The sequence below is a fragment of the Lytechinus variegatus genome, chromosome 4, assembly GCF_018143015.1.
Source record: "Lytechinus variegatus isolate NC3 chromosome 4, Lvar_3.0, whole genome shotgun sequence".
Classification (NCBI taxonomy): domain Eukaryota; kingdom Metazoa; phylum Echinodermata; class Echinoidea; order Temnopleuroida; family Toxopneustidae; genus Lytechinus; species Lytechinus variegatus.
In genome coordinates this window covers 16928484-17000572 of record NC_054743.1, presented here as the reverse complement: position 1 = coordinate 17000572, position 72089 = coordinate 16928484, and the positions used below count along the sequence as shown (strand labels likewise).

Here is a 72089-nt window from a genome sequence, read left to right as displayed (position 1 = left end):
ACAAGATGAACAGAGATTACATCTTCTGTGTAGGTGGAGGGGAAGGGAGGAAACAATGTCAGCAAAGTTTAGGGGGGCAGTAGTAGCATCAGCAACAACGAGAGCATTTCTCATTGTTTTGTTGTGTCTGTCATTGCATTGACTTCAGTCTGGAAGGTAGTGATATGGTGGAAGTCAGTCTCTAAGGGTTAAGAGCTGTTTGCCTCCTCTTGACTTTACTCATTTCCCATCAACGTGAGTGAGGACTAGTGACGTTCAGTCTCTCTTGCTTGTTTCATCAAGACCTCGGTGACAGTTCAGCTTGGGAAGAGTGTCAGGAAGATGATCCCATCCTGGCTCTCTATTGTTCAAAGTTTCTGAAGTTTCTTGTAAGACAGTGAAAGTGGACAAGGAATTATAAGAAAGGGACCAACCATTGTACCAAGTTTAGACGTGACCTGGTAGTATTTCTTCAGTCCCATTTCGTCTGGAGTCAAAAGGTTGTCACCCGATAAAAGGAAAAGTGGAATATGCATTGCTCTGACAAGTCATTTTCAGGTTTGAATGTTTATCATTAGTTTGCTTTATCTTTCATGGTTTATTTAAGATCATTGGAATATAATGTTGCTTTTAATAGTAGCTTTGCTACTTTATTTTCAGTTACAGTAATTGAAAAAAATATTTCTGAAAGCAAGCAGAAGGCCAATTATTTTTTGTCAGATGGTTGGGAGGGTATTACCCAGAGAATGGGGTAAAATTCTTTGACTTGAACCAATACAGTTAAAGATCTTTTCATGATTGATATTCATCAGTCAATGTGGAATACTATACATACGTGTATAGTACATTATACTGAAAATAACTAAGCTGACAGAATTCTATTGCTTTGTTAGTCTTATGGGAGAGAAGTTTCCACATGTGATCAACATCTGAGATTCAGGTTGTGCAAATTTTTTTCTCATCTTTGGGCATGACATTTTGATGAGGATGATCCAAGATTTTGCTTATTTCCCCCATTATCAGGAAATACACTTGTCCTTTTTACTTTAGGGAATTCATTGTGTTTTCACATGAATGATGTGATAATTTGTAACAGATCCATTCCTACATTTATACTACATGTTGCTCCTAATAGTTTGGGATTTCCTCCACCTGTGCCCATATTTGAACACTACTGTAAAACTAAAACAAACCTAACCCAACCTGTACATGTATGTAACAGAATGCTTTCCTTCTAAATCTTTTGTGATTTATGGAAATATATCTACATGATTCCATAAATTGCTGCAATAATGTTATCACTTCCATCATGGACGTAGTCATAGATTCATGCATCAATACATGTATCAAGCCTTTGTGCTTCAAAGTATTGACATGACTGGTCTGATTGTATTTTATGTACCTGGAAATTTTTTTTCTATGCTAAAAGAATTCAACTGAATCATTTGTAGAATATGAAAAGGCACCGACAGTGTAAATATACAGTACCGAAATAAAATGAACCCGGAAGCATATTTTCTGTTCTGTGTGGAGATTTTGATGATAAACTAATGCTGCTCATTTTAGGTATTGATTTAGTAATCGATATTGAAAAATAAGATTGTACTTTTGTAGATTTACAGAATTAGGACCTATCCAAAACAAGTGTTGTAGGAAAGATGGAATAGTTTTTATTTATTTTTTTTTCGGGGGGGGGGGGGTGGCAAATTCATCTGAATTGAAGGAATTGGTGGAACTTGTTTCAAATTACTTTTCAAGCATGGAATTGAAAAAAATATAAAATCAGCACTAAGTGACAAAAAAATGAATGAATTATTGACTCTGTTTCAGTGTATGCATTTTGAAGACATAATTAATGCATGAAAAATTCATAAACCATTATTTCCGTTTTCAGGCCACAGATTCAAACATAATTTTTGTAAATATTAGCAAATAACTTTACCCTAAGAGAAGCTAATTATTAGTCAAATTAAAATGTGTATTATGTGAAGATCAATTGATAAAAAAACGAAAACGTACTGCACTTTTTAAAACTTAGAATGTTGGACTAAGAGTTGATATAATCTGCATTATTGATCTTTAATCTGCTTTCTTTCATGTTTGAATGAGTCCTTTTGGAACTCTTTGAACTGCATTTCCTTTTGTTTACTTTTATTCTTTGTGAATAGCAGGGCATCAAGTTCATGTACTTTCTTTTATTTGTGCAAATGTTTCCTTTGCATACATATATGCTTTTGGAATGAGTCATTCTTTACTTCTCCCAGACAATACCTTTCAATTCTATCTGAAAATACCAGACCTATATTTCCCTACAAGGTAGACCACAGATATTGCTTTGATAGCATCAGCAATATATTTTTGGTATGAATTTGTTATAAAAAGAAACATGACACATAAAAAAGAATAAAACTTATTGGATAGCATCTAAAATTTATGTTTTGTCTAAATCTGTAAAAAAATCACAACACAAGATATATAATAACAAAAACAAACAAAACCAAGATTTTTCTTCATTAAATCATTACATTTTTATTTTTTTCAATTTGCTATATTTGCTTTCTTTTAATATCATTTTATAATAATATTGTACAATTATGATGGAAAATCAATTTTTATAATTGCATTAGATTGAATTTATCATGTCTATTCATTTGGTTTGTTAATTCATTTCAAGGTGATGAAATTAGCTGTTTGAAAGTTGTAAAAAAAACCAGAAAAAGAAAAGTATGTCTATATATTTGATTTCAAAAACAAATAATGATCTCGCTGCACTTGAGCACAGGTCTGACACTGTAATATGATTTGAACCTTTTGATAAGAAGTAGACTGAAGGAGATCGATGTTGTAACGCTTGTTTAAGAATGCCTGAAATCTTTGCAAAACTTCAACACTTGTCTAAAAAAGTTTCTAAATTTATCTTGTGAATTTCTTGTATTCAAGAAACAGTGACATTTTCAACACTGGTTAATATACCCCTGAGTCCATAGCTTTCAACCTGCCATGCTGGGAACATGATAAGCTTTGAGAAAAGGACCTGACTCACTCCGTCATTTAGACTCCTCATCAGACCCTAAGATTATTGCTTTAATATGTTTATTTGAATCGGAGGATATCATACCAGCATTTTCCCAACCTGCATGCTTCTCCAAAACTTCAAAATGAAGTTCAAATGCAATAGGACTTTTGTGTGAACTCTCAATAAGAATCAATGTCAGTTCCAGATCTGCTTTTTTCTTGCATGTATGTATGAGTGGATTAGATAGTATTCCGTTCATAATTTTCAGAACCTGTCTTCTTTCAGCTTTTGTGTTTTCAATGTTAACTCAACCTCTTAACGCTGTTTTATGGTTACCATATATTTTGTTTCATTCCGTTCTATGTTTCATTGGACTTTAAAAAAAGTTTCATACAACGAAGTGGTTCTGGGAAGTTTTCTTAATCTTACGAGAGAACTTACGGTATCTGGCCTCTCTGGATTGTCTCGGAGTCAGACTAAAGTCTCTGTAAATGTTCTTTCATCGGTTGATCTAGCAGTGTGTGCTTTGTACATCAAGCGCGACAGGGCGTCTCTATCTTTAAGTCACATTCAGCTAAGCAGGGGGAAGTTACCCTACACTACTCATCCAAAATGTTCTCTACAAGGCAAAGTTTCCCCCAAACTGAACTGAGGCTGTGTTCATAAAACTGTTTCTGTAGCTTGATGATATAAAAAAGTAATAATTACAGGTTCAGAAGAAATGGTTCTTTTTTTCACTGTGAATGTGTAGCACCCTCTGATCTTCTACCTGAAAACGATTAAGGCAGAGAATATTAATCAAGATTTTGGTTCTTGGTTTCATCTGATAGCATGTATGTGATGCACAAGAACCCATCTAAGTTGCTAAACAAAGAAACAAATGTTCTGTTTCATGGCATATCTATTTTGAAGATACTCTTCTCAAATATAAATTTCCCCTCTGATATTTAGGTTTTCTGAACACAGTGCAAGATTACCATTCTCTATCCCCTGCAATACACCATGATGAGAGAGATTCCTCAACAATGCTTGCCCAGAATCAGAATCCTGTCACCGTGGTGATTCCCTCACGAGGGGAGGAAGAGAAGACTAAGAATATCCCTTGACATCTTCTTTATTCACCAGGATCGCAGCATCCCATGCGTCAGAACGTTGCCGGGAGGGGGATCGTCAGAATCCCCCTGTTTCACACGTAATACCAGTGTCTGATGACAGCAACAATGAATGTGACACAGCTTCTTGTTCTTGGTGCTAATTTTAGGAAGCATTAACCTGTCCCCTGCTGGATTCTATAAAGTCCCATAGAGATTGTGCAAGGTTTACCCCTACAGAAATTTAAGCGTGCCGCTTGCTAGTAACTAGCATGCGACTAGCAGGGCGCTCGCTTAATAAGCGAGTGCATGCTAGCGAACAGTCCCTGCTCGCTAAAAGATTCCTTAACTATTACTCTGCACGCATATTACACGCTTATTAAGCTAGCCGCATGCTAGTTACTAGCATGCCGCAAGCTTGCGCAAGCTAGTCGCACGCTTCCCGCAAGCTTGGAAATTTCTGTAGGGGTAGTGTTCTTAGAGCCAAAGATGTTAATGTGCTTGATGTCATCTTGATGATGGATGGGTGGTTAATATCTTGGTATGAATCAGATCCAGTGCATTAAACTTTTCCTTAGGCATGTTCCCATATGTGCATGAAAACTGCTTGTGGAAAAAATTAAAAACTTTTGCCATGCTTGCATTTACCAAAGTATCTGTAATCGATGTAGTTGAAGTTCTATTTGTTGATATCACATTGGTTCAAGAATATGGAAATTGCTCTTCATTTATAGTCTTATTTTCTCCTTACATGTAGCTTTATTTGCTAGTAGTAATAGGGGAGTGTGATTATTTAAAAAAAAATGTTTAATTTGGAATTGAAAAATATTGATTTCCTTTGTCGCCTTCTACTATATATTTTTTGTTTAATTGCATGGGAAAGGTAAATTATATGGATGGTGCAATTTTTATTTATAAATAAATACTGAGTGTAGTTCAAAGGGCCTGTAACATTTCACAGAGGTAACTAAAATCTTTCAAGTAATAGACAAGTTAATGTTTTCTCTATAAAGTACCAAATGAATAAATCAAATAGATAAAATTAAATGAAATACTGAATTCTCTGGTTCGAATGAATAGATGAATAAAAAAAACAAATATAGGGATAATTAGATAAAATTCAGGTAATTGACTCTTATTTATATTTTGTTTAAAGTTTGGCTTTAAAATATTGAATACTGTACATGTACATGTTCCATCCAAATATATTTTTTTCTGGTTGATTACCAGTGATAAGCAAATGTCTGATTATTAGGCAAAAAAATTAATTCATTCATTCAAAAAAGGTTGGAACCAATTTGGAACTTAATTTCCCAAAACTAAGCATTGATTATGTGAGATGAATAAAAGTTGGTTATTGTTTTTCAAGACTCTAAATTGTGGGTGTGAAGTCACTGATTAGATACATGTAGAACATGAGTGGGAGTAAACAAATTGACATCATCTTTTCAAAATAAAATGGGAAAACTGGGAAAGTTGCCAGCGATATCTCTATCTTGTATCTCTCTGCTAAGATGGGGGCTCGGTTTTAAGAGTCAGACTGTCAGATTTGTACTTTCATGTAAGATTCCATTTGATCATGAGTGGAGACAGACTAGACAATCTCATGGCCATTCATATCCTATGATTTGAAAGAATCTCATGGCCATTCATATCCTATGATTTGAAAGAAGAGATTGATATTAGATTCTCTTGGCTATTCTAGTATTGAAATTGAAGAGGAGGCGAATGAAACTGGTTCTTGTGCCAGATATGATGCTTTGAAAGAATGGTTGGAGGCCTGCAATGCAGTTTTCATCAGCCACCAAACAATTTGATGACACAGATATCCAATTTGAAAATTTGTAGTCAAAATTAGGTCCTCAAAACATATACCTGTAGTATTATACATTATCTACAAAGAGAAAGGGGTTTCATTACAAGCCAGAGGAATAGGGCAATGTTAATTTTCTATAGGGCGCAAGGCACATACAGTAGCACAAAATGGGACAAATTAAAATGGTGAAAACATATCAAAGGCCTATGAAAGGCACAGTGAATTTAAGATGTGAATTTGAGTTATTTTCATTTTATTACTTGGATTACTGGTCGATGTATTAGCAATATGCTTTATATGCTCCTAGAATGTGCAAACTCATACATACATGTACTGTAGGTCTATTCATGTGTGCTTTTTCTTAACTCATATTTTTGATAACTTCGTGTTGAATTTTCTTAATTTTCAATCTGATGTACATGTAAAGACAAATGAGCTGTACCCTACCATGCATCTATTAAATTAAAGTAAGCCATTTGTATATAACAATGATTTTTTTTTTCTCTGAGAGGGAAGAGAGAGAGTGAGAATGACCCCAATACCCCCCCACCATTTTTTTATGTAGAAAACTTAATTGTGATGAGTCAAGGGAATGCACTTTTGCAACATTGTAGGGCATATTTTTCTGTGAGCTCTTCAATTAATTATTTTCATTTGATAAGTATCATTTCAATTCTTGATAATGAATGTAGTACATTCACATCCCTCTGAAAAAAGGCCCAAATTAGGTTTATTCTTCGACATCACTGAAAATCATTCGGTAGCTACTGTGATCAAAATTGATTAAACCTTGGCATTGCGAGAATCCATGAATGTAGAGAGTTTATTGCAAGAATATGGAATGCACTGACATTTCATTTTAGATCTCAAGGATTGCTTCTATAATCCATGAAATTCATTTCATTTTATATTTTTGTGCTGTATTACCATCTATATCTACTGGATATGCCATTCATGTAATGTTTATTGTTGGGATCAACAATAAAAAATGGTTAAAGTTTATTTTGTGGAGGTATGTTGTAAAGGAAGCATATTTTGATCAAAGACGTCATAGGTTATTGACAGCAGAAAATCATATCAAATTAGATGAGGAAAATTATATGATAAGTTTAAAGTGATCTTGATATAAACTTCCTTTCTGTCTGCCAGTATGCCTTAATTGCAGGAAGTAATGAATTAATTGATTTCTATATTGGTGGTTGTTGTGTCTATTCCACAATGCCATCTGAATGTACACACTGCCAAGATATTTAAATAAAGAGCTTGAGGAATCAATGATACCATTTTGTGAACAAAGAAGTGATCATTCAACTAGAAAGATGAAGTGCCTTGATTTACAATTTGACAACTTGTTTCATTTTATATTGATCAAATACCTTGGTAATATGTGAGCAACTTCAAGACAAAATGTTGAGGTATTTTTTCATGTTTTTTTAAGGTGACCAATGTTTATCCCACTCAGGGAATTCACTCATTTCAAACAACACAATGAAAAGCGTGAGATTATTGTGGTCCATGTACCTATACTCCATTTCCCTTTTAAATCATGATATACTGTCTGTTCTGCTTGATGATGAAAGTAGATTAAACAGATGACATTTTTGAAAATGTGAGCATGTTTTCCTTGAATATTGATTGAAGGAGATTAAAATTGGTATTCATCATTGCTTATAGCTATCCATTGATCTACCCCGCAAGTATACCCCTCAGACAATCCAGGAGGTACATCAAGGGGTGTAACTCTTAATCCAAATCTTGAATCAGATTTGATTAGTTAGAAGTCACCAGCCCACCCTGTTCACATCTGAAAACTGTAGACCCTGTTCTCATCTATATGTCCTTAAACTATTGTGGAAACCAGTTGAGGATGCTCAAAGTGATCTCGGAAGCAATATTATGTTGTCTTCCAAACCAATTTTAGAAGACCACCTTTCATGTGGTTTTCAAGATTGTTTTGCATTACTGATTTAAGCAAGTAGGTGAGGACATAACAATTCTTCTTGAAGCGATCTTTGCACTGAAGTACGAGAATAAGCGCTTGTTGGGCATACTACTCAGTACACACTGTCTGTAGAATGCCTACACTGTGGTTTCAAATTTCGTGCAGAATGTGTGACTCCACCAAGAGTGTTCCCATCGCAAGAAGACCAAAATGTGAAGTGGTTTTGGAAAATAGTTCAAGAGATTGGGATGTGGACACTAGATAAGCGATCTTAACTTTTTTCTTAAACTGGATTATGGGAAACCATCTGTGGATATGGATGGGGTCTTATCCCAGCCATGGTGTAATTTCCTTCAGCAAGAAATTTATCCACATTGTGCAGCACTCAACCCAGGTGAGGTGAATGGGTACCCGGCAGGATTAATTCTGTGAATGCATGAGCACTGAAAGGCAGCTCAAGCTAAAGCTGGGTAATAATAATAGTAACAAATTGTTGTTACAACGCGCCTCGGAATATAATATTTCTAGATAGGTGGCGCTATAAAAGTGCATATTTTTATTATTATTATTTTGTATGAGATCAGTGATCTTCACTGTAGATATTGTAGGTCCATGGATGCACCAAGCACATACATGGACATGTTGGTTGCTATCATCAGAGGCAAAGTGTTTAGCCAATCAAGATCATACAGTATGGGGCTTGCATATTATAAGAACTCTACTGATTTTCATTTTGCCTCCGAAGAAGATTCTGCTAGGATCGAAAGCTTAGGCCCCTTTTGACTATCTGATTACAAAAAAAGAAGAATAAGTTTATTTTTTCTTGAGGATTTTACTTTCTGTTTGGTTCGGGCCTTTAAAATGTCCTTTAGCATAAAGCATCAGGGTTTATGCCATCCTGCTATTTCTTGCCCTTTATCGGATATATTATTAGTGTTGATTTATAATTACATCAGCCTTGATCCTGTATCATGTGTCAATTATGGATTGTATAAGTAGATTATTCATTACATGTACTTCTGATTCAATTGTCGACTTTGATTAAAAGGCTAGTCCATAGTTTTGTTTGGTCATTACTTAATAACGTGTCTGTGTTGGCCATCAAATCATTATGACTTTATTGAGGAGGATCATGGTTGTTCTTCAATACTGCCTTTTTTTTTTATTGTTGTTGAATTTTTATATTTTGGATCATTTTGGCCCAGGAGGAGATGCACTGCATTGCTCATGATGCGGTATATAAGAACATGTATTTTGAAACTCCAGGATTCGTTTTTGTTAAGTTTGGTTTTATACTTTTGTATTTTAATGAAAGAAAACATAAAAAAGAGATGGGTATTGGATACAGGTGCACGAAAAAGTTAGTGAATCCCACCACAAAATGCACTCCTTCATACTGAGTGTTGAATGTAGACAACAACACTTCAACGTTCGCCGAACCCAGAGATCTACAACCTTCATTGAAATTTAAATGTAATATTTTATCACCTGATTTCACAATATATCTTAAACTTGGCAGAACTTTATATGCTCTTTTCTGGTTGGGTTCACAATAAAAAGCACGACTGAATTTTTAGGTTAGACTAGAGCCTAAGATATTGTACTACCATAAATGTATTTACTTCTGTCCAGAATAGTTCATGTGGAGTTGAATTACGAAAAGGGAGTTTCCCCTACATTTTGAAAAGTCAGATTACCAGGGTTCATTATTTGGTTTAGCTTTGTGTACACACACAGAGTTGGTGGGGATTCACGAGCTGCTATTCATTCTCAGGAGATTGATTCAGTATCACAGAATTGATTTTAAATGATAATGAATCCCCCACAAAACTATAATGTAGGCCTATTGCTACAGTGATTAATGATTCTTATTTAAAAAAATAATGTCATTATTTATTCAATCCTTCCCTATAAGCCAGTTCACGGTTATCTCATGATCAACTATTCTCAAATGACCTTTGTGATTTTTCATTAGGATAAGCACTATCATTTTCAAATGTAGATGTTGCGTAAGCTTTACCAGTAGGGTATTCAAATTCTAAGAACAAAAGGCATTGTATAGACCAGGTGATTAGAATAGTACATCAGGGATAAAGTTTGGAAATATGTTTTATTGTCTGCCTTTGGTACGTTTGACTATTGTTTAGGCTACTGTTAAATACCAGTGATTATGAAGGCTCTATTTATTCCTCTTCAGCTTGGATGTGATAAAATGAATATTTTGAAAGGAATACATGAATAATCATCAAATCCAAATGCCTATGTCAGTGCATTTGAAAGCCACCTTCATGGTTTTCTTCAATGACTTTTTCTGCTTGTGCGCAGTTTACAACCGTGAACAGGCTTATTGTAGTTCATTACCTTTGTTGCCTTTTTTGTCTGTCTGTTTGTCTATGTATATCTCTTCCATTAGAGTTCAATCAAGCCTCACCTATCATTGTCCCCTTCTCTTTTCTTGATTTATCAATAGATTTCTCCTATCGTCTTTTTCTCTTCATGCATCCCTTGTTTTATTCCATTCTCTCCTCCCAACTCTTTTTTGATACTTTCTCTCATTTCTCTTTATGCTCTATCTTCTTTCTTTATATTGATTTTGATAATTTAAGTAATAAAACAGCAGATAAACACACATCCAAGATTGTGGATTTTATGAAGGTTTTTAATCTGTAGAAAGTTGAATTAATGTCTGCATGGATGGAGACTGGTAGATAGTCTGCTTTGCAAACCCTTCACTCAAATTAAGGGGTCTGAATATGCAACCTACAATGCCTTATGTACTGAAGCAGGTTTTATATGAAAATCCATATTTTATTGTTCGAAATAGACATGAAATGAAATACTCCTAAAATTTACTTTGCCCAATTGATTGTTGGCCTGGCAGCCTCTGCGGCGCCAGATCGACGAGACTCTATCCCTTTAACCGTTGAACGCCAAACAGGGTAGCAGCAACTCCTATTTTTTTAACGTCTGTTGGTCTGACGCGGCCGGGGTTTGAACCCCCGACCTCCCGGTTGTGAGTCGGACGCTCTACCAACTGAGCCAACTCACCATTATGTTCTATTCTTTGTATGAAGACCCACTTTTTGATCAAAGTTCCAAATCAGGGTCTGTGCATGCAGACTAATGTATACTGGTAGAGTGGGTGTGTATTCTATCCATCAAAGATGTGGCTTTGATGAAAGTGGGTCATCCAAGGTAGCTCATACCCTGGATGAAGAGGACAATGAACATGCCCGGATGTTCATTAACTCTGCCAGTGCCAAGACGTTTTGCTTGTTTGAATATTCTTTTATATAACCCAATCTTGAAACTTGCTTATGACTGCCATGCTCGAACAGCCATTTCCAAAATGACATTCAGCAATTTTTTTTTTAGTCATTTTGAATATTAACCAAATGTGAAACAGAAAAGGGCCAGACCTATTGTTTCCTTGCTATCAGTAACAAGGATGGGAAGTAAATTCACATTGTGCATCCTTGAAGCAAATGAGAGATCTTTTTGTCAACAAATATTCTGTTAATTGCAAGATCTATGTACAATGTATGGTATTGTTGGTTGAGAAGCCATGTGTCAATTTGCCCAGGTCAAAGGTGCAAGAGAAGTGGAGTACACCCGTTTCAGAAATATACTGACATTTTTATGGAAATCATGAGTTGAATATAAAGTTTTCACTCATTTCGACATATCTTTAAAATCCAGTTTTAATTTCACTCAAATAAACCTTTCGTAGCACCATGAGGAGACATAAATCTTTAATTCTGGAAATGAGTATTAAATTTTGAAACTTTTGCTCTACATCGCTCCATGATTTCATTCATTTATTTTGGACCTGTCTTATTGTTTCTAGAAATTTGTCTTGCTCAGATGTTAATAAGTTAACATTACCTTTACCTTTGATCCATTAAAATGATTTTATTTCCTTAATATATAAGGAGTGCCTTGTATTTCAAGCTGTCCATGAAATACCCAATAAAGCGTGGAATTTAAATATTTTCCACTTCACTGTTTTTGTTTGTCTTCAGCTGTGTTAGCTTGGTTTTGGATTGATTCAGAGTAGTATGCATTCAAAACATGAAACAATCCTAACGCTGGATGCATAACATTCACCCCAATGACATTAATTCAGCTCGTAGTGGATCCACTAACAAGATTTGTATGGATTCTTTAATCTCATTTGGGCAAGATGGAGAGCGAGTTACGAGGGATCTTTTTACTTCATTTGCAAATGGATTTCATTCCAATGGCCTGTAACTCCCTTTATACCGACATGTGTGCATGCAACCAATTCAATTGGCCAGCTATTTTAATACAGCACTACCAATAGAAGAACTGCATTGTTTGAAGACAGATCACAGTCTTCATTTTTCCTTGAAATTACATGTAGATAGCCACAAAAATTCAGCAATTACCCCCTTGTGAAAAAACCCTTAAAATATTTCCTTTCCTTATCCCACTCTAGTGTCTGAAATAGTAACCGTGACTCTCCAAAAAACCCAACAAATTCTAGAGCCTTTGCAATTATTCTCAAGAGTTATTCCAGGGACCTGTCTGAGAAGTCATAAGCATTTGAATGGCCGATCATGTGTCGATGTAGGATTGTTTTCTTGGCATAATATCTACATGTACATGACCGTCTCCAAATGTTATATGTGATGAGTTGGAGTATTTGGATGCTTCAGCTAGACTTACAAAAAACCATGGTAACCGAGCCTCATTAGAGATTGCTTTCAACCTGTAATGGTCAAGTGTATCGGAAAGTGATGGATGTGTTGTATTGTATTGCAAATTGTATAGGCCTTTATCAACCATATAGAGAATTATGATAATTATAAATTGATACTACACGTCATCTACCTGGGTTCACTGCAATGCCTGAATGACACTTTTGTCATTGCATCTTTAATTTGGGAGATTTTTATTGTTGGCCTTAACCTTGAACATTCTTGTTCTTTTCACGTTACTGAAATTTAAGAAAAAAAGCAACATGATTTTACTGCGTCTGTGTGATGAAAGGATCATGATTATTTACATATCTTTATAGCAGGGTGCTACAAAACTTTTCAGAAGCACTTGCCCAGTTGGGCAAGTAAATTTTTAAATGGCTGGAATATACTTGCCAAAAATCTATTTCACTTGCCCGAAAAAATCCTTGAAAAAAAGTTTTACCTCTTCAAAAGAATCTTTTGCAGTTTTATAAACCACTCACCTTTTTTTCTCTTGACATGAACTTATCTACCATATTGCATTTCTTTTTCTAAAGTGATTTTATCTTGCCTGCCATGACCAAAATTAGGGTCAGTGTCATATCATCGACCCTAATTTTGTTCATCCTACTGTGAGAATTTTGCTTGCCCTATTCAGGCAAGTAGTTTTGGTCTTTACTTAAAAAACACTTACCCGGCTTTAACTTTTACTTGCCCCGGGCAATCGGGCAAGTGCTTATGTAGCACCCTGCTTTATAGACGTAAACAAGGGAAGTGTTTCAGGAAACAAATATGTCTGTGATTTTCACTCATATTTGCTGTGAGCCAGTGCAATGAAAGGATATTTTAAAACCTTGTAACAATGAGAATCACTGGCATGTTTGTTTCATGAACCCCCCCCCCGAATGAAAGTGTGAAAGTGCGAGAGCCGGTGGATTCTTTTTTGCATTACACTATCATATTGGAAATTAGAGAAACATCAATAAGTTACGGGGAGAAAAAGTTAGTCCATGGTCGGACTACTATCTCCTCCTTATTAAGGCACATACATGTAGCTACAAGTTTAGGGTCACCAGATTTTGATGTGAAATACATGCTTGAGGTGAAAATTCAACCTGTCTGGGTTGCTGTCTATATATTTAACTGATTGAAAATGATTAATAGATGGGAATTAAATGGCCTAGAATAAGTCAAGACAGATGTGAATTATTGTGATCACATTTGTAATGAAACAGATCACTTTCATTACTTTTAATACAAATTCACAATTTTCACTGTCAGTGACGTACTGAGGATGACAGGGGAGACAAAGTTAGGAAATTTTCATCATGGTTTTCTTAATTTTTTTTCACTTTAGTTTATACATATTGTCATATTATACCCTTTTTAGACAGGCTAAAATTTCCTTAACCCCGTACTATTGGTGGGGCTAAATGGCAATTTAGCCCCACCTATAGTACGGGGTTAAGCTTAGCCCACTTTCGTTTTACACAGCGTTTTTGCAAAGTGGGCTAACCCCACCTATAGTACGGGATTATTTGGCCCTGCAAAAAAGCAGGGTTATCCCACCAATTGCGGTGCTAAGAGCAATAGTACGGGGTTAAGATCGCATGTGTAAAACGAAAGTGGGCTAAGCGCTCCCATTCATGCCCCGCAACAGAGCCGGCCCTGTTGTCCAATCAGAGGTAAGTATAATGAATATTCATGAACAGCGATCACGGCGATGAAAAAAAAAGCGCGCGCCAGAAGTCAGCGATTTTGGATATGACCCGAATGACCCCTCAGTGCGCTCGTGAATATTCATGAGCTACCAATAGTCCGGGGTTAGCGAGTTTCGTGTGTAAAAAGCAAGCATTCCTTATCCGGGGTTAGCAAAAACAATTTGGCATGTGTGAAAAGGAAAATAAATAGTACGGGGTTAAGGATAGTACGGGGTTAACGATAGTCCGGGGTTAAGAAAATCCTGTGTAAAAAGCCTATTAATGTGTTTAAAATTTGAAAAATGGGTCGTTAGGGTCGCAAGACAAATTGCTGAGATACGGGACTGTCCCTTGATATCAGGACGTCCTGCCTCTACTGCTCCTTCAATGGTACTTGAAGAAGTGTTTAAAGCATCGTTGAGATTATTCAATAGGCTCTAAAGAGTGTCTGCATTATTGTCTGGAGAAGGAGGGATAAAGAGGATGAGAGAGAGAGAGAGAGAGGGAGATACATGCTGCGAAAGAATGAGAGAAGACGGTGCTGCACCATCCCGAGTTTGTGCAATCATGAGATTTCAGCCCGATAGGCCCTCTTCGCGATTAATCTCGAGATTTAAGAAACCCCGTCTCCATCTTCGCAAGAAGAGCGATTACTGCTCGAGCGAGGCGTCGATGCATTATGGTCTGACGCCATGAATAAATAACCCCGAGTGCGTCTGCACCTACGAATTACTAGTAGTGTGATAATTCGTAAAATAGCGTGCTATTTTGCAACTAATCCCAAGTTGACTTGGGATTCCAATCTCGAGATTAATCCTACGAACTAGCGCGATAATTGCGTCTCCATTGCAAATAATCTTGAGGTTGTTCAGATCGGGAGAATTTGCTGGATCTGAAATAGCGCGCTAATTTGAAAACTTGGGATGGTGCAGGTTGACGACCCTAGAGGGAGGGAAATAGAGAAAGAGAGAGGGAGATACATGTATATGTAGCTTTGCCAAGACATACAGAACAAATCTTGAGGAGAAAGAAAAGATCTTTGACAAAAGACCATCTCAATCCCAGGGTCTTGGTAATCAACTTGAAAGAGTCAGGAGGAATATAGGCAGCATACAGCAGACAAGAAATGTGAAAAAGATGCATCCACACTTAAAATTTTCTTTCCGTATTTTCTTGGAGATTTAGGGCCTTTTCACACTTGAATCTTTAATCATCATGCTATTGATGATTGCAATTCGTCTTAAGAATCATCGGACCCTTCACACGCTCACTCAAAAACTGTGGTTTGAATTTGAATTCCTGAGCGAAGGCGGTATGTGTCCTTGTTGACTTCTCAATCAAAGCACTGCATCGATATGAGGAGTGCATGACAATTGTATTATCTACGGAAGTGCTTGAAAGGACGCATTAGCTCCGCCCCCAAAAGATGTTGTGGAGGTCAAGCCTTTCACACTTAAAATTTGTACCGTAATTTGAGTGAAACTTGACTGGACTTTGCCTCAAGAGTAGAATTTGAATTCATGATTGTCGCGTTTCTGATTCTTTTGGTTTCACACGTGTTAAACATTCATATTAATTAGTAGTGGCATTAGCCTTATTTTTCACTGGAATCATTCAAATCACGATTTTTTTACCATGTGAAAGGGCAATTAGAATGTTCTTGGAGATTCAGAATGAACTTGATGATACTTAATGAGACTCATGCACATGTGAAAATATTAAATATCAAGATTTATTTTGCAGGAATCCCCTATAAGGTGCTAGGCATCTTTTACAGCTACAATGTATTATTTAATGTTTGTCTTTATCTGCAAGAGATATGAAGGCTAAAAACTCAATTATTTTGATAGAGCAGTCGTCTCTTACCAAGCAAATTTTCTGTTGTGAAACCAGGATAAAATCCAATTATAAGCTGTAGGGATTTCTTTGGACAGTAAAAGTGACATGACTAAATATTTTGTTGGGATTTCATGCCATTTACTGCTATACATGCATAATTTTAGTTGCCAACTATTAGTTATTAGATAAAATCTTTTTGTATTGCAAACGGGCTCTACATGACCACCAATGATGAGAAATGTAGATGATTGTCTTGACAGATTCTACATTACCTTTTTGAGTTATACAATTCTAGCATAACTTTTGTTGAGCATTGGAATTGTTGTAAACCAAGAATAAACACATTTAAATAATACACTTGTAACAAATCCAAAATGATTCAGCACACATATAGCTTGTATTTGTATAATATTTGCTATACAACATCAATTCTTATACAATGTTTGATTTGTGAAAAATTGAAGAAGTGAGAACATGGCCATTGAATGGAGGATATCAAAGCGATGAGCAGAAATTAAATTGTTTGGTGCCTTGAGGGAGGTGAGAAGTGGAGCGTTGAAATTCCTTGAGTTTTATTCCATATCTCATTACTTTCTAGCCAGGGAGAAAGAGAACAATGAAGATGAAAATTTTTATGTTTAGCACTCGAGGGAACGAGTGACTTCATTTGGAGTTCATTCCCTACGTGCCTGGATGTCTGAAGAGAGAAAAAAAGGGTGAAATTACAAGAGATGGTGTAGATGAACATTTGTAATGTGATATCCTGTTACCAGACCAGTTAAATGTGATTTTGATGTTGATGATGATAGAAAGAGATATTCCTTTGAATAAAATTTTTCTTAATGATCAAGGAATATACTTAGGTCTATATCCATGGTGAAATTGACTAGTGCCTTTTATAGTAGAATCTCAAAATCATTGCATGTTTATAGTAACATTGTAAATATTCACACAGCATGAGAGATGTGAATGTGACTTGATGTTCAATTACATTTTCCTCCAAAATGTCCTTGAAAATAAATAATTAAGGCACAAAAAGGGATGGATTTATGTTTCTATTTTCTATATTAAAGAATGCGTAGGTACATGTATATATTTTTTTACCCTTATAGAAAGGGACTGCCCCATTGTGGGAAAAAAGGTTGAAAACACAAAATATTGAAAGGCAAGACTAGTCTTGAAAAATACATTTGCATTTTACAAGCCATCAAGAAAAAATTATTTCCTGTGGTGTACAGCATAGATATCTGATACATATCTTCCTTTACCATAATGCATAATGCATTTGATTTGAAGGCTACCGTATGTAAATCTAACAATTGCTATTAAAGCTCTTCCCTTTCGAATAAATCTTGTTGAAACCCCGATATTGTAAACTGTATAAGAATCGCAATAATTTTCATGGTGTTTGGTGAATTTGAAAAGAATTTTGCTTTGCTTTGACTTGATAAATTTAGGAAATAGGAGCTAGAAACCGATGCTCAATATTTACATTTTCCAAAGACAGAGATACTATAGTATTTTTTATGCTATTTGGCAATGTGAGTAAAAATTTTAATCGTCATTTAAATATGGCATGTACAAGTTTACAAAAATTAAGGTAATCTAAAGTTCTGATTTAGATGTGCCAACATTCCCTCTTCAAGATTTTGTTGAAACTTTATGTTCAAAGACTTCCCAAAGTAAATAAATGTTATATCTTTTCTACTAAATCTAGCCCCTGGATTAACTGTCTGGGGAGTAATGTGATTATGATCAATAGCCGCTCATGAATTTTTAGGGGAAATTCCCCCTTTTTGAAAGAAACTAGTTTGTTGCAGTAATGCAGTTTGCATCATGTGCATTGTGATTATTTAAGCAGATCTATCAAATATCAATCTAAGGAACTTTTGCAGAAAGAAAATATTAAATGATCCTCAGAATTTAAGACATTTGTGATTTGCGCATTAAACATACATGTCTTAAAGCATCATTTTGAGCAGTTGAATGTATGAATTGTGGACTTATAGTATGAATCTGAATTTGGAGTTGATGTAAAATCATAATTGAGTGATTATTTTTTGTAGTATAATAATCAAGGTTTGATCCTCTTGATTAGGCATCTAGGTACAAAAGTCTGTTCCGTGTTTTTGTGCAAGAATTCTGCTTAAGTGTCTTTCATGCATTACAGATCTATTCTTTTGTTTTGTGTATGATGAAATTTGAGAAAATACTAGTGATAAAAAGATGTTTGCAGAATTCCTGCTGAAAAACAGAGGTCAGACTTTCCAACATTTTATTGTGAATTGGGCTACAACTTCATAGCAGCATCATGGTTCCACCAGAAGGCCCAGCAATCACTATTAACACAGCACCTGCCAGGTACATTACCTGGTTAGCACACCCGGGTGGAGTGAGGCAATTCTGGATTGGTGCCACCCCCAAATAGTGTTTAGTTTTGAGTTTATATTGAATTCTCAACCCTTGTAAAGATGCATTTGTATCAGGTTTGAGTGAATGAACCTGTTGTATACTTTGATATTGCCATTCCTCCAGTTTCATAATGGATCTTTGGTATCATTAATTGTGTATAAAAATGTAATAAATTACACACATGTCTGCTGCGGTTCCATAAAACACACTTGATTGATTACATGCATGCGTAATACAGGCATCATGTGACATTATTGGATCTCGAGATATTACTGCCATGGAAGTAACTGATCAAGACTTGTACTCTCTTGGCTTTATTTCAATGATGACAGAGATTACAATCATAGCAAACATTAACCTCTTGAATGCTACAGCATCTTTTAATATGATACTTTGCAGGAGATTAAAAGAGATTAATAAGTCAAGTGATGACCTTTGAATTCTGTTTAGATGAAGATTGATTGAGGATAAAATGTATAGAAATGACAGTCAGAGATTGACATTTAAAATTTCCCATAAATTTTTATGTAATTGCTTGAAATAAATTAATTTGGGGCTCTGCGTGCTTTAGTATCATTTTTCATATTAGAGACACTCCTGGCCATGTCTATAAACATCTGCATGTAGACAAGAAATCAAGCTGCTCTGCTGTTCATATTCATGCTATCATGTACATGTGTATTTGAAATTAGTAAAATGCATTTTGGAAATGATTTGTTCACCTCATTTATTGCTACATGTATGTCCTTCATTTAAAGAGAAACGCCAGTACATGTAGTTGCAGTAAACACTGATTTCATGAGAAAGTCTGTAAAACCAGGTTTAATTGTCAGAATATCATCGAGGATCTAGATCTTGTACAGTTACATAAACTGAACTTTGTGAAATCTTGAAATCTACGCTGAAAAATGTTCAGACTGAAGATCCCCCAACACAGATAAGCGCACGTGGGACAGTGTATAATTATTGCTGGAATAAAGACCCGACGGAAGTGACCGAATCCGCGCTTATTTTGCTTATATCTCAGCAATTACACAATTTCACCCAGAATCATTTGGCACATATTTTTTATTCATACAAACAGACACTTGGGTAGTCATTATATTAGATTCTGTGAAAAGTCATTTTGAGATCGTTACCAAAACTGGAATTTATCTTAGAAGTTTCAAATGTACATGACCAAGTGACCCTAAGTCCATTGGGTAGTTTTATACCCTATATAAACAATATATAGAACAATATTACATTCCTTGATATTTAGAAATAATTTTTGGTCATAGCTCATGTACGTGAACATACCTTTAAGCTTTATAGATCATTATGTAAAGTAAATTCAACCATAACATTAATTCTTATGTTGGAATGAGTAAAGGAAACAGGAAATTCCTGTTTCAACGATTCTAATTCTTTATCTTCTGAAGATATGAATGTAGAGCCTTTTATTATTTTTTTATTATTGAAAATAAATCTTGTCAAAGTCATGATTTTTATGGTCTATTTCTTTGTGTATTCTGAAACCTTTAAAAGGTAGAAAGGGAGACTACGTACCTTGTAGGGTGTATTCAATATCGATTTTCACATTTAAACAGCAACATGAATCATAATTCAAAATGCAATTAAGAGATGCCTAAAAACAAAGGGTGTGTTCAGTGTCACCCATTCCTGTTCAAAGTAAACATCTTTCAGATGTAGATTCGTAGGAAAATTTAAATGCTGAAAAAAGGATGAATTTTGAAACTCGATTATCATAGATTTTATTAGCTTTAGCATTTGGAATGCAATGAAATGTAACACTGAATATGATTGAGTTTTTGAAATGTGCTTGCACAGTGGAAGCTATGCTGATGTTAGTTTTTTGTGAGAGATGGATTTGAAGACAATTGACATATTCCAGCTCATAATTTTTTACACTATTATGGAGTTGTTAATCGTGTTTGTGTTGTGTTGTGTAATTGCATATTGAATCATGATTCATGTTGCTGTTTAAATTTGGAAATCAACATTGAATTCCCCCTAGGATAGTAAACTTGTCTTCCTGGACAGGGTCAATTTAGAAACCACATTCAAATTATAAAATAGAAAATGCAGCCTTTATAATAGACGCATGATCTTGATATTAAAGAGAAATTCCAGTAGTTGCAGTAAACACTGATTTTATGAGAAAGTCTGTAAAACAAGGCTTAATTGTCAGTATATCATCGAGGATCTAGATCTGGTACAGTTACATAAACTGAACTTTGTGAAATCTTGAAATCTACGCTGAAAAATGTTCAGACTGAAGATCCCCAACACAGATAAGCGCACGTGGGACAGTGTATAATTATTGCTTTGAATGTCGGGCCCGACGCTCTACCTGAATCCTGTGCTTATTTGCTGATTTCTCAGCAATTACTCAATTTCTTCCAGAATCCTTTGGCACATACGTTTTATTTATAAAAACAGACACTTTGATGGTCATTTCATTGGATTCTGTACGAACTCATTTTGATATCGTTACCAAAACTAGCATTTACCTTTAATCATTGCCATTGCAGAAATATACACTCACCGTACTTTGGTAAATTTTGATCATTATTGTGCAGCAATGTCAATGTGAATATCTGATGAATACGAAAAAAGGGAAGTAAACCACTTTAGAGCCATTATTATATTATTTTCTCAATGTTAATAATATGAACTACAGTACCATTAGAATGACATCATACTGCAAAATAAAATCCTTGTCCATAATGACTTTGATATAGTCATGGTCAACCTTTGTGTTGAACCAGGATATGGCCTTGCATGAGGTATGGTAAGCGTGTCACCTGTTACTCAGTGGGAGGGGCCGACTCAACAAATTTTCTCACCAATTAGGATGACTCAATGTCGCTACTATAGTGTATGGTAAGCCAAAGATTGTTATGATAATAAATAGATGAGAGTGACTTAACAATTCCCTACCTGCATGCCATCTATTTATGGTCAGTCATTCATTACATGGACCTACATGTATAATCAGGACAGTAGTTTAGGTCTTCCCTTCCAGACATTGGCTAGAAAATTAAAAGTTAGGAAATTTGATCCTGAAAGCAACAAGAAATAAACAAAATATAAAAAGTATTTTAACATTACTAAAAGGACTTTTCTAGTTTACAGTCAAGTAATTATGATTATACACACTATATACATTACAGCTCATAAAGTGATCAGTTTGTTTAAAATATCCTTTCATTCTTCAGTCATATAAAGTTAAAACCAATTCTAAAGTTAAGTATATTCTAGGTGGACTTGGGCATACAGTTACTGAAATATTGTCCACAAGAGCATTTTTTTCTGTCATTAATGGAAGACTACTACAGAGATTTTCATACACGTTGGGATAGCTTTGTGTGTGGGCTCATAATTGAACATATCTGAATTTATTTAGGATGAAAGGATGTAATGTATTTTTGTGATCCATTATGATAAGAAAAATGTGAAAGCAGCACATACATACACGACATGTGTTTTAATAGAGGGATGTTTTCATTACTGTAATGTAAGTGTAGTTTTCATAAGATGTTTCCAGACCCACTCAAAAACTTAAAATACCTGGTATCAAGATATCTTCTCTGATCTACTCCGATCATGAAATACCAGGCACATTTTAGCCAGTATAAAGCAGATTATACATACATGTACAAGGGTATTTTCTTTCAGTGATTGTATGAGTACACACATGTGTATGATACATTTATGTACTCGTATAATCCGTGAAAGAAAATACCCACTAGTTGGTAACCTGTACTTTCCAAAATTTATTGTGTTTTGATTCATTTTGCGATCATAATCTGAGTTTACAATTAACTCTTAAGATTTCCAAATTAGCCAATATAATAGAGACATGCCAATTTATTTGATTGAAAACTCCAATTTTGCTCCAATGTAAAGAATATGGTCCTATCAATACTGTTTCTCATAGAACATGACTAAAAATGCACTAATAGACCCCCTCTATAGGTCTTGATGAGCGTAATTGAAGAGTTAGTCGGTGTTATACCCCTTTCATAAACCCATCCTCCAATTATCCGACTAAGAGTTATGCGGATAATTCAATAAAAATTGCGTTAAAAAACTACGAAAATAATCCACACTTTTTTTTACGAGCTCCCGACCAGAAAAAGGCAGATAATTGTCATGGCAACTGCACACGCCCCCTCTGATGGGGTTGCGTTGGAAAAGGGTGACCTTGTGACCGCACCATGGCAATTGTCCGCATTACTTTGGAAATGCGTTCATAAAGTCAAAATCTGGTCCCGATGCTGCTATTATTCGGATAATAGCAGCATCGAAATATTGCGGATAACCCTGGTCCTCCTCCGATTTTACGACCAATTTATGTGGCTATTATCCGCATAATTGGGTTTATAAAAGGGGTATTAGAGTTCCTTGTCATAACCAACTTTGGACACAGCTACAAACCTTGGAAGAGATAGATTCAAGGTGGACTTGAGTCATAATAGGATTATGTTTTATTAATAATCCAATCAACACACACTTGAAGTTTGCAGACCACTGTTGTATTCAAACTTTGTTGGCTGCAGGAGCACCGCTTGTAATGAATTGGAGAGGGCCTTATGGGAGTATTGACATTATAGAAAAGATGCTTGACTTTATTTCACTAGACCTAGATCTATATAAAATGAAAATATGCCATTAAAATCCATGACGTTTATACTTCTATAAGAACCCCTACATTTTCCACATTTTTGCTTATTAAAGATAGTCAAACCTTATACAATATTAAATATATGATATTCATCGGAATGATAAAAATCTGGGAAATTTTTACATGTACTGATACCTTACAGGATATGGTTAGCTTTAATAATGCAAGTGAATAAATTACCATGGTCCCAGGTATCCTCTATATAAATGTGATTTGCCGAGCCAACTGTTGATTTAATCCTGCACCAGGTTGAATGAGTTGTCAGTTTTTACGGTATATTCTTTCAATAATTCATTAGAGACAGAACATGGAGACAAATTAGATTACATGTACATGAGGTACACTCAGACCGTCTTTATTTAAATCCAGATTTTCTTCACAGTTTTAGGTGAGCAAAAAATATCATTTGCATTTTATGTACTTCACTTCATTTGACTTTATGTCATTTCAGCATGGAGACACTCAGTCTGTCCAATAAATTTGTCTTCTACAAGTCCTTTTACCATATCACAACATTGGAAATGAAATGCTAGAATATAATGTGATATAAAAACGTAACACATTAATCTTCTACAAGTCCTTTTACCATATCACAACATTGGAAATGAAATGCTAGAATATAATGTGATATAAAAACGTAACACATTAATCTTTGAAAATAATTCTAATATCAGTTATATTTTCATTGCTGAAAATGTTTCCAATACCAAAGTGACACTGACCTTGTTTTATTTCAATGGGTGATTTCAAGTCCGGTGTTGGCCTTGGTGTTGGTGTTGAAATTTGGATTGCTTCCCTGGCTCCAAAACTTATTCAGAGTTTGCAAAAGTGATCCAGTACACATTATTAACACCTCAGCAACTAGAGACTTACTTTTCAGGACCATCTTCATTTTATGTTAAGAAACTTTAGTGTTATAATCGTGTAAAAATTGACCTAACTCCAACACCAAACGGTCAACACCGTACTTGAAATCACCCATTGATATTATGTATATGATGCAAAATTAAAATGGGAATAATCTTGGGTATATCATGGGCACAGTGGGTGTGAACAGCAACCCCAGGAATTATTCAGAAGTTTTTATGGTTTTCCTGATGTTTTTTGTTGACAGTTTGCTGTAAAGTTTACGCGAATCATTGTTTGTAGATTCCTTTATATACACATCAAAACTTTGTGTAGATTTCCTTCTTGTGTAAATGGGGCATTTGAAAAAAAACCCCAACGTGATGATCAGCAATGCATTAACCATCCTGATGTTTTTTTCGTGAGGATGTGGCTTCCAAATAGAAACTCTTACCTTTTTCCTACTCCACTCCATTTGATATCTGCTCATTTTCTAAAAACTCTACATTTAAAAAATGTGCTCTCCAATTATGACCATCTGTTAATCAATGACAAATGGCGTTAAACATTTTCAGTACATTATATAGAGCCTGTTGATTATAAAATGTGGGTTATCTGATAATGTAATAAATAAAATGTATACTTCATATTATTTTAGTTGTCCAAGATATGAAATATTAATAGCATGCACTGATCTTAAATAATTTTCTCCATCACATTCACAAATGCAGGTTTCTGTATCCATTAAATAACCTTTAGTACAGAATATTTGTTGCATCTCGTTAGCTTGTGACATTTAGCCGTGATTACAGTTACATACAGTCTCCTTTATTGCGCTGTCTTGTTCATACCTGTATGTACTCTGGGTTAATCCATTTTAAGAGTGGAAGAGTTGTGGCCTTGTGGTTCTGACGCTTGCCGTTTTATCAGAGGGTTATGGGTTTGAGCCCCAGCAATGGCGTTAATTTTCGTCAGCAAGGGTTTTCATCCACATTGTGCTGCACTTGACCCTTGTATGTAATTATCGGTACACGGAAGGAATATAAAATGCTACCTATATAGTAACTACAACAATTGCAATGTAATCATTATTATTTTTATTACTGTAAATCTGTTTTCACAATTACTTCCCTCAAACCTGTTAACTCTTTCTTTGTACTTCATTCCAAATATTTACCCATCCCCAGTATTAGTTTACTCCAAACTTAACATTTTGTTGTACTTGAATTTAATAAATGCTTTCTTTCTTAAACTTGCATCAAATCTACTTAAAGACTGTAACCTTACATTTAAATAGTTAATGCTCACTATGTACTGTACATAATTTACACTTTTCTTTTAATAATCAATGCCTACTTCACAACATGTAGGAACCACTTTTTTATTTTTTACATTGTGTGTTAAAGTCATGCTTGGATACACTGATTGGATGTTAGAGAGAAATAATAATAGCAGGGCCCGCTGGTAGAACAGTTTTCGAAACTGAAGTGGCTACCCTGGGTAGACATACCTATATTATTATTATAAAATTATAGAGAATGAGAGAGGCAAAATTGAGGAAACTTTAGAGCATACATATGTGTAAAAAATAAACGGTCCATGATGACAAAATAACATTAACAGAGCATTAATTAGAATAAAGGGTTATGTTGTCTCCATTCAGCTCATACTACATACAAGATTCAGATAGAGGAAAGTATGAACACAGCATTGGAGGTAATCACCGCTCGATCATGTCTCTGCCCCATAGATTGTAATACTTGCCTGTTCCGCGCGAAGCACCGCCACCATCGCCGAGGCATGTTGTTGCATGGCAGTGATGATAATGACGACTTTACCTACCTTCACGTGTCATCTAGTGATTAATAGTGCAAGGATTGATAGAGTTTGGCTTGTCTCTTCATAGGTCAAACACCCAGGAGAGCCAAGATATCTTAAAGGAAGATTGTCATCTTTGGAGAGGGCTGTAGGCTCTTGTGCTTGAGAATTAGTCTTGATTCATAAACTTCTTGGTTTAGATTGATATTGGCTTTTCTCATCATAGGTCAAACACCCAGGAGATCCAGGATATCTTAAAGGGAGATTGTCTTCTTTAGAGAGGTCTATAGGCTCTTGTGCTGAAGAATTAGTCTCGCTTAATAAACCTCTTGGTTTAGATGAATAGTAGTGCAAGGATTGATAGAGTTTGGCTTGTCTCTTCATAGGTCAAACACCCAGGAGGGCCAAGATATCTTAAAGGGAGATTGTCGTCTTTGGAGAGGTCTATAGGCTCTTGTGCTTGAGAATTAGTCTCGCTTAATGAACCTCTTGGTTTAGATGAATAACAGTGCAAGTATTGATAAAGTTTGGCTTTTCTCTTCATAGGTCAAACACCCAGGAGAGCCAAGATATCTTAAAGGAAGATTGTCATCTTTGGAGAGGGCTGTAGGCTCTTGTGCTTGAGAATTAGTCTTGATTCATAAACTTCTTGGTTTAGATTGATATTGGCTTTTCTCATCATAGGTCAAACACCCAGGAGATCCAGGATATCTTAAAGGGAGATTGTCTTCTTTAGAGAGGTCTGTAGGCTCTTGTGCTGAAGAATTAGTCTCGCTTAATAAACCTCTTGGTTTAGATGAACAGTAGTGCAAGGATTGATAGAGTTTGGCTTGTTTCTTCATGGGTCAAACACCCAGGAGAGCCAAGATATCTTAAAGGGAGATTGTCATCTGTGGAGAGGTCTGTAGGCTCTTGTGCTTGAGAATTAGTCTTGATTCATAAACTTCTTGGTTTAGATGAGTGATATTGGCTTGTTTCTTCATATGTCAATCACCCAGGAGGGCCAAGATATCTTAAAGGGGAATGAAACCTTTGGAACAAATAGGCTTGTGTAGAAACAGAAAAATCATAGAATAAGAATAAAGAAAGTTTGAGAAAAATCAGACAAATAATGAGAAAGTTATGAGCATTTGAATATTGCAATCACTAATGCTATGGAGATCCTCCCATTGGCAATGCGACAAGGATGTGTGATGTCACTGATGAACAACTTTCCCTTTAGTGGACTATAAAATACCCTCAAAATGTCTCTTTTTGCTTTTTCTTATGATGATACAAACTCTTTATCCATGATGTATTCTTAAAAAATATGTATTACTTGCCCTCATGTAGAAAGAACACATGATCTGTGGAAAGATGTGATAAAAGAGGCAATTCAACTGAAATATATACTAAAGTAATGGGGAGAGTTGTTCACAAGTGACATCACACATCTTTGTCGCATTGCCAATTTGCTATCTCCATAGCATTAGTGATCGCAATATTCAAATGCTCATAACTTTCTCATTATTTGTCCGAATTTTCTCAACTTTTGTTGATCTGTTTCTGTGATTTTTCTGTTTTCACACAAGCTATCTTGTTCCAATGGTTTCATTCTCCTTTAAAGGGAGATTGTCATCTGTGGAGAGGTCTGTAGGCTCTTGTGCTTGAGAATTAGTCTTGATTCATGAACTTCTTGGTTTAGATGAGTAATATTGACTTGTTTCTTCATAGGTCAAACACCCAGGAGAGCCAAGATATCTTAAAGGGATATTGTCATCTCTGGAGAGGTCTGTAGGCTCTTGTGCTAAAGAATTAGTCTTGATTCATGAACTTCTTGGTTTAGATGAGTAATATTGACTTGTTTCTTCATGGGTCAAACACCCAGGAGAGCCAAGATATCTGTAAAGGAAGATTGTCATCTGTGGAGAGGTCTGTAGGCTCTTGTGCTTGAGAATTAGTCTTGATTCATGAACTTCTTGGTTTAGATGAGTGATATTGGCTTGTTTCTTCATAGGTCAAACACCCAGGAGAGCCAAGATACCTTAAAGGACAAGTCCACCCCAACAAAAACTTGATTTGAATAAGAGAGAAATTCAACAACCATAACACTGAAAATTTCATCAGAATCGGATGTAAAATAAGAAAGTTATGACATTTTAAAGTTTCGCTTCATTTCACAAAACAGTTATATGCATATCTCGGTCGGTATGCAAATGAGGGAACTGATGACATCACTCACTCACTATTTCTTTTGTATTTTATTATATGAAATATTTTGATTTTCTCATCATTGTCATGTGAAATGAAATTTCATTCCTCTCTGAACACGTGGAATTCCATTATTGTTATAACATTTTGTGCTTCAGGCAAGGAGGTCCTAATCATCAAATTTGTAAAAATTGAAATATTGTATAATTTAAACAATAAAAACAAAAGAAATAGTGAGTGAGTGACATCATCGACTCTCTCATTTGGATGTAACTGGCTTGTTCATATAACAATTTTTTTGTTAAAAATAAGCGAAACTTTGAAATGTCATAACTTTCTTATTTTACATCCGATTTTGATGAAATTTTCAGCATTGTGTTTGTCTGATTTTTCTCTATTGATTCAAATCAACATTTTTCTGAGGTGGACTTGACCTTAAAGGAAGATTTTCGTCTCTGGAGGTTTATAGGCCCAAATGAGGGGGGGGGGGAGCAGTCAAATGTATTGCTGTACAAATGCATGACCAAATTATTTCCAAACACCCCCTAAACAATTTTTTCTCTGTGTGCAAAATATTCCCTTAAACAAGTTTTTAGCAGGCTTCATTTTATACATATTTTGGCCCCTAAACATGTTGTCGCCAGAATATGACCCCTTAACTAATTTTGTACATTGGGAAGAACCCGAACACTCTTTAGAAACGAGGAGGGAAAAGCCCGGGGGGGGGGACAACCCTAAACATGCTAGTCTTAAAAAATGGCTTTGGAACAAAACATAGGCCTACCCTAAATATGTTTGACCCTGAGATTGACTACTGACCAGTCTTTCAAAACCACCTTTAAAAAAAATTGGTGTTTATGATACCCTTATTCTAATGCACATGCAGCCCGCATCCAAAACTTAAAAAAACACACCTTGAAACACGTTTTTTTTGTGGTCATGCATGTTTTTTGGCCCAGGTCCATAAACCTCTTGGTTTAGGCATAGGGTCCCGGGTTTAGGTGATTAACAGATTGCGGCTTGTCTGGTCAAACACCCAAGAGAGCCAAGATATAAGGGAGACTGTCATCTCTCTCTATAGATTCATGTGGTGGAGAATTAGTCTTGATACTAAGCCTCTTCGAGAACATACTTTGAATTTTGTTTTAGGAAATACGATGGAAACTTGCTCTTTTGGAAAACAGGAGTGTTTTTAAATGTTCGAATGAAATTCTCTCTTTTTTCATGTGATATGTTCAGTTTTGAACAGAGCAGCAGTAAAAAGACTAATATTATTCTAGTAATGTATCGAATTCTCACAATGTGACTAAAATGATTGAATCTATTAAATTTTCATGTATGAAATATAAAAAAATATTTGGTTGCTCTTTAAATATACATGGGTATTAAATAGTGTATTATGTGTGGAAACACCATAATCACATCATGGTTTTCTTTCCAAAATTTGTGACAATTTTCAAAGTTTTCAATGCATATGTATATATATTGGCTCTAGTTTATTGTTTAGAAAACAAATTTGTAATAAAAAATGCAGGATGTAATTTGGCATTAAACAATGCATGGTTTCTCAGAAAGGTGATTCAAATTAACGTCACACGAAGAGTCCACAGGATTTTTTGAGGTGATTTTCCAGCCATTTATGTCAGCATCTCCATTCTCCTGAACATATGTCACCGAGTTTTATGAGTGGTTTGGACTATATTTAGGAAGTTTGTGAGGGGTAGTCTGTCTGTTCACTGTTTTTTTTTTATCATAGCTGATCTGTCAAATGAGTGAGATGGGCATGTTCAGATGTCTGGCATGTCACATTGAGTTATCCTGTTGGTCCACCTTGAAATGATTTGGGTACAAACCAGTACCTGTGATATATATTTTTTTTGGGGGGGGAGGGGGTGGGGGACAGACAAACAGAGAGAGGGGGGGGGATTGGCACTTTGAAAGGGAAGAGAAAGGAAAGAGGGATACGTGTACACTGCAAAAACTCTGGTGTTCATTTAACACCAGCCTGGAATATATATATGTCCACACCAGAGAAGTGTTAAACAACACCAGTTTCTTTTTGGTCTAACACCAGATAGGTGTTTATACAACACCAATTAGTATTAAAACAGCATTGGTTCGATTCCAAACTGGTGTTGATTCAATTCTTCTCTGGTGTGGACATATATAGATTCTGGGATGGTGTTAAATATCAACACCAGAGTTTTTGCAGTGTAAATATGTAAAGAAACAGTGGGGGGGGGGGGGGGTTCTAGCCTCAGGTGAATTGTTGTATTGGGCCTAGTATTGCAGTGAGCACATGGACTTGGAGTTTGTCCATTCACGCTATACCAGTGGTTCCTCTGTGAATTAGGCCTACTACATGTATGTTCACAAATGAGGTTTTATTGACTTTATAGATAATTTTAGATTGATCGATAGATTAATCGACATGATAAACACTATGGTGCTATCAATACAAGGTTGAAGGACTTCAGAATAATTTTTGAAGGAAGAATTGATTGACATCCACACTTTATACTATGGAGATCCACTACTTGCAAGGTTATTATTATTAAATAAAGTAATAATGAGAATATGATTTACTTGTGACAAGAATGTGACCTGCTTGTGACAAGTGACAAATATATTGTCCCATATGAAAAAAGTTACATTTTTTTTCTTTTGAGACTGGAGATGTACAAATAATCATAACAAATCATTGATTCAGTTCTTCAAAAAATAAATGTACATGTAGTTGTATAAGACTGTAATATCATACTGCATAAATTTTCATGATCATTTTAATGTAAGACTTGTAAGTTATAACGACCGCCCTTGTCCCCCCCTTGAGAATAATAAAGGGGACATGAGCACCATTGTCTTGGGTTTAATGCTCAGTACCACTTCCCTAGGAAAGGACTTTAATCTGTTGGTCCTCTGGTTCCGTAATTTAAAGGTGATTTGCATTCATACATAATATTATTCAAGTAAGAAAACAAATGGTAACCTTTAACCTCATGAATTTCGGAAGCTGTGCCTCTATAATGTGATCAGAAAATTATATTTTTTCACAGAAATAGATGGTTGCCCTCAAATACTTGCTGTATGAGTGCAATGCTACTAATCATTTCATGAGATTCATCCACATACGGTATTCCATCTTATCGTTCTTCTCCGTTGAGATTTCATCCTTCTCCCTGGATTCATCATCACGTATCTCACTTTAAAAGTTATTAGTGTGATTGGGAGGTAGGATGATTAGTGGCATGACCATGTTGAATACTTCTCCATATTTGGTTCATTCACACACCACAGAAACTGCATTTTTAATCTTGTATGTCTTCAGAATAAATCAGAGAGACTTTTTTTCTTTGTGAAAGCCACATTGCCCTTCGTGTAGAACCAAGAATGATAACCCCATTATAAACAGATTGGAAAGTTTTTTTTTCAAATTCCTTTTTGTGTAAAGGGGGCTTAGGGTTCTGACCCACTTCTCAAAATATAAACTGGCATATGGAAATAAGGTGCTGCAATAGTCCGTAAGGTTCATGGTCACCAAGAAAATGGAACAAAATTTATTTCCTTTCTAGAAAAGGAAAAATATGATTGTGGGATTTCATTTGTGCTTTCACATGTAGGCCCATATATCCTTTTCACCCAAGTGTGCCACTCCTTATAACTACTGTTGTTGTTGATGTTGTCCGTTTGTTTTTTTGTGTCCTGCTCATTTTCTATAAAATACTTTCTTCTTTGTATTCTTGTGTTTTCTCTTTCTTCCTTCCTGCACAGTATGAAATATATATGAAAAAGATTGATATATTTATCAAAGTTATAAATTGTAACTTATTTCTTATTTATCTCTTGTCACCATTCATTGTACAGGTTTGGATAGTGTACTGCAGCCTTACATCAACAATATATTGACCAAGAGAGTGAGTGGTGACCGTCTGCTCTTTATGACCACGTCACAGCATTTAGAAGATCTTGGCATACACAAAGTTGGACACCAAGAAATCATGCTTGACGCCATCAATTTACTATGCAATCTGGTAAGAATGGAAATGAACTCTTTTTAACAAAATGTAGGGTTTTTATACATTCTCCTCCCTTTGTTTCATCTGGCAAATTTCTCTAACAACACTCAATGCTGTTTGTAAGTTGACGCTTTCAGACATTGTCTTTGTTTTTCTTTGTCTTTCAGTGTCTAGCTCAATTAAGTATGTAATAAATTGCACCATGTACATTTGATAACTTGCATGCAATTTCCATTTCCTTATATCATAATGGATTGAAGCCCTTTCCAAAAGAAGGAAAGATCACATAACACTGAACATTGTCTGTGCAGACTGTGATTTCCAGGCACAGGTCAAGTGAGTGTTTCATGAAGCTTCTTGTCAGTCATTTTCACAGATAAATTTGCTCTAAGCCAATCAGATGCAAGGATTTCAGTAGCTTATAACAGTTGTCAGTGGAAATAATTGACTATTAGTTTCATGAAATGCTCCCCTTGTCATGATGAGTTCTTCCTTCCTCCATGTATTCCCTCTTTTCCTCTTTTAAAGGTAACTGTTGAGTATCAAATTACGGTACAAGCATTTTGCATGATGACTGATAATCTACTGGAAATTACAGCTTCTGATACACTTGCTACTAGTAAACGTGATTTTTCCATAATTATTGATTATGAGTTTCATAAGAGTAGTTCTACTGAGCGCCGGTGATGGTAGCTCGAGCTAAAGCCAGGGTAATAATAGCAGCGCTTTGTATCCTCGGGCAAAAGGCGCTATATAGATATAGCTATTATTATCATTATTACTAGAAACAATGACACAATATGGTTGCAGTTCACCTCTCAAAATATTATTTAGAAATGGGGGGGGGGGGGGTGAGTAATACATAAACAAGCTTTCCTCAAATTGCACCAAGGAAAAAAAAATATTGTTGGTACTTGGGGTAAAATTTTCCCCAAAATGCCCTAAACAGCCCTGGAAAAGGGACAAAGAGCAAATTCCTGTCCGGGATGTAACTATATTAATGTAGCAAGATTGGGTCGGTGAGCTAAAATAAAAGGGACCTCCGAAAAAAAATTGCCCTGAACTAATACTCCAACCCACCAGGGTCCAATGGAAAGGGTGACACATTGTTTGGCAATTATTCAGGGGGAGGGGGCAATCTATTGATTTTGTATTAATTTTTTTTGTTTCCTTTATAGCTGATGATAATTGAAAATAATACCCAAGTACATACATGTGTGATACTATACATGGCTTGTAGAATGTTTTCTGATGGTTGGGGAGGGGTCATTATGAATAGGAATTTGGGATACTTGTGGATATAAAGCCAACAAACTTTTAAAAAAAAAATATTGGAGGCCCCCCCCCAAAAAAACTCTTAAAAATCAGCCTTATTGGTACAATGCATTCATGGATGGGAATCCTCCATCGTGAATGAAGTCCCCAATTTAATTGCATTAAAAATTACTAATAAATTTATATTGAATCATTATCCTATTCTTCTACCACACTTGTAGATCGTTGCCTCATGTAAGGGGTGTATTCTTTCGTATTATGTAATCGACACCCCAATACATGCAGTTGATGTCACACTTCCTGTCTTTAGAGGTTAACCGCAATAAGGTACTACATTATAATTAAATTATTAACCCTTTGAAAGCCAAGCTCAAGGCATCTTGGTCAAGTCAATGCTAAAAGTGTGTAAGGTATACAATTTAAGTGGAATCACGTCTAAAGGGTTAAAGGGCGCGCTTGTTTGTTCTGGAATGAGTGTCATGTGAATAATGGAATACGGCTGATTGTGATAAAGGAGTCATTTGATCAACCAAGGTTACAGGTATGACGAGGTACATGCATTCGATGATGCAATTCAAAAGTTATTTGATGAGATTAGTCTGTGAAAAGAAAATAATAAAATGAAATACTGAATAGATTGTTAATCATCAAAGTTGTTTTTGATGTTGTATAGAACCCTTGGTCTACTTCTAGCTATAACTACTCTCCAAAAAGTAGTTAATATGTTTAGTAGAGCTCTGATTGTCTGTTCTAACTAACTAGGACCTACAGTAAAATTGGTGCATGTACATGTAAGTGTATGATATTCACCAACTTTGTGGTTAATATATATATATATACATATACAGCAGCTGAGAGTGGATGACATTCTTGTAGATTTGCATCATTTCAGGATTGTTTTTGTCACCTCATAAAATTTGGAAAGTGTCCCCTCTGTTCCGACTTGTGCCTGTGAATCAGAGAATCCTGGGGACAGTTGTACCCCAGGCCTTAATTTCATCCCCAAGAAATTGAGCCACATTGTGCTGCACTCACCTCATGTGAGGTAAACCAGGGACCTGGCTGGAATCATTTGTTCCTCGAAATTATGTGCTATTGAGAGTGGATAATAGCTGTTCAGGGGCCCGTTGCAGAAAGAGTTGCGATCAGACGCAACTTAAAAAATCTTGCGCAACTTTATTTTAGCCGATGAAGCACCCATGAATTCGGGACTTGCGTTTGTTATTTTGACTTGCGCGTTTAAATGCAACTCTTCCTGCAACAGTTGGTTAATACCAGGGTAATTATGCTGCAGTACAAGTGGTTTTTTGATGCTCTACAAATACATGTGTCAGTTAGAAATAAATTTATAGTACAAGTACATTGTACATATGCACTTTTACATGTAAATGAATAGCCTATGGTTTAAGTTCTGGTTTAGAAGATAGAGAACCATATTGAAAGTGAAAGTGAAAGAGAAATTATCTAAAATTTTCATTCCTTTTTAGAATTTTTAAAAATAACTTTTTAAAGGGACTTGGAATGTAAAAAATTTGTAATTATGGATCCAGGATCTGGTTGATAATTTGCTTGCACATTTCCCTTGTCTTACCTTTCATGATTTCTTCTTCTCTAATCAAAAGGAAGTCAACTTTGCTTAGTAATGGTCATTACAAATGTACATATGTGACCAATTAATACCCCATTTGAAAACTGAACGCTTTATTCAGGATTTTGTACCTGCCAGGCCACCCTGTCCAATAAGGATGTTCCTGGTATGTGTATTTTCTTTCAGCAAAGGGAATTTTTCTCTTCAGTCTTCTTCTTCTATTGAAAATAAATTTCCAGCCCTACATTGCAATGATATTGTAGTGAGTTTAGGACATTTGAGAATTTCCTCTACATTACATTAGTGCTAGCAGTGATGTACAGGAAATTCTCATATGTCCTATACTTATGGTTTGTTAGTATATGGCTTTGATTTTGGTTTCATTTCATCTTATTTTGCTTAGAGTTTAAGATCTCTCTTTTAATCAAAGAGAGAAAATGCATTCAATGCTTCCTGTTGTATAAAACTTGAATGCCTCCCTCTTTTGTTAGATGATAGAAAAAGAACTATTCTATATAAAGGCATATCCTTTGCTGTGGATATCAAAAGCTATGTTAATGGCTACAGGATGTCAACTGATGGGTTGACACATTTGATTGTTTTTCTGAGAAATTTATTCTTGTTTTTTTCTTTTTTAAGCCTTTATTTTTTGTATTATATATTGTAAACAACTGTTCCATATACATAGATCTCTTTTTTCTCTTTAGGTTAATTCTATAAAAAAATCTCTTGTAATGAAAAGCAATTTCTGTATTTGATTTGATTGTTTTGGAGCTTGGCTTTTATATAAGGCTCAGCCTTTCTGCCACTCCTAATTAATTTCTATTCGAGTAAAGTAATTTTTCATTCTTGTTTTTTTTATCGTTTTGCTTACTATAAATGTCATAATTATTTGTATTATATTTTGTCTATGTTATTTTGTTTTGATATATGTTTGTTTTTAATGAAATCATTAATTAAATGAATTGAATTAAATTGAATTGTACTTAATTTGTGTTACAATATACTGTTGTCTGAAAAATATAGTACATGTATGTGCATTTACAGTAGGAGACCGGGGTTAGTTGGAACATGGGGTAAGTTGAAACATAGTAATTTCTTTAACGCCTGTAAAATAAATTTATGCAATACTGCCCTCAATTTATTGCTATGATAATTCAACACTGTTGTATTATTTATAGCAATAAATTGAGGGCAGTATTGCATAAATTTATTTTACAGGCGTTAAAGAAAATTACAATGTTTCAACTTACCCCATTTCCAACTAACCCCGGTCTCCCCTAAACTAGACGTTTTGCAAAAGCAAGGTAATGGATCCATAATTCAATATAAATTCATGGCTTGATGTCTTGATTTAATTCATCATTATGACACATCAAGTCCCCTCCATATACACCAAGCAGCCCAGGTGCTTTACACATCACGTTCAGTTTCCCAAGTTTGGAACAATAAGTGATTTTGCACTTGATATAACAATTAGCTTCCTGCCAATATGTTGTATGCTATAAATGCAGATGTCACATTGACTGGTTTAGGGAAGGGGTGGATGACTGATATGATTTTCACACTGCATTTCCTTAACCCCATACTATCCATAAAGGGGAAATTCACCCTGAAGAAAACTTTGTTGTAAAAATAGAAGAAAAATTAGTAAAAAATATTGGTGAAGGTTTGAGGAAAATCCGTTAAAAAGTAAGAAAGTTATTAGCGTTCAAAGTTTTGGATCTGTGATGTCATAAACGAGCAGCTGCCCCATGTGTTATGTAATACAAAATGCATGAATTTCAATTTTTTTTATGGTTCCTGATTACTTAATTTTGTTTTCTTTTCATGATCGCGTGTGAAATGATTTGTCTATTGATATACAAAAGGTACAGTGAAAAACATTTTCTATTTTCTGAGAAAATGACATTTCTTTGATTTTTTACCATTCACTATGTATGAATGCTGCTCGCATATGACGTCACAACTCAATTGAAATTCTAATAACTTTTTAATTATTTGATGAATTTTTCTCAAACTTTCAGTAATATTTTTTATTAATTTTTCTGCTATTTTTACAATAAACTTTTTGTCAGGGTGAACTTCCCCTTTAACCCCATACTATCTTTTTTTCGATTCACACTGTCTTTCTTCACCCCATACTATCTGCTCAGCCGTACTATTTACCGTGCTAGCCTTCTTTGCTAAAATGTAGTTTGAAAACGAAGTGGGCTAAGCTTAACCCTGGGAAATTGGTGGGGCTAACTAAGACCCCCCCTTAGCCCCACCAATTTCCTGAGGTTAAGGAAAAAAGGTGCAGTGTGAAAAGCATATGAGAAAGGGGGGGGGGGGGAGGCACTGCATGTAAGACTGAGATCAAAACAGTGGAGTGGTATAGCCAAGTGATTTGAAAGGCCATGCTCACTCCAGCAAGAAAAGAGTGAAAAAATATCAAGCATAACACTGGCCATTCAATAGCCTATCTAATATATTCGCTTAGCTAGCGGGCAAAGTTCATATATATTGTTGCACAAATTTATTGAACACATGCAATTTCTGCATGAATAATAAATAATTTCCCTAGTACTGGTTCCGAACATTTCTGATAGGTTATTCAAAATTTGATTAATGGAGCAAAACTTAGATATGCAGTAACTTTAATTTTGTATGTCCAATTCTGATGAAATTGTCATGCTACATCTGTACATTATGCTTGTCTGATTTCTGTTTACCATAGTCAAATTAGCTTCTTGTAATTGTTATAGTGGACTTGGCATTTAATAGTGACAAATTATTGACTCATGCTTTGAAAACAAATCTCAGCAGGAGCATTACATATTTAGATCAAACTTGTTTGTCTAGTTAATATAAAAAATAGCTTGTACACCTGCATTTCAAATGAAATTATATTTTCAAAGTGTGTTAGAATGTATGTTGGAATATATGCTTTTAATAATTTGCTATTTTCTGTGGAATGTGAAACATTGTGAATGGGTAAAAGTGAATTGTCTATTTAAAGTAACAATGATATCAATTGTTTTACTACTAAAATACTGTAGCAGAAGTAGAGGTTTCACTTTCGGGGAAATTCAGCATGAATCATGGATGAGAGGTTCGGCTCGTGCGGTATTCCATGGAACATTAACGCTCTACCTTCCTTCCGGTCGGCCGGAAGGATGTGAGTGCAGTGCTTATCCATAGTGGTCGCTTCCTCATCAGTTTATCTATTTTCCATCTGTCGCACCGTTCAGGATCTGCTCGCTGTTTTCATTCAACCTCCACTCTAGGATACCTGACTTGCCAAATTTGTTTGTTACTTTCTTTTCTTTGGACAGGTAGATGTTTCCTCAGTGGTCTTCATAATTTCATCTGTAGCTCTGATCGTCTTGAGTTGAGAACCTGAACTGCCTCACCACAATATTTTCCATAAAATATTGTTGTCTGTCTGACAGACACAGTGTACATCTTTTTTTCAACAGAGCTCCATCTTGTAATGTTTACTTCTTTTCTAACTGTAACATTGTAATGCGGATGACATTAGTTTTGTCATATGTCAACTATACGATCAAAACTAGGACAAACTATCTCAGCTAGATCTCCCATTCAGTGTTTTCTTCATTCTCTTTAGACAGATAAATTCATCCAGTGTTAGAAGTCTTCATCTTATCATACCTTTTTTGAAATAATATCCATCTGATCCATTCACTGCCAGGGCTTAGAGGACCTTAGAGTTGCATTCTATAGAAGGATGAACTCTCTTGCAATGTTGGTTTAGTAGAATTCAAAACAAAAAATGATTATTTCAATTTGAAGTTATAGTTTGAGTGATGGTTATCTTGTTCTTTTATCTCTCCCATTTGTAGCATTATCGGCAGAGTTTTGAGGATCTGCAGTCCGTCACTCTGAACCTGAACACCAGGACAAACTGTCTTACAAAGTTTCTTCAGAGTCGTAGCAGGAATGGTAGCTATCACACAGGACGTAATGGAACCAATGTACCTCAGAGTATCCCAGCCTCTGTACTGGTGCTCATTGCTGAGATCATAACGGCAGCCAAGACGGTCATATCCTGGCTTGACAGGTTTGTGATGAAACATCATTATTTCAAGTGGCAAGAATTTTTTTACCGGTATTCAAATTTGTTACATGTAGGTTCTGCCCTTAAAGACACTTATTTACACTTTGAACGCATAGTGAATTTCATAGAGTTTCTTGAATTATAGTTTATGTTGCTTCAAGAAACTGATGACATTGATCTTGTTTACATGTACGGCCCTCCAAGTGAAATGTTATTTCAAATTAAAGTGTAAAAGGACATACAATGTAACCCCAAAATAATTCTCTTTGCAACTAGTCCTGTACTATATGAAGTATGAAGTTTATTTTTTATATTTTATGACTATTATTCCTAATGCTGCTTTTGAATATATTCTGTAACATCAAATCCCTATGTATAATAAAGCTAATCTATGAATTTCATGTCAATGAATTTATACAGTACTAAGGCTGTGTTTATGCGACCTCGACCCAGAATCATGATTTGAATCACAATTTGAATCATGATTCAAAACAGCAGCATGAATCACGATCCGACAGAATCAGCGTTTATACGACCATCTTTCTAACGCTGTTTCTCCCTGAATTCGGGCCGATCCAGTGCGCATCACAGTGCGCAGTTTGACCCAGGTCAACATTTTCGCACGTGTTTCTAACTTCACGTCGGCTGCTAGATTTTTGCTGCCGCCGGAGCTAACGAGCAAACGTTTGTGCAAGTGCAACGCTTACTCGGCTTCCGAAAAATAAACCTTTTACTTCCAGAATTCCGTGTATTGTACCTCATATTGTTTTTGATCGGGAACCAGAAGGGGTCATTATCCTCCCTCCCACCTCCCGATCGATTTTTCTTGTCTATGATGGTCCTGTACTGGGCACGAATTCTGTTAATTTTGTCTCGACAGGCGGTGCCACATCTCCGTTGAAATCCCTCCCTCGCAAGCGCCGCTGAAAGGATCGTCTTATTTCTGTGAATCCCGGTAAGGGGGATGCTTGTGCTTCAGGCTGAGCCCAAAGCACAAGCAGAGCCCTGAGTTAATTCATCGTCGATCAGTCCAATTTGTGCCTTTGGAACTTGAAGAAATGATTGATGAAAACAATGAAATATACAAATGACGCTACAGTACAACCCTGGGGGTACAATACACAGAATGATAATTCCTAAATGCTGGCAATACTGCTACACGAAAATTAACCTGCACGAAACACAGCGCGCGCCTTTGAGTCGAACCCGGAAGAAGCACGACACAATGACGTCATAGAATCATGATTCAAATCACGATATCGTTTATACGACCTTTTTCGTTCGTGATTCTACAGAAACGTCTTTCCAAACGCCCCTTTTTTCGTGTTTCATGTTTGTGATTCTAATCATGATTATATTCAATTTCGACTAAACGCAATCGTGATTCTGCAGAATCGTGATTTGAATCATGATTCTAATCATGATTCTAGGGTAAAAAAGTGTCGAATAAACGCACCCATAGATTGCTACATCTTGAAGATAGCTCTGTAGACCCCAATGCTTCCGAATAGTTTGAAGTGTGGAGTTATTAGAAGATGATGACAATCCCATCTGGATAATGATGGCTTTTAAGCTTAAGTCATCAATCATTGAATGGTATGCATCAAACCATATCATTGATGAGGAACCAAAGGAATATATATTCTCCAACTTTGTGTTCGGAAATAGTCTGTATTAATGTTTACAAGCGAGCGAGCGCAGCATCTACTTGTATTGCATTTATCAATTCCAAGATGTGACCCTGATCTGGCTTCATTGCAGACAATTATAGTAATAAAAATGATGGAGATTGGTCTAGCCCTCACCCTTTCTATATTTTATTTGTTAAACGTGGGGGCATCGTGGTCTAGTGGTTAAGACTCTCGTCTTTCAATCTGAAGGACATGGGTTCGCTTCCCAGCCATGGCGTGTTTTCATTCAGCAAGAAATTTACCCACATTGTGCTGCACTCAACCCAGGTGAGGTAAGTGGGTACTGGCATGAAGTAATTCCTCAAAAAGCTGTGCGCACCGGAATCGGTAGACTAGCTTAGCCGAGGTAGTAGGAGTGCCTTGAGCACCTAGCAAGGTGGAAACATGCGCTGTGCAAATCCTATGTTATTATTATTATTAAACATTTTGCATATTGTCTGCATCGATATGGATGATATCAGGCTAGGCCCTGACATGCATTAAATGTGGAATACACTTTGATGTTATATCTTTCTACATGTATTTCATTAGCTGTGAGAGTGAATGCGTCCCTGTATACAATGTAATATTTTCATGTAGGAGTTTTAAGTAACCTCATTTGACCCTCCCCTCCGCCCCCTCCCAATAGACTGCAGATTAAAGAAGCAATAAACTATTAGACTTTGAGTGTTTTTATTTGGGCTGTTATGAGATCATTATGATACTGATGGAAGGTGTTTTCTTGTTTGATTTGTCATATCAATAATGAATTTCAGACACCTATAAATTGTGGTAACCCATTGTTGTAAATATGAATGCAAGTCATATGAATGGAGTGATATTTGTATGTTTAACAGCAATCACATTTCACTTTCAACATTAATGTGACATAATATTGTTAAATGCAAACAGACACTATATAGTCATTATACAATATTTTGTGTGTATCTCTCTTCCACGATATTTCTCCTTGTGAGAATGAACCCCTAGGTCATGTAAATGTGGGTGGATGTTGCGATTACACATTTCAAAGCGTAATCTGGTGATGAAACGTTCCTTTCTAGCTCTGACTAATCAAACTTCTGAACAGCCCTGTAAGCCTGGAGATTATCAATCCACCTCTTTAGATTACTTCATTTGAGGCAAAGCAGCAATATATGCATATATTTTCTAAATTCTGATGGGAGATTATGGGTTGTAGTAAGAATAAAGACATATCTTTCTCAGCCAGGGTTTGGGAGTATGCCATGAACAGGTGGGATTGGGGTTGTATCCTAATTTAGCTCACTTTAATTGATATTGTACAATCTATCAGACTGTTATTACTCCTTCAGAGCTTGTAGGTGTTGATTAATAATGCCAATGAACACAGGGCACAAAACAAATTCTTGGTGTGGCTTATATAAAGCATGATAGTTGGGTATACTTTTATCTAGATTAGTTTTGGAAGTTTCCAAATTTCCAAATAAAAAAATCATTTGTTTTGTGTTTTTATTTCCTGAATTGTGACTTTAATAAAATTGATTATTGAGCATTAAGTGAAAGTAGGAATATATAAGGCATAAAAGGTATTATAGTCGTACAATGTAAATGTTCAAGAGAAGTACTAGATGAGCTATAAGTAAATACATGTGTAGATTTGAAATATAAAAATTAAAGAAAAAATAGATTGAAAGTAATATTAAAAATCAGAAGAAATCATTCAATTTTTATTAGATATCCGCTTTTTCTTTTTATCACTTTGTAGACCTCCATTCGTCACTGGAGATCACTTCTTCAAAATGTTCAGGGAGGACATTTTAAAATCAGCCTTGGATCTTACCCAAGTTGGTCAACAGACGGGATCTCTTCAACAGATAGAGGAACGACTCCTGGAAATTGTGAGTACTCAATTATCTGAAGAAAATCTTCTGAATGACCACCAATTTTTTTTCTTACTCCTTTTTCCTTCACCTCTCTTCCATTTCTCTTTCCTACTGATGATGTCATCCACTCACTATTTCTTTTGTATTTTATTATATGAAGTATTCTAATTTTCTCCTCATTGTCAAGTGAAACAACTATTAATTCCTCCCTGAATATGTGGAATCGTCATAATTGTTTAATACTATATGGTTCAGTCAAGTTGGTCCTTGTTGTCAAATCTGTAACAAATGAAATATTGTATAATTCAAACAATAAATAACAAAAGAAATAGTGAGTGATGGACATCATCAATTGACTCATCTATTTGTGCATATCACTGTTTTGTGAAAATTAAGTGAAAATTTAAAATGTCATAACTTTCTTATTTTACATATGATTTTGATGAAATTTTCAATGTTATGGTAGTTTGATTTTTCTCTATTTATTCAAATCAACATTTTTGTGGGGTGGACTTGACCTTTAAAGTTGGGAGTGTGCACAGTACGTTCTGAGTAGCAGACAAGGAGCACAAGTTCAAAATTATGAGCTCAGCTGAATGGCAACCCAAGCCCGGGGGGGGGGGGGGGGCACTTACATTGACGAGTGGATACCATGCGCGACCAAAAAAACACTAAAAAGGATGTATTTTTCAAGATAGGGCATGTTATGTACGTAACGTGATAAGGGTGTCAAAAACACAAAAATATTGAAAAAAGGGTATCTATTTTGCTCAGAAAAATATACGTGTTTAGGGTCAAATATGCGAAGATGATAAAACAAAATCAAAATGTTTTATAAAGGATGTCCTTTTTGCCCCAACACTACATGTTTAGAGTCCGATTTGCACGAGGTGTGGAAGGTGGGGCCGTACTAAACCAAAATGATGGTGTCTAAAGGTAAAACCGACAACCGACGGATGCGTGACAACAATAAAATATCTCTGTACTTGTTTAGGGGTTCATTTCAGGGAATACTTGCTAAGAGTATCGTTTTGTGCATTTTCAGAATATGGAAAATACATCGCTGTACTTGTTTAGGGGCTCAGTTCTGGGAATACTTGCCAATAGTATTTGTTTTTGAAATACTTGTTAAGGGTAGGGTTTCACACGCCAATACTTGATAAGGGGTGTATTTTCAGAATCTGGGAAATACTAGTACGTGTTAAGGGTGCTTTTCAAGACCCCGTGGTTGCGCATGGTATCCACTCGTTAATGGAAGTGCCCCCCCCCCCCGGGAACCCAAGCACCCTCCTTCCTTGTCTCTCTATCTTGTTCTTTGAGCCTCCTTCCTTTTGGTCCACTTCCTGCTCTTCTAATTTTTAACAGCATGTGTCTTCTCTTTTTATATGAATGTTTTGTTTCTATGTCAGTAATTGTCTTCAACCAATCTATATTTACATGAAATGGAAATCATTCATTTGCACCTCCTTCCCTTGTCTTACCTTGAAAGCCCACATATCTCATCTTTGCCAATTTACAAAGATTGATAAATGAGTGATGTGCCAGAGATATTTCTTTGAGACACAAAACAATCTTCTTTGTGTTTGTTTTTATTTTCCCAGCTCTATCTAATACCCTTTCATAAACCTATCCTCCAATTAGCCTCCTAAGAGTAATGCGGATAATTCAATAAAAATTGCGTTCACAAACTCTGAAAATAATATGCACTATTTTTATGAGCGCCCATCCTGAAAAAGGCGGATAATCGTCATGACAACTGGACACACCCCCTCTGATGTGGTGGTGTTGGAAAAGGGTGACCTTGTGACCGCACCATGGCAATTATCCGCATTACTTGGAAATGCGTTCATAAAGTAAAAATCTGGTCCCGATGCTTCTATTATGTGGATAATAGAAGCATCAAAATAATGCGGATAACTCTGGTCCTCCTCCGATTTTACGACCAAATTATGCTGCTATTAGCCACATAATTGGGTTAATGAAAGGATATTATACTCTATCTGTTCATTTCCTCTGCCATTCTTTCTTTCCTAAGTTCCTTCTTTCTGTCCTTCTTTCTTTCCTTTTTTTCTTCCTTTCTTCTGTATTTCTTGCATTCAGTGTTTTCTTCCCCCTTCTCTATTTTAGTTTTTATTTTTTTATTAATTTTTTTATTTTTCTGTACACTGTATATCATTTTTTCTTTCTCTTTTATTTCTTTTCTGAGCCTCCTTTAGCTGCCTCACTCTCACTTTTCTTTCACTTTCTATTTCAAGAAGTGTGATGATTTGATAATGAGTTTGTTGTGGCTACTTAATTGGTTGGTGTTATCATTAACACAACACAGGTTCAACAGCTTGACTTCATCTGTGTTAACGATCATTAGTGTCATTAATTTCATTCGTTTGCACTAGTCAGCTCGGACAAGGAGCACGTCTTATTGCAAGAAGAGTGAACTTTGGATGTTCAGGTTAACCTAGAATCATTTCCCATCCTTTGTGTAATTTTAAGATTGTTGCTATACATGCGAGGAAGGATCAATTTATTAGTGCTCTCTTGTAGCATTTACGCAAATAATTATGCGGTTGCCACGTGCACAGTTTAGTTACCTCCATTTTGGACACGTGTGTACTCATGCCCTCTCGTTGCCAGACTTGGCTAATGCACAAAAAATGTGTAGGAATGAATTGGGACAGTTGTTAAAATTCTTTGAAAGGAATTTTGGGAGTTATTATTTGTTTCAAGGTCTATTGTGTTTATTCTGGGGACTTTTTTGTCAATGATATTTATACATTGAGCAATTATTCAATTGCTTCCTTTACATTGCGCAATGTGTATTCACTCATTAGTAAAGTTAATAAAAACATCACTGATGGGGTTAGGCTATTATTCAGTTGTTTGTACAGAACAGAAATTCAACAATTAATTTCTGAGCAGAATATGGTTATGAGTAATTCTGGAGCATTTCAGGCAGTACATTGGGCAAGATCATAACTTTTTAGAATTTCAGTTGTATTTCATTTAGAAGAAAAAGATTGAAAAGATTATATGTATTCACTGATACAGAAGCAAAATATATCACTTTGACAGTCATTATGGTTTTCATGTTTGAAACCCTTCAATTGAAAACTGTTTTCATATTGATCTGACTGATACATTAGGGGGGGGGGGGCTTATCGATAGGCTTATCGGTTGATACTGAATGATAGAAAAAAGAATGAATATATTCTCCATTTTCTTTGTGAATAATATTGATCCAAATAACTTTTTACCCTCGCATCATAGTTCTGTCCAATTGTTGGCCTGTATAGTTTAATAACTCAACCCATATTTCAGTACAATATTTGTTTTGTTGTAAATCAAATTTTCCCTCCTCATCACCATAATAGCCTCTCCTGCCTCGCAGATTTGATATTTTCCATCCAGCTTCTTCCGTCTGGCATTCTTTAGTGAAAGCTTTAAAGAAGGAAGGTCCAGATTTTCTTTCAATGAAGCCATCCATCTATGACAGGGGATGAATGATAAGTTTAGAATCATAAAACCTTCCGAAGTACAACAATCAAACAAAAGAGACCAATAGAATTGATTGTAAACTCTGCTCCAGCACTCACAAGCAATAACAATAGAACTACATTGCTGGATGGATAGTCAACCCTGGGATACATACTGTACAGGTGATTGGGGTTAGGAATAAAATGATAGTAGCTTCCTCCTCTCCCCTCCTCTCTCCCCCTCTCTCTTCTGCGGAATGTTTAAGTTATTGACTTCCTACTGTGAGGACACACTTGTTTTTATAACCATGGACTCTGTCTTGAATGTAGCTATATGATATTCCTTATTGGTGAGTAGGTGATTTGAGTTACGGTAGGTGTGTTATCAGAATATTGAAAATATGGCTTGAAATACTGTTCTTACGGAGCTTGGAACTGAATGAACAGAAGTGTGTAATGATGTGAATGCTGTGGAATTTTTGTACTTTGGATCTGATTCGGTGCAATGCACGGAAATTAGACACCCGTTTCGTCTGCTGTTTTGAATAGATCATGGAACAATTCGAGAGCTGTGCATGGGTGTAACTTTATGTTGGTGAATTTATCTTATGAAGCTATTCTTGTTTTGATCTCGAGTGATAAGCTTTATAATGAATGCCAATATTGACTTACCAGGCCAGGAGGCTGGTTGTTGCAATTCCAATGTGGCGGATCCGTGTTTCATGTTTACATATTATTCACTGTAATACTTTTGTAGTAATAGAGCCTGGAAGTGTACTTGGTAGTAGTAGTGGTAGTAATGTTAGACCTACATGTACATTTACGTTTTTTTGTAAGATTTGATATGCTTTTGTGCAAATCCTACATGCACATGTAGCTCGCAAACCAGAGATACAACTTTAGAAAATCACTCCAAATCTTAATCAAGATTGAATAAGGTATATCAATCATATAGGCCTATGCTATTTTTTGATTCATTATGGCTTTAAACTACATGTATAACCATGTAGGCCTACACTCTTAATTTAAGGATTTAAAATAAATCCAGATCGGCAATGAATAAGGACCAGTCAAACGTTTGGTTTGAATTAAACATTGTGGATTTTAATTTAAAGTGAAAAGATTTGAATATAAATTCTTTGAGATTTGAAAATAGGTCCTCAGGATTCAAAATATATTCAATATTTGGCTAGTCCCTATAAAATCCTTCAAATTCATATTGTAGCATACATGCATATGTATATACAGCAATAAGCAATAAGTTTTATGACTTGGTAAATATTGGACGTTCCTTTCTTTTTATTTCATTCTGGTTCAGTTGTTCTGATTTGGGGAAGAACTCCTTTCAGCTATAGTCAGTCTGTTGTTTAACCTCAAAGAAGGCTTTACTCATTCATTTGTACACAGTTTTTGTTTAAAATGGACTAATTATGAATTGATAAGCATGGGAAAGTCAAAGAGAGAAAGAGGGTAAGAGATGGTGGTGCAGAGGTGAATTCACAATGAGTTCATGTCGAAATGGGCTCTAAAATTCATTGGTTCTTGGAGTAAAGACGAACCTTCCAAAGTCAGGTCTTTTGACTTATATCACCAATTCCATTATTCTGATAGAGGAACTTCATGAGAAAGCATTGGACCATTTCTTTATCGCTAGTACCCTTTCCATTGTGGGTATAATTTGATGTTATTTTTGTCAACAGATTTCCATCAATCAGTCATTATTCTGAACATCACGGGATAAAGAAAAACTTTTAGAACGAATCCAACTTCAGAGCATAGCAAGTTATGCCTGCCATGACTGTGGAACTCCCAGTGAAGAACAAATAGCACTTTGAATGGGTGATGCTACGAGCTAGGAGTGTTGCTATGTCAGAGAATGTATTATTGTATGCAAGGCATATTTAAACCCCCTCCCTGTTAAAAAACAAACAATAAAACAATATTCAAAGCAACTACTGGTAAATGGCAGGGCTCCCTTGCGATGCAGGTGTCTGCCTTGAAAGGAAAACAGAATAAAATCAAATCAGATTTCATTACCCTTTCTGGTTTTGTTATTGCAGAGTAAAGAGCTAGGTGATTTCAGTGATAACCTGGTGAAGAAGGCATCAGATCCTCTCATTATCCAGACGGCTACCATCGACTTTGTCTCCATCAAGAAGAAGAGATCGGACGAAGAGCTGGGACTGGAGATTAGGACGTCTGCTATCGATGGGACACATCTTATCACACTAGTCAAACCAAACGTGAGTATGCTGCCTTTTCTCTGTTAAATTTGCCCGTTCACATTATTTCCAGTTCAACCTTTTTACACTTTTTCCTACGACATTATAGCATAAATATTTTTAGCACATTGTTTAAGCCTTTTTTACCAAAAGCATTGTTTAAACTTTGTTTGAAATTTATTAACTTTTTGAAACAATTGTTTAAAAACTTTAAACAACTTTGAAAAAACTTTAAACAATTTGTTTGAACAACTTGTTTTTAAATAGAGTGAATATCGCACTAAAATGTTAAACAGCATCTTGACAGTGTAAGTTTGAAATTCCTAAGCCAGTGTTATGCTCCTTGTGGCCAACCTTTGCCTTGGAACTGGCTTCAAGGACAGTTTCAAGAACATTTATATACCCTTGGCCTTAGACGTCTTGGTTGTGGCCTCGGAGGTCTGGAAAATGTCCTTGGCCTTAGCATTTTTACTCCAGATCTTGCCCTCTTTAACCAATTTTTAGTTACATTTCTCTCTCTTCCTCTCTCCATTATTTCTCTCTATTTATCTACATATCCTCTGCATACATTTTTGTACACAACCTATGCACATAGTTGTATATTGACTCAGTCTAATTATTATATCCCACATATTTGTACTTACGCTTTAAAGTGGAAAGCGTTTTTGAGAAATTGGGAACTTCCTGAACAACTGTTGTCTTTCCTGTGCTTTTAGATAGAGGTTTACATCCCGTTAACTACATGTATACCTGAAGTAATCCAGTTCTTTATTTGTAACCATAGCATTGCTATTATGAGTAGACATGAATGATCAGCTGCTTTCTCTTGTGTGTGTGTTTGATTCCAGAGTGCCTCAGGATCCACAGATAGAGTTCATATTGGAGATGAGATACTGCAAGTGAACTACCAGACAGTGGTGAGTTTATTTATTAATTTGTTGTGTCTATTTATTTATTCATTAATTGATTAATTAATATTTCTTATTTTTATCATTCATTTCTTCGTGTTTATTCACAAAATCACTTTGATTTAAAACTTATTGGCCCGAATTCACAAAGGTGGTTTTTAAAACCCGCATTTGAGTCCATGGTTTATGCAGATTTCCTGTATGTATTACACTTATTTTACCACGTATATCAAAATAATGTCCAATGCTGATGCATGCTTTTGTCACAGTGCGCCAAATTGATGCCTGTTGCCGTGGTAATCCACGCTATTTTATTCATGAGTCCTCTGTTTTTATTCATGAGTCCACTCATCAAACAGTGGACTCAATAAAGTAGCGTATCTAACCATGGTAACTGGCGTCAATTTGGCGCACTGTGACAAAAGCGCGCATCAGCATTGGACATGTGTTACACACGCGCCTGATAAATTAAGCTTTATTTATACAGGAAAAAACCACCTTTGTGAATTCGGGCCATTGTGTAGTAGGAAACTTATGCATAACAGTGACATTATGTATTACAGTTGTGTAAAATTTATCTGTTATATTTAGTTGAAAATTAAAGTGAGGAAATAAGAAATAATGTTAATTGCAAGCTTCTATTTTAAACTACTGGAATGTTGATGTTTGATTGGGTCATTTGTCATAGAGCACTTGAATTTGTTCCTGCAGGGGTATGGCATTGTTACTGTGAGCAAGAACTTAGCCCGAAAGCATAGTTGGTGCGGTACATGCTAGCCTAAAGGAGGAACTATGTCACAATTATCAAATTGTATGACCAAGTGGTTTGCATGTAAATGTTATACCTCCAGTATGCCTGTTGCCCTTGGTAATGAGCATTTTTTTAATTTAAACTTGGTTTAAGCCCCGATTTCACTTATGATAGATCTCATGATTGGATTATTAGACACTTAAAAACCCAAGTGAGGTATTTGATGAATTGTATGAATCTGTTAAACATTCTGTTTTCTTTCTAAAAGGTTGGTTGGCATCACAGCAAAGTCATTGAAGCGTTGAAATGCAACGTTGGCGACATCACATTCACCCTCAAGAAACGACCAAGACATCTTAGCCAGCCGGGTCAGATCCAGAGACCCAAACAGAACCCCTTCCTGCATCCAAGCAACCTTGGAATCAGCTCGTTGCCATACCGACGACCTTCAGCTGGACGCAAGAGGGTAGTTGTCAAGGACGACATGTATCTTCCTCACAGGGAAGCTGAGAAGAGACAACAAGGGGAGGAGGAGGAGGAAGAAGAAGAAAGGTATGTATGAAGCACAAGAGTCTAGTGTTCCTGTTGGTTGTTTCATAAAGCTGATCGTAAGTTACTTTAAGAATGACTAGTGATCATTTCTTGTGGTAAATGGTATATACCAAATGTTCCTTGGTGATGGTTTAGAGTGGAAGAAAGGTTCACCAGTCGTTCTTAAAGTCGCTCTTAACCTTTGAAGAGCTTAATGAAACGGCATCCTGGTGATTAAAGTGCCATGATAGTTGTTATTCTCTTGGTTTACAAGTAGATGGTCTACCTCTTACATCACATGGGTACACCCAGTTGGTCTAATTGCCATTTGGTTTACATTACAATTGGTCTGATGCCCACTTTAGTATTATTCTCATTTTGTCTATTGCCCAGGATGGTCTCACTTGCACTTCGTAAGCTTATTTTTGCATTGCTTTGTAACATGAAAATGTGGTTCATAAACAGTTCTTGAACCACATAGACTCAGTGCTGTTATACCAAGTGAAGAGTAGTATGTAGCCTGTGTGGAAATAAATTAACGGTGAATATGCAAAATGGCAATTAGACTAAATAGTTTGTGGACGAACTAGTTATAATTACCTTACCAATCAAGCAACCTCAAATGCAGGTCCATTTTTGTTATGCCCTCCAGAACAGTGCATCATTTATGTTTTAGATAGTTGTGACAAGCACAAAGGCAAAATCATGGTGCTGTAACTTTTTCCTCATCAAAATGAATAATTAACAATACCATGAAATTATGTCCAGTTTATTAGATTTTTCCCTGCCACCTTGCCAAGAAAGTGAAACGTTATTGGTTGTAAGTTTGTGTTTGAAACCCATGGGAACATTGCAGATTGTACTGTTCTGAATGGTATAAGTTTAAAGTATGTCATAACATGGGTCAAAATATACTTTTGATTCATCTATACAAATTGTTAAACTTCTCTCAAAATTATGATGAAAATTTTGGATGATCTCACACATTTATCTTTGGGCGATAATTTGACATAAACTGTAGCAGTTTCAGAAAAAGTTCTTTTTCCTCCTTGGAAATGAATGATATGATGATACAGGTAGTGAATCAAAAATGTTTCATTACATTCAAGGAGATAATTTTCTCCGTTAGATAATCATATTTTGCCTTTTTTATTGAGTTAAATGAGGATGAATGTGACAGATTGGAAATGTTTTCTGACTTATAGGTTCGGCATCACCATCACAGTACCCAAGCGGAAACAATCTTTAAAGCAGTTTAGGTATACAACAATGACATTACCAGTTTTTCAGAGTGGATCCTATCTTTTCTTCCTGTCATTTTAGATCTTTTATTGAGAGTGGGGAACTATTATCAATAGTCAATAATAACTCTGTCTATGAAAACAATTTATTCAATTATCTGGAACTTTCTGTAATATGCTGTGTTTGGGTTATGTGCTTGTTGTTTTTTTTTGTTCATTTGTGGTGTGTGTCTTCTGAAGACAAGATGCATGGATTTTTTTGTTTTAATTCCAAGCCAATATTCTAGCCCTATATAATTTTCCCAGGTTTGCTGTTGTCTTTCTGCCTATCTATAAATGGCTATGCATTTTTTCTTTTTTTCTCTAGATTTGCTGTTTGTTTATGGATTTTTTGTAAACTCTATATACATGTATTTCTATTTTGGAGACTGTTTCCCCCGCTGAGAGTTTCCCTTCAGAATTAACATGTACTTCAAAAGTTTAAAAACAGAATTTTCTGACATTCTAAAAACACATTGTTTATAGTAGCTCGAAACCATTTGCTGATCTTGATAGTAAACTTGATTTAATAATATTTCTTTTAGTCTTCTTGAACTCTAAGAATTATATCACACAGTTTCCTTTCAGTTTCTGTTACTCATGCAGTAAATTATATTAAAATATTGCCACCCCTCCCCTTTGGTTAAGATTATTTTTTATTATTCTTAAAATATATTCCATCATGCCCCTCCCATCCCACAATACAACAGTCCCTACACTTCATAGGCCTGTCAGCTATTCCATATGAGGTGGAACTTTTGTTACATTTTGACATCTTTTTGTTCCTAATTTTGAATACAAAACAAATATCATTATCAAAGTAAAATGAGGAATGTCATTGAGTCATTAAATTTAAATTAGAATATGCACAAAGTTGTCATAATCTCTTCTCTTAACATTATCTTATTTAAATCTTTATATTATGAAAGTTTACTTCATTATTTTTCTGTTCTCTCCTTTTTTAACAGACCCCCAGACACGCCATCAGGGATCCTTGATTCACCCCTTGACTCGCCCCTGGCTGATACAAGCTTCCTACCACCTAGAGGATTCCCCCTCGGTCGACGCCCTACCATGGTCCCTGGTATGGCCCATGCTAGGAGGAAGAACAAGGTCAGGCAGGATAGACCACGCTCACTACCGTCTGATCTCGAAGAGCTTAGAAAAGGTGAGATGGAGTTGTTTTTATATTATAATCATGAATCCCAAAACAACATCATTAATGCAAACACAGTCAGTTACTCCAGGATAGAATTCAAGCAATTTTTCCTCTACGCTGTTTCTCCCTCTTTTCATTTATCTGACATTTTCTCTTTTCCTCTTTAAAGAACTGAGCAAATCATCCCTGGGAAAGACGGACGAAACCACCGAGAAGATCAAGCCATTACCGGCAGACTTCCGCATTCCGACCACAAAGATCAACGGTAGGTTCTCTGATACGGAGCCCATGCCAGAAACCAAGAGTCTCTTCCCTCAAAGTGACAAGGAAGATGATCAACAGCAACAAGCCAGTGCAGCAGGTGCAGCATCGGAGGCAACAGATGCACCCCAGTTGATCCGGAAGACCACCGCAAAAGGGGTCAGCGTAAAGTTCAAGGATGATGTTGTGAGCCCGACGAAGGTCTCGGATGACCACCAAAGCGACGAGGTCGATGGTGTTACCGGACAGGATGGTGGGGTCAAAGGTCAAGGGTCAAATGACAGTGCAAGCGTTGTAAACACAAATAACAATGAGGACACTGAGATTCCTAGCGAGCTGAAAGACTTGATTGAAGTGGTAGATGATATGACAGTATCTGATGAGTTTGTGGTGGTAGAAATGCCAAGTCCGGATCAAACGGATGGGTAAGTCCTGTCTAAATTAGAGCTACATTTGAAGAGCTACAGTACTTATGTTTCAAAAGATATATTTTAGCTCATTAACTTTTAATATAAATTTAGTTATTGGTATTGATCTTGGCCCATAACACCTTAACAAGCTTTTGTAATCACTTGATTGTGTACTGTTGCCTTTTGCCTTTGATGACTAGACTTATTCAGGTTGTATAAATATACGGGCCAGACTTGAAGGTAAGGATTTATTTTGAACAACAATACTTCAGTTGTTTAAATCATATCTTGTGATCGATGATTTTATTTATGATTTACATGTTCATCCCGTCTTCCAACAATCATTTTCAGTTACTTGCCACAATCTTAACCATCCATATCAATTATTCTAACATGCAGATGTAGGTATTTTTCTTTTCATGCAAACTCTGTACTATTCCCACTTGTAATATTGACTCCATATAGTTCACCATTGTTGAATGATTATGTCCATATGGGGTGAACTTCACTTTTGTTCTTCTTTGTCCTCAGACCTGGAAGATTATTGAAACAGACAAAGAGATCTGAGTCGACATCTACGGTTGATTCCACAGATTCGGTAAGTTAATGTCAATTTTGTAAATGACTGACGGTAAAGTACATTGTAAAATTTGGATGTTTACATTTTGCTTTGGCTGAGTGAGAATATTTATGCTATATACTATGTTCAATTATGTGTTTTTGTGGTAATACTGTTGGAATTCATATCAACCAGTGATAAAGTATTAGATAGCAAGCTTCTGGAAGAATCTAAAGATTGCAAGATAGGTGTTTTTTTAGCCACTAACAAGGACAAATATTTTGCTTCTCTACGGTTACAGATTACATGCCATCGTACATTTTCCTAATTCAAATTCAATTCTACTTTATGTATGTATATATTTTCTTTAGAAAGATTTTGAAGGATTAAGAAAAATCTCTTAATGCACTCGGGCAATTCCTTGAGTAGAGAATTTGAGTTTTGGAGGTTTTACTGTAGTCCATCAATTGTGAGTGTTAACCATTTGAACGCAATTTCAGTTCAATAATAATAATGATAATAATAATAGCCATTTTTTATAAAGCGCTTTTCTCAGAATGGCCCAAAGCACTTTACAGCATATTATCACCCCGGTCATTGGATTCATTTCAATCAAGCACAAAAAGTGCACAATTTTCACTCCTTGGGAGCATTCCTTGCATTCGTCGCAGCCAAATTATGGCGCTGGCAACATCAAACAAAATCAATATATACATGTTTCCCCATGCAACCTTGCTTGAGTTATCTCGAGCATAGTGCTAATCGAATAGTGAATTGAATAGTACATGTATATAAACAAATTTTTCCTATTGTAATGATCATTGCTGTTTTTTTTTAAAACATGTGCACACCTAGTTACCAGTAATGCATATAGCATTTCCATTTATTTGAAAGCAGGATGAAAGAGCATTGTAGATTGAATGCCTTGCTCATGGTCATAGGTGCCGCGGCCGGGGATCGAACCCCGGACTTTTTCATGTATAACCAGGCGCCTTAGACCACTCGGCCATGGCACCTCCACTGATCATTGCTGTAGCTGCTTGTCATCATCCATGTCATTTTGATGCTATTGTAGGTCAGATTAAGAAAGCACAAGACCAAAGGTCGATTCAAGAGAGGCGTCTCGTGTGCTGATCTCGGACCAGGAGAGTGCGAAGGACAACTGTGGATAAAGAGACAAGATAGGATAGGACAAAAATGGCACTCGATGTGGTTTGTTCTCAAAGAGTTTGTCCTATATTACTACAAAGATCAAAAGGTGAGATGTTAAAAGAGGAAATTTCACTATGATTACGCAGCGCGCGTAACAGCTGCACTGCTAAAGCCAGGGTAATTATGCTGCATACATACTGTAGAGCGCTTAGAGACTTCTGACAAAGTAAGTATTAAGCGCTATACATGTATAAGCAAGTATAAGTATGATGTCTTTTTCATTTTCATAAATGCATTATCATGAGAGGAATAGGTTAATGAAAATAAGACAAATCTAAGATGAGAGATTTATGGACTTTAAGTTCTTTAATGATATCTCATGCAACCAGCTACCCCATCCCTTGTATAAATGAAATAAGTTACCACCCTTAACTACTTCATAATGATTGAAAATATATTTCAAGAAACATATGTATTTTATGTGTGTGATGATATGCAGGTACATGTACATATATAAAAATTGCAAGTAAAATTATTTTGAATTTTATGAATATTGACAGGGGCAATGGGCTTGCATGTTAGATTTTTTTCATATTTTGGTGAATATAGTCAAGTTTAGCACATCTACTACGTGCATGCGACATACAGCTTGATGTATTTCTCAGCATGTAAAGATGCTCTATTTTGCTGCTTTTTCCGATGTTATATTGATATGGTGGTCGTAAGATATCATATTCAATATGTCTAAGTAAGTCTGATGTTCGCTTCATTTGGAGTATTTGTTTGCTAACTACTTTCATTCATATTTTACAGTCTGATAAGGCGAAGGGTGTGATCTGTCTGCCTGGGTTTCAAGTCATTCTATCACCGGATAGTAGGAGATCTTAGTGAGTATCTGATAGTACTTGATAGTACCTTGATGAATACTAACCACTTACCTAGTGGTTCTTGGCTATTTGTAGCTTCTCTTGAAGCAATTTTTTTTAGTTTTCAGTTGACTGAAATCCTTTCCTCTTGGCTGAGAGTAGACTTGTTTGTGAAAACCTCCAATAAGATGCTTCGTAAAACACTGCGTGTGATAGACACTCTACAAGATTGTTTTCAAACTCTATTATTTTTTTCGTTATCTTGCCCATGCTTTATCTATTTCACATTTGGCAAGTGTTTGGAATATTCCTATTTTGGGAAAAGCAAATGTTTGGTTCAAACAATTTCTTGTTTAAAAAATAATCTTTTAATAGTATTAGGAAATCTAAGAATGTTACTAAATCTTGTGAAATTTCCTAGTACTTTGTTCCTATTTCATGAATGTCATGATGGGCAGGTATGAAATTTAAATGATCTTTTAAATTGAAATGATGTAAAGAATTGTTATCTTTTAATTTCTATTTTTTAGTGCCTTCAAATTGAAACATCCTGGAAATATCAAGGATATCTTATTAGCAGCCAATGATCAAAAGTGTCTTAAGAATTGGATGGAGAAATTACAGCTAGCCACCATCATGCTCCAAGATGAAACGAAAGTTAGGCAATCAACTATCATCACAGAGACCATCCTAAAGAGATTAGATCTAGGTAAGCTAATATTGATAATGATATACAAATAATGAATGTTTATGAGTGCAATGGACAGAATACTTCATGAGGTAATAGATATGACTCGGCTATCTTTCACCGAATGAAGTATTTCGTCCATTGCATAAATGAAAATAACAATCATTATTTGGTTTATATGAAAAAAAGGAAAGATTTTTTTCATATGAAATTTGTGAATTTCGATGCAAAATATGATGCTCATACATCGCGAGCTCGGTCTGTTGATTATCGCGTACATACAACATGCACGCTGCAAACCCGAGTGGTGCCTGTAGCTGCAGTTTGGTTGCACACGTGCAATGAACAAAATCGTATGGATACAAAATTGCACGATGAATGGATGTAAAATTGCATGGTTGATGACCATCATTGTAAAATGGGCTGAATGATCGATATCAAACAACCAATCAAATGACAAGGATCTATCTAGGTGTCATATAATCACTCTTATTTACCCAGGGTAGCCACTCTCGGCTGTAAGCTGTTCTTCCAGTGGGCCCTGCATAACATAATATGTTATTATTACCCTTCTCCAATGTCAAGCGCCTAACAAGAAGTCTTTGGTATGACTCGGTTGGGTATCGAACCCACGACCTACTGTTCATGGAGCGGGCGCTCTGCAACTGAGCCGTCATGTCTGGTATTAGATGGTTATGATGATTGATGATGTAGTTAATGGCAATCATGATAATGGTGGTGGTGATGGTGATAGAATTGATGGCTATGATGATGGTGGGTAGTTGTAGAAGTTGTTGTATTGGAGTAATGGGTCATTGGAAAATAGGGTACTGTAGGTAGAGCAGTGTGCATTGTTCGGTGTTCGGGGGGGGGGGGGCAATCTGCATATACCACTGTGTACACATGCATTCCCAACTCTCACACGTGTACATTCAAATGAAGACCGGTTCATTTTGCTATAGAATAACTGGTTACCCTATACCGATACACCCCAGCCTGAGTCATGCATCACCTCAACGGACCAAGAATAAAATTCCAATATTTTTTAGAGTAGATGGTGATGTACAATTTTTTTTTTTAATATTTCACAGCAAATATTCAATTTTGGATAATAAATGGAGAGGTGCAATTATCGGCCAGTTTTGTTTTGTGATGACCTCGAAAATGCTTGAAGCAAACAAGGGTTTCATGAAGCTGCTGAGTAAAACTGCCATAGCTTTTATAAATGACCATGAATCTGATTGATGTTTATAATTTTGGAAAGAAGAATCAATAATTCAACTGTTTATCTTGTTAGTTTTGCTGTTCATAGAATTGAAAATACGAAAAAATGCACAGAATTTTCCTTAAAAATGAAAATGAGCAGAGCAGAGAAAAAGAGAGAAGGATGTGCATACATTGTGTGTGGGAATGACCGGGGTAATAATATATCTGTAAAATGCTTAGACACGTTCTGATGTATTAAGAACTATATAAAATCAAATTATCATTATCTCCTTGCATTCTACCATGAAATCGATGTGGCCCTGATGGTACCTGATCTAAAGGTTTGTCAGATCGTGGCAATATCGGCATAGTATATTCGCTGTTTGGATCTAACAATTTTTTCTTCATTTTGTCATGATTTTTTAAAAGACTATTAATAACATGCAGTACCCACATGTCACTTGGTCTTTGATCTCTTTTATGTTTGTTTTATTGGCTAAGCTTTTTCCTGTCAGGAATGTCAAAATTGATTACTCTATAGGATGGCTTTGTGGTCAAAATGTAATTTTCTCTTTCTTTCCCTCTATAAAGATTCATGGAGTGTGGCTATATCGCTCCTTGAGTATATCAGGAAGTAGATACATGTATATCTACCAGCATATTCATTGACATGTAACTTGATGCAGTTGTACAGACATTTTAATGGGGTACATTCAAAATAAGGGGGGGGGGGTAGAAAAAGGGTAAATTTAAAGCTTTGTTAATTATTTAAAAGCAAACTATTGCATCCATGTGTGAAATAATGTTAGGAGATGAATTTTGCAGAGTTCTCTTATAATTTTGTTCAAGGCCGGTCCAATATATACAGACCTGTTTGATTGATTTCGATTAAAAAAATTTAACTGTTCAATGTTTTATAGTGTGTCCCATGTTAATATATACAGTCAATTGAGTCACACCTTTCGTAATTGTCCAACTGTTTATATGTTGATAAATAGGTTTTGCTGCATTTTTTTGGGGGGGAAGGGGGGTAGGGAATATATGAACATGACTTTTGAACATCTTCAGTTTCACAAAATTAAAGATTTTATATTCCACCCCAGCTATTTTTTTTACATTGCACTATGATGAAATTCATTCAAATACTTTTCAGCTGCCAAAATAGGATTAATTCAGATTTATTGCTGAGAGTGTCCTGTCCACTTAGATTCTCTTTGGAAGATTTATGAAGTATTTCCTGTTGATTTAGATTTGGGCAAAGTGCCCTCCATTAGTGTAATTTGAGTCAGTTTGGACTTTTTTTAATTACATTAAGTCTATATATGAAACAAAAATGTGTTCTTATATAGATTCTACACTGCACACTATACAGTTGAAACTGTTAGGACATGTTAAACCCTTATTTACCCCCCAAACCTATTCTTGGTACCCGTATTACTTACATATCCATTTACATACATGTACATGCACATGTCTAGTACAGGCAATCAGGAATCTTTGTTTTATAGTTGTGTAGCCTCTACTGGTACTCGCCAGTTATATTCAAACAGTGGAAGAAAAGTTGCGTTATTCAGTGGGAGAAAATGGGGAGTCGAGGAAGAGTTTTAAGTTTCTCACTTTTTCACAAGAAAAAAGAGAAAAACGATGATACTTCTGTGAAAAGTAAGTTCAGATTGCTAAATGGTAGAAAGGAGTTTGAATATGGTGTGAGTGGTTTGAATATTGATTGATTGATTGGTGGTGATTTTTTACCTGACTGCTAAGAAAGCATGAATGCTTGTAAGCAAGCAACCAGAGGACCGACGGCTTAAGGTCCTCTCTGAAGGACCTGGTACTGAGGATTAATGCCTTACCAAAGGGCACTAGCGCACCAAGTGGGAATCGAACATATGAGATGTTCATGGTGGTCTGAAACACTTACATATTCTGGTCATTGAAAGGGTCATTTATTTGCAGTTCTTACGATAAATTTTATAGAAAAAAGTACTCGTAATAATCCAACCGTTAACCCACAAGCCTGTGAGCATCAAGACTTCATTGTTTTGCCTGGAAATAAAAATAAATGATTAATTCCAGCAGAACTCAAGTAAAATAATAAATATATCATTGTCATTATTTTGCTCTGAATCTTACTGTTTAGTAACAAAAGAGTTATCATACATGTATATGGACAATTCCATATGTACATCCGACCCCGTATATTTGAAATCTCTGATTTCTTGTTCTATTGACCGTCTGTAATTATCTCAAAAGACCATGACTTGGTCAGCTTATGAAGTGAAGTTAAACTTAAAAAAATGGGGGTCGGACATACAAAGTGGTTGACCATTTTATGGAATTACTCATATTGTTCCTGCCATTGGTACAGGTGGATACCACAGCAGTGAAAGCACAGACGAAGAAAGCCGCAAAGGAAGCTACGACCTTGCCCAAGAATCTGGAGATTCTTCCGATGCCACGTCAGTAGGTACCAACAGCCAACCAGGAAGCATCAACTCTATGAGCCCAGGAGCTGCCGAAGCCATAGAGTCTCTCAAAGGTGAGCCATCCCCCATCAGCATCATCAAGTACGACCAAACGACGTACCCTGCGGGGGCAAGGGAGAAGAGCAGGCGTCCCCAGGGGAAATTGTTTATTCCCAGCAGCCCTCCATCGTCGACGGACTCCACCCCGTCGTCGAGCCCTCAGGTGCAGCACAGGGGATGTGCGCCAAGACTGTTGGGCAAATCCTCGAAATCTCCTAGAGGGATGCAGAAGGAGTATGATCTGTCTACTTGGGAGCCGGGGCAGGGAGGAATACCCGGATACACAGAGGTTGATGAAGGCAAAAGAAAAACAAAAGAAGATAGAAAGGCTAAACAAAGCGGTAAGGAATGGTGGCTTACTAGAAACTTCATTTCAGAACCAGGATAAATGAACATGGATAAGCTGTCTTAGACAGACAGGCAGGGTCATATTGCCAGATAACTACATGTATGTTAGCAAATACATTACTCATGTTGATTTGATTTCTGCAACAAATGATCTACGCTTCCAAAATCAAGTATGGTACCATTCCGGACTTGAAATATGTATTATCAAATAATCAATGAAACAAAAAAGGGGAATATCATTTTCTTTGGCCTCAGGGATGCCAGGTTTCAGGCAAAAGCCTGAATTCAGGCTCTGTCCATTTATTTTCAGGCCATAGTTTTAGCACTTTTGTGTACAAAATATTGTATTCTTGGTGATTTTCAGGCCCTCTGATCAATATCAACTGGCATCCCTATAAATTGAATATTCAGACATTGTTTTGTTATTTTGTTCTCTTATCCTGGTTCCTATGGTATTACATTATTTTTTATATGAAGAAATGTTCTGATTATCCTGATTTGAAAAATAAACTTTATTACAAATGTTCTTTTAATCATTAATCTTAAGAAGCCTTTCGTTCTGGTTTCAGACATGAATCAAAGTCTGAAATGCTATTATGCAAAAGAAATATGAAAATATTGTTCCAATTTTAACCTTTCCCTCTATCCAATCCGTCATTCAAATCTCATATTTTTATCCAAGATCAGAGATAATCAGAAAGTTCTCTTCAGGCTTGGAAGTAGAAATGGAGCTCGTATCAATTTATAACAATTCCGTGGATTCTCACATGCTGAAAGCTTATTTTCATGAAATTACTTAATTTGGTCAATATAAAGAAATTATATCCCTAATAGTACATTTAGGTGTTGTGTCCTCTTGAAACCCCAATGAAAGTCAATCTCTGCTGAAACCACTTATGTCTAATATGCGAAAAGTGATTTTAAGATCTACATAATTTGGTGACTTTACATATTAGAATCTTATTTGATACTACAATAGATTAATTTCCAATGGATAATATGCTAACACTATGCATGGGGGGAGCCTTACAACATAATCTTAATCACAAGAATATCAAAAGTTTACTTTTTGTCAATCTCATGGAAATTTATTGTAACCCCCCAGCAAATTCTGTTTGTACCTTTCCATATTTCTTCATGTGAACCATGAAAGTCCATTTCTATTTCCAAGCTCAAATAATCGTATCTATTGTTTTCATTCATTTCATGCATTCTTGTGCCTGTTCATTGCATGTGGGCATTATTTTATTACTAAACAGTTATTGATTAAGAGGGGGAAATGCTTCCTCAGCATGCATTATTTTTATGATTGTTGTTTGATAAATATTGAAATCATTTGCTGTGAGTGTTTATGTTGCATATAGTGTGAGAAGCAGAAACCCAGGAACTGGAGAATATGCATTTATGGATCACCAATGCGTTATCAACTAAGTCTACCCAGATATATCAAGCTAGTTTTTCATAATGCCCCCCCCTAAAAAAAAAAATAAATAAATAAATAAATAAATAAAAAAAATAATAAAAAAATAAAAAAATGAAAGGAATGCATTCATGTAATTCTTATGAGAATCCAAGAATAACAGAGCTATGAAATTTCTAAAGGTTGGGTTTTGTGGTGTCAGATACAAGCAGGTGCTCAATTTGTCATTTAATCTGAATTCCTGTTTTTTTATGGTTCATGATGAATGACAAATTTTTCTCATGTTTGAAATGATTTTTTCTGATGATACATTGTATACTGAATGCACTGATAAAATCACATGGAGGTGCTCCACTGTGATATCCCCCAATTAAAAAAAAATTATTAGTAACTCTTTTTGGCAATTCCATAAAATATATATCTCCAACCCCCTATGTGTGGCATCTTTATTTAATTTTCTGTTTCTGATTTCTGGTTCTTTTGACAGTCTGTAATGCTCTCAAAATGAACATGACTTGGTCAGTTTATGAAGTGAAGTAAGAATTGAGAAAAATGGGGGTCGGATGTATGAAAATGTTGATACTTATAAATGGAATTGCCCTTTTATTAATCTCAAGATGATTTTCACCCCATTCTTCATTGATATACATGTCCTTCTGTCATTTTTTTCGATATTCACTTTTCAAACCAACCTGATGTCGTGGCGAACTTCTTCTTTTCCTAGATATCAGTGTTAATGTTACAGCGGCATGAGAATTATGCTTTTTAGCTGATATATATCAGCTACATGTATTTTTGCTTTTGATTTTCAGCTTAATTTCTTATTATTTTAGCTTTGCTCTGTACAAAAGTAGAGAGGCTCTTTCAACTTCAGCTTTCTTTTATTTTTTTTTCTTAGGGGTCATTCTCACCCCTGATACTTAGGAATATATATATATATTTTTCTTATTAAAAAGCAGAAGTAAAGAATTTTATTGTGCTGTTTGTCTGCCCATAGATGCCATTTTAGTTTAGAGACTTCATGCATAATGCAGTTGGGTTTATCATCACTTGGGAGGCTAGGCCTCATTTCTTATTTTTAAAAAGAAAATTACTTTATTTCTATCTATAGTATACAGTATTAGAACAGCTATTAAAATAAAATATTTCTTAATATCATTTTCGGATTATATGCATGCATGAGGTATCCCCAAGCACCATTGGATTAAATTTGCATACTTGATCCTCTGTACAGAAAGAGCTTAAACCCAACTAGGCCATTCAATTTCTTTAGATCAGACATGGGGGGGGGGGGGGGCATTCAGGTTTTTAACTTTTGTGCATGATGGTAGCAGATTTGGACTTGATGAGGCCCAAGATTAGCACCAAAAAATAAAATACTGTGGCAGAATCCCTTTTAGACTTTTCGCACAAAGCAGGGGCAAGGCTGATAAATGGAAATGAGCTGTGTTTACCAGGGCTAGGCTTTTTTCTGTGATCCTATGATATTTGATATTTCCTTCGTGTAGTTTTTGTTAAGTGGTGTCTGTTTTTTGAAGGTTGTTATTTTTTGTTCTGTATGCATTTTTTGTTGTTCTGTATGCATGAGTGTATAATTTTGCATGTGGATTGATTTGAGGGGTCATGGCTGCATTGATATGTTCTCCTCGTACTTCATCTTAAGTTTTGAGCCCATTTCAATTCATTCATTTTACCATGTACATTAATAAGACAAACAACATTTCATACTTATTAACAAGGAAAATGATACAAGAAAAGTACTGCATTCATATAATGAGCATTGAGTGCAATGGTACATGCAGCTTGCGTTAAATGGAATTGAATGTACTACATGATTCTTGTAAAATATCTGGCAGCATTCAATTAGTCATTGAAGAAAACTAACTTTAAAAATCACAGAAAATATGCCAAGATAATAAATGTAATAATTAAACGCAAATTACCAAACATATTCTGCGAGATAAAGTAATGTTTGATTTGATTTAAAACTGCATTATGAAGCTTAGTGTTATATATCAGGATTTGTTTAATTGAATTTCAAAGCATGATCTTTTTCATTATGTTGTTTTTTTGTCAAAAGAAGAACATTTAAAGGACTCTTTATTTTCCCCAATTTTGAATTCATGAATCATAATTACTATTTTACAGTCCAGCTTTACAACTTGCCTTTTTTGTGCTCGGAGATTTCATAACATTTTTATCACCAATTCCATGAATTCTGTAGCATGTCACTGAGCTGCCGCTGATTTCCTGCCATTGCTTGCATGCATACAGCCTGCCTGCATAACATGTCATATGACCAGGGTCAGATTTTCGAAACAAGCCACCATTCTTTACAAACTATTTTGACCAGTGCTTTTATTCAGAAATGTATTTATTCTCCTAAAGCTCACAAGGTACAGAATGTAAATTCAAATTCAAAGGTAAGCCTTCATCATCCTCTGTACATGGGTTTTCTCCCCATTGCCGACTATGTAATTCAAAGGGCTTTTTCTTTGGTTTTGAGTTTTCCCATAAAATTATGACACAGATATCACAATTTTTCAGAAAAGAGATGATTCTTGTGCTATGAAGACAATTAGGGATGGATCCTTTGTCACTTCTCTTTGACAGATTATTCCATAATGTTGGATCTGGGGCCTGTAGCAGAAAGAGTTGCATTTAAATGCAAGTTAAAATTTCAAGCGCAAGTCCCGAATACGGGTGCTTCATTGGCTGAAAATCAAGTTGCGCAAGATTGGGGCCCGTTGCAGAAAGAGTTGCGATCAAAGGCAACTCTTTCTGCAACGGGCCCCATTATAAGATACAACTCCACCTCAAAATTTCCTAAAAGTTGCTGATTTTGTTTTTCTTTTTTATAACTCATTTTTTACTCATGGGTTTTCAGGATTATGTGACTCACATAGATTGCTCCACAGTAATTCCCTCAAATTTTCAAAAGCACATTGATTATTGGAAATTAATCACCCACTTTCTTCAGGAAGAGTTAATGTGTTATAAAGTTTTGGAACAGCATAAAATGGAAAATATTATGATTATGATGTTGATAATGATGACAATGGAGAGGATTATAGTGATGGTGATGATGGTGATAACGATGATAATAAAGGTGGTAGTGGTGACGATAATTATGATGATGATGTGATGTTGCTGCAGTTGATAATGATGTTGATGGCAATTATAATAATAAAAATAATGATGATGGTAATTGTGATAATGAATATTTACAAAAATTAAAGATCTTTGTTAGAGACTGAAACTTCACATATGAATGGTTTTGATTACAAAAAATATCAATATGTTCATTGATAATTATGTTGATGATGGGGTTATTATAACACTATATGATTATGAAATTGAGCACTGCTAATGATAATGATATAGATATACAATCTCATCTGATTTCCTTCCTTTTCTCCAATTATAGAAAAATCTAGTAAAAAAGATGAGTACGGGGAGGAGTGGGAGAAGATCCGTGATGTTCCAGTCCCAGTCCTCGGTCGAAGTATTAGCTTTCGAGGAAAGAAGAAAGAGAGACCTACTCTTAGAGTACCCAAACAGGAGATGAGTGAAAAGGCTAAGAAAGTCTACCAAAAGAGATTGCTTGAAAGAAAATTAAAGGTAAGCTTCAACCATTGAAAGGGAAATGGAACCCGAGCTACTTCGGCTGACAGTCTTGACATAATTATCGTGAACTGATTATCCTGGCACATAGAAATATTTCTTTCAGTTTTCTTACTCTGTAATCTGCATAGGGATGCTCTTGTTTTTTTTAATTATTTTTTATTATTGTTATTATATTTAATCCAAGTTTGATACATGGGGGCTATGCCACACTTTTAGAGGCTGATATGTTATTGTTGTTTTTAAACAATTCAATTTATTGGTCAATAATTGACAACATAATTTGTAAACGTTTCCTACATTTACTTTTACATACAAGCCAATACATGATTAATTAGGTGGAGAGTGTGTAAATAACACAAGATTTCTTTCTCCCTGTGTGTTTGTTGTTGTTGTTGTTGTTGTTGAATGAGCTTAGTCTGATCTAGCAACAACACTATCTTTTGTTGTTCCCAATATCGTGGGTTCATAGTGTATTTATAACAGGTATAAGAAGCCTTTGATCATTCAACCTTTAAGAAACTTTCTTTTGTTTATACTTTGAAATTATTAGAGATGTACATGTTTCTTCACTGTTGTTAACTGCATTCATTATACATTAAAAATTAAAAATACATATCAGTGGATACATCATTTTTTTTCCTATCATGATTTATATTAAAAAAAAAACACTTCTCAGGCAAAACAAGCAGAGTTGGAGAGTGTAGAGCTTCTCCTGGGCAAAGACCAGGTGGTGTCATCAACCGTTCTGCACGAATGGAGAGAACAGCATGACGAATTCCTGAAGTCACTAGATGGGCAGAGCAGAGACCAGTTGAGCAGTGATTCAGACCCTGATAGGTAGGTATACATATAAGAAGTGAGAGAGCAGTATGCCACACCACCCACAAAATACATGTGCCACCAGAGGGGTGTTTCACAAAGATTTAAGTATGACTTAGAATCACACTTGAATGTTGACGCTTTACATGATATGCAACGTAATCTCTTTGATCAATATGCATTAGTGCATGACCTCTTGGCATGATCTGACCGATGCGGTCATGCCTTTGTTAGGCATGCAACGAGACATTGAAGTGCGACTCTAAGTCATGCTTGAATCTTTGTAAAACACCCTTCAGACCTCGTCTAGGGGCCCATTCAAGAACTTGCTCCTATCTTGACAACTACCAAGTAAACTTAGATCTTGATTGGCTGCTGTGCTTTACTACCATGGTAGTTACCATATGTCACCATAATGGTGAAGTAAACTCCTTTATGAAATTACCCCCAGATCTAGTCAAGGACCCTCCCTGTAATATAAAGGATACACTCAAGTAGTTAAGAGCCGTGGTGTAGTGGTTCTGACTCTCGCCTTGTAAACAGAGGGTCGTGTGTTCGAATCCCACCGCGGTCTAGCGTCCTTTGGCAAGGCGTTAATCCACACTTTGCCACTCTTGACCCAGGTGCTAAATGGGTACCCGGTAGGATGTGAAAGATATTGTATGTTTGATTTTGCCAGCGCCATAATATGGCTGCGATGAATGCAAGGAATGCTCTCCAGGGAGTGGAAATTTTGCACTTTTTGTGCTTGATTGAAATGAATCCAATGACCGGGATAATAATATGCTGTAACGCGCTTTGGGCCATTCTTGGAAAAGCGCTTTATAAAAATTGGCTATTATTATTATTATTATTAATTGAAGGTAATATTTTAAGTCTATGGCCAACTCTTTACAAAAAAAAAGATTGCAGTCGGTCGTATTTATCAATCGTATGTGTTTATGTTACACTACCTGGCAACTCAAACTGTCTTAGAATCCTTCTCAGAAGGTAGCACTTTGATGATGTGTTTGTGCAATGCAATCCCATAACAAATATGATGAATTAATCTACTTCTCAAATCGATCCTGTTTTCCCATATTATCAGTTCAAGTCTAACCTTTCATGATGTTTTTTTTTTTCACAGCACTGCTGACATGCCAATGTCATCATCCATGTCGTCGATAAACACCAACTCCACGACGACATCAGCTCATGAAAATCCCGCGATCCTGGGCGAAGACATGACGACGGTCAGCGACGGGACGACGTCTGGCTGCGATGTCCAAACACCCTCTAGTGATGTTGCACCAACCATCGGTGACACGGTAGAGGATACTCTCAAATCAACCGATAATTCTTTGCATCAGTCACCCACGAGATTGGAAGCTAATGCACGACGAGAAAGGCAGACTCAGGGACATTGTGTGATGATGGTGATTCTGCCTTTGCCAAGTCTGAGGATGTAGGTGTGGTGGCCAGTAGAACCAAGGACAGTGAAAGATTAGCCACTGGACGATCGGAGAGCGAAGCATCTGAGACCAGTCTTTAATGTTATCCAAAGTTCCCTAAGACTCTTATCATAGATATAACCTATACATGACTCCATCCAAGCTCAGAGCTGTATCATTGATGTTGCCTTTGGAAAATGACAGCCACCGCATCTCCTATCAAATCCTTGCCTGTTGTGTTGATTGTTGCGATATAGCCACTTTCTAGCTACTATCATGATGGGATAGTAAAATCCTATACCATTGATAATGTCACTGACAATGTCATAGATTGTCTCCAAAGTGTATCATTCTTTTAGGAATGCCTGTATTTTACTTTTTATTTGGTTTTAATCTAACTTCATGAATGTTACCCTCTGTCTCATGGATCGAGGTTTGGCCCAAAGCCTTTACAAAACTTACAGGGACTACAGAATTCAGTAGTCAATATATATTAATGCATATCTGTTGCCTGTGCTGGGTGTCAGAGCATCGTCAAACAAGAGTCAAATGGATAAAACGTATGCCTAGTAGAGATCTTTTTCAAAGCTTGAAGATTTCTGGACTGAGCAGGTTCAAATCAAAGTTATAGCCAAAATATTTGCATAAGTTGACTCACTTCAGCAATATCCTACCAGATTTTGAAAAGCTTGTGTTGTTCCCCCTCTTCTTATTCAAACTCCTGCCTAAGTCAAAGAAATTTCATAGCATTTGTTGAAGTAGTTTCTCTATGTCTTTCACCCAGAATTTCTTGGTGACTGATGAATGAGCTCATTGCTTTCAAGGAATTCTTACTTCTACTGCTACACATGAACACTTAAATGGAGCATGGCAAAAGGTATATTTTGGTCTTGCCAAGGACCCTTAATGCAGTGGCTGAACTCCAACCACAATCCTTGTGATTTCCAGTTGATGTGTCCATCTAATATCCATTCAATTAATTTGTAAGATGTGCGTTTAAAGGTCCATTTTAAACATATTTTCATTACAAAAAATATGGAATTCAAATTTCAGGAAGAATCTCTACAAAAAAGAGCTCTACAATGGCCACCACACTCTTGTAAAATTGGCATATTAGATTAACCTCCAGTACAATTGTCATTATGGACTTTTATGGAAAGATAAGGAAAAAGGACTTTTAAGGAAAGGTATGGAAAAAGGAAAGGAAAATCCATATTAAATCAGAAATAGAAATCTACAGAATTCATTTTGCCCAATTGATCTTGGGCCTGGCAGCAACTGAGCAGTGCCAGATCAATGTTGCTCTATCCTTTAAATTGTTGAACGACAAACAGTGTGGCATAAACTCCCATCTTTTTAACGTCTTTTGAACTCCCGACCTCAAGGTTTGTATATGGACTCATACCAATGGTGCCAATAGACTGGTTTTAGACAGGCTTTAGGAGAATAAATATTTGATATTCATGTATTACATATACTTTAATGTCATGAAACCTCTAGTAAGTAGCGCAAAATGTTCTTGGTGCTTATTATCCGAATTGCCAGCTTAAATCAAAATGATAGGAATGTCATGCCTTAGGTGATGTTTATGTAAACTAGGACTTGTTTTGTTTCTTGTTTATTTGTTTGTCTTTTGTCTGCCACCTGTATTGTAATGCTGCAGCATGTTGCTTCCATTCTATGTGCCTGGTCAGTGTTTCTGAAAAAGTTGTATGCAACATCTAGATCTGTTTCTGTTGCCAGCAACAAACAATAAATGATTAAAAAAAATATTGACTTGCATGCATGAATGGGTTTGTGTCACAGTAATGTCCATTCTAATCTACTATAAAACAATTTACAAATCTGATATGTTGTTGAATCTCATAAGAGTATTTCATCAATTTTTGAAAAGAGATTTTAAAAAATAACACATTGATTTCCTTACATTATTATATTAGATTTTACCAGCATGAAGTTCAGAATATAAAATAAAGATAATGATATTTGATTATAGTAATATTATGTCCAATTTATAAACCATACAAACAGAAAGTTGTAATTTATTTCATTTTTTGTAATAATTTTGTGTTGATAGCAAGAATCTGCCTGTCACCATAATATGTTATACTTGTATATCTGTTCACATTTTCACAAACTTTCAAAGGTGCAGGCTCAGAACAACCCATATTCATTAGAATTCTTTCTTACATTATTGAAGAAAGGCATTAGATTCAATGTATAACATATCCTGGGAGATGTTTCACAAAGATTTAAGTATGACTAAAGTCACATCTAAATGCTGACACGTATCTGTAATACAACGCGCGATCTTATTGATAGATACGCAGTAGTGCTCGTCCTCATGACATGATCTGACCAATGCGGTCAAGCCTTTCATACCATACGCAACTCGGTATTTAAGTGCAACTCAAAGTCATACTTAAATCTTTGTGAAACACCCCCCTGGTCCCTGTAACACAATACCGATCAATTGATTGTCGGGCTGACTTTTGTGATTGATTGCATTTAAAATAATGTGCTATCAATCAAACACACATCATGTGTTAGATCAATTTCAAAGCTTTGTGTTACGGGACCATGGAGATACATGTATTTCAAATTGTACAGTTTTCATTGTATGCACTATGTGTCATTGTTCAGTCACTTAACCATCACTATGCAATTGATGCAGTTTTCACAGAATACTTGTTTAATTTGTTGGTAATGTACATATGTATCATTGTAAATATGTGTAGATCAAGAGAATGTCTATAAATATTGTCTCTAACGAGATGGAAAATTGAGAGATTGGGTATCAGGCTCAGCAAAGAAAAATTATTATATATTGAACACTTGCCTCGTAGAAGAACCATCTCCCGATGCATGTAATGTATTAGTGGAATGTTTTATATATTTATAAATCAATTTTTATATAAATTCACAAGGGCGATTTACCCCCTATATCATGTTTGATGAGAGGAAAGAATAAAGCCTATTGGTACAATTTGCTTTTTTCATGGGGGAGAGGTGGGGGGGGGGGGTAACAAAACTACAAATATGATTAAAATCTATTTGATTAACTCAAAATTGATAGATTTGTGGCAATACTAAAATTGATGTAACCCTTGATATGTCAGTGATACTGATATCAAAATTGTCAAAATGGTACCATTTTTGTAATTTGGATCAATTTCTGTTCTTTTCAATTTCATTCCACACATGCAAAATACTTTTATATTATGGTATAGAATCTATGTCTGTATATGATTTCACTTTGAGAACTTGTAGTCATGGATGCTTGTATCTTTCAGTCACACTATCTATTGTAACATGTTCCCTTTTGTCACAATGCTTGATTTTTATACACATCATATTATGCAGAGTAACACTGAGTGCTGAAAGGGCTTTTATGAACAATGCCGCAATTTGAACATAAAAGTGAAGCCAAGTACCTCACCGGCTTTTGTATTTTTACATTTTTGTACACATTTTGCATCTTTATATTATCGACCAGATCAAATCATGCAATCGCTTCATGTTTGTAATTTCTGTAATCTGTATGCAGTGTATGATACCGTACCACTCAGAATTTTATTATTTTTGTTTCAGTAGTGATCATGACATAAGAGAAATCAGTGAAAATTCAAATTAGTTACGTTATTGCATTCAAGTTCTAGAAACGTCATTAACTATACATGTGTGTTGCAACTGATGTTTTATTCAGTCTTAACTGAATGATAACTTACATTCAACCCTGAGAAATAAATTTCTCATATGTTCAAACTTTGCCTCTGTCAAAGACCCTCTTTGTTTAGGCATCTAAGGGTTCTTCAGAGGCTGTTTCACAACTCCCAAGTGCATTATATGTTATGATTCCTTTTTTTCTGTTTCATTAAAAGCCTGTTATAATTTTATGAGAAGTTATAAGGTATTGATATCATGTTATATGATTGATATCA

General features: G+C 35.7%; 1 protein-coding gene across 1 annotated transcript; it reads left to right on the top strand.

The window, feature by feature from the left end:
- Window positions 1-31888: 31888 nt before the first annotated feature.
- Window positions 31889-69681, top strand: LOC121413506 (CNK3/IPCEF1 fusion protein-like). Its single transcript, XM_041606331.1, is given in 17 exon segments — window positions 31889-32073; window positions 38767-38984; window positions 42399-42531; window positions 48047-48229; window positions 49057-49125; window positions 50136-50419; window positions 52647-52846; window positions 53007-53523; window positions 54040-54106; window positions 55143-55325; window positions 56033-56106; window positions 56616-56794; window positions 60348-60845; window positions 65700-65893; window positions 66576-66736; window positions 67845-68094; window positions 68097-69681. Coding segments are annotated over 17 exon segments (3456 nt in total). The 5' UTR covers window positions 31889-31980; the 3' UTR covers window positions 68250-69681.
- Window positions 69682-72089: the final 2408 nt, after the last annotated feature.